Below are 72,089 nucleotides of genomic sequence, written 5' to 3' on the forward strand. Positions count from 1 at the left end.
TTTTCCTTTGTTTTTCTTTTTTTTTTTGTCTTGTTTTGTGTGACTTTGCATATGTTTAAGTGAGTTAAAATCCTAATATTGGGGGTTTAGTTCCTCGGAATTAGAGATATCTTATACTCCATGTGATTTTGCTCTGCATTCCTCATTTCCTTCTACTTTAGCATGAGTATTTGCGTAAGCTCATACTCCCACTAAAGTGGGTTCTAAATGTAGCATCCTAAAACTGCACCCCTTGCAATTTTGACTGCATTTTGGGCCCTCACCTTACCGGTCTCATCCCCATGCTTGATCGGGACCCATTTATGCCTTTGCTATGCAACCACACTTCATTTTTCTATCTTACAACTTGCACAACCCCCTTGTCCTATCCCAATTTGGGGTGGGACCAGGGCGCCAAGCCCTGATCCTCCCTAATTGGGCCCTATTTTGGCCCCTAAGACCTATCTCAAATTTGAGCAATAAATAAATCCCCCATGTCGGCCTATGTCAGAAAATTAAATGTTTGACGAAAGGTAGGTATATAAGGAGGTCTTCCCCTCTCATTTGGGATAAGAAGGTGATAACACATGATATACATTCATGAAGCCAAAATTGGATCTCAAGCGTTTAAGCATCAAACATTCTAGCATTCATCATTTAGCATTCCTCAAGGCTGCATATTCTTCTATCCATTGGAGCATGATTACATCATTCATATTCAAGAATGCATGTGTGTTAGGGTTTTTTCATGTTCATGCCATTTCATATAACATATGTTATTACATCTAAGAAGTAGCATCATCATCATCTATTACAGATCTGAAGGTATACCTTTCTATCATTTATTTCAAGCATTTGCAGTATTTCATTCAAGGTTGATTCCAAACTGGGGTTTGACTTAGGAAAACCCCTATTCCCAACTCCTTTCCTTCTTAGTTCTATGTGTGGGATGTAGGTGCACGATTGTAGTTCTAGAATTAAGCTTTATTTGCAAAGACGGAAAAACCCTTTTTGACACGGGGAAAGTTTGGAGGATCGATAGGAGGGCGACCTGGTCCGGACACATTGTCCCTGCATCTTTTGGAAGATTTTGAAAAGCAGCTCCAAATCATCTCAAATTTCTCAGATCTAGGTGCAAGACGAAATCCCGAATCTATAGCTCACTATTTCCACCTACTTTGTCTTTAATTTCAACATTTTACTTTTTCAACATACAAAAGAGGGTCAAACACATTACAAACACAATCAATCTAATTAGTGTCCAGTCCTTGTATCATTTAGGATTGGATCTAGTAGATTCATCCCCTCTTTTGAATGTAAAGTCCTCCAAGTGAAAATTGACTTAGTAGATTCTTCTTTCCAAGTGGTGAATTTGCTAAGCCTCCAATTTCCACTTTACAGCTCCTTGTGACTCGTCCTTGTTCATTTAGTTTGTTTCAGAACAACCATTTAGTTCCTATCACATTTTTGTCCAGTGGTCTAGGTACTAGCTCCCAAGTCTGATTCTTTTGTATCTGATTCAATTCTTCTTCCATTGATTTTACCCAACTTTCTTCTTTGCTCACTTCTTAATATGATTTAGGTTCAATGAGTGAAAGAAAACAACAGTTAGTTTGCTCATTTACCTCTATAACACTTCTTCTTGTCTAGAATCCTTTGTCCTTGTCTCTGATTATTTGATATTCTAAATGATTCCTCTGGACATATTTCGGGGTCTTGATTGCTTGCTTCGGTTCTTGTTTATCTTCTTCTTTTGTTCCATCTAATTTTTCTTCATTGTTTCCTTCTAGATCTGTCTTTTCTTCTACAAAAATAGGAATAATCTCAAATTTTGGTCTCTTGAACAAGTTCAGGGGTAGTTTGATTCCATACCTCACATACTTTTGTTGGAATCAATGAACACTGAGAAGTGGGGGGAGGGTTAATCAGTGTTATGGAATTTATTAGTTTGTTAAACTAATTCTTAAACCACCAGATGCAAAGGATAGAAAGTATAATGCATAAACTCAAAGCAAATAACCACACAACCATAACACCAGAATTTTTATGGTGAAACCTAGAAAGGGAAAAACCACAGTGGGATTTGAACCCACAATATTATTATACTATGACCATTAGTAGAACAATATTACAAAAGGGGAATGCACTTGCATTTAGGCACATTGCCTAGAGCTCACTGCTCAAATACAAAATAGGGTTGCAACCCCAGAGGAATCACTATCCTACAAATGAGATATAAAAGCAAATACAATCTCTGAATTGAAATACAAAATCTACAAATGCCAGGAATCAGTTCCGATTAAGCTCAAAATGATATGTTGCCACTGCTTTGAGAAATTGTTATGTTCTGCTCTGCTGCCAAATACCGGATCACCAAAATACAAGATGCGCATGTGAAACTGCACTCAATCGCACCCAAAAAAAATCTGCACACATATATTCTCACCAAAATGATCATCCAAGTCTATCTTATATATCTGCACCACCAAAATAGATCTCCAATAGGTTGGCTTCACAAAACTACAAAATATGAAATGTGTAGTCTCATGTCAGATCAATCCATCAAAAATCCATATGCTGGACCTAAAAAATATGATCAGAAGCTTCATACGCAATGACACAAACTCCTCAAACATAACACCAATCACCAAAACCATCCTTACAATTCCGCAACACACATTACCCAACTTGTCCACACAATAGCTCCGCTCTTCCAGAATCACCGGATTCCAACCAAGAATCATGCACTGGAATCAACACCGGAGGCTGGAATTGCAAAGTGATCTTCCTTAAACAACCAATCGACTATCCCAATCACTGCAACCAAAAATGCATCACCGAAAATGAGTTATGCTCACTAAATCTATACACTACGTTCACACTGTGTCAGACTTATGCCTAAAGACAATATGACTTCTGATAGATCAGATCTATAGGTACTAGATAGGATTGCTTGGCTAAGTTGCCATCAATGACAACCCCTAAGTAATCTCCATGCATCTAACATTACCGGAACAATGTCTCTTGCCAACAACTTTCACATTTGTACTCTCCACTATCTTGTTTAATCTCTTATTATAACACCAATAGGCTTTGTTATTCATAGCATAACACTAGTAGGATTTTCTATTCATAGCATATCCCAAGAATATTCCTTCGTCTTCTCTGATATCAAACTTTCTGATCTCTTCTAATATAGAACTTACTCTCGAAGATTCTGAAATATTTCATAGTAGGTGGTCTTCCATACCACAACTCATAAGGTGTCTTAGTGTGATTTATTCTAATTTGAACCCTATTAAGAATGTAAATAGTAGTATGTACAAATTATTTCTAGTAAACATTAGCCAAATTAGCATCTTTCATAATAGTTCTAGCCATCTCAATAACAATTCTATTCTTCCTTTCTACCACACCATTCCGCTAAGGAGTTCTTAGAGTAGAAAGATGTCTCCTAATGCCACATTTCTCACAATAATTGTAAAATTCATTTGAATTAAATTCTCCACCTCTATTAGATCTCAAACACTTGATTCTAACATTAACTTGATTTTCTACCATTGACTTGAAAAATTCAAATCTTTCAAAAGCTTCATATTTTTCTCTAAAAAATGTAACCCATGTCATTCTAGAATAATCATCAATGAGTAACATAAAATACCTCTCACCATTAAGTCCACTTGTCCTTGTAGGGCCACACAAATATGTATGAATTATCTCTAGTGGATATTTAGTAGAATACTCCTTGTTCTTGAAACTTCTCTTTGTCTGCTTTCCTAATCGACATTCCCTGCACATAGTGTCAATAGGCTTGATAATCCTCGATAAATATCTTACTGCCTTAATATTATTGATCTTTATCATGTTATCAAAGTTAACATGTCCCATCCTCTTATGCCATAACCAACATTCATTACTCTAACATAAATAATATATGTTTCCAATTCTATCCTTTGTATAACAAACATTTCCACTTGTGCTAATTCCTTCTGCTACCAACTTTTGGGTTTTACCTTTTCTGATTTTACATCCAGTACCGGTGAACACAACTTCATAACCTCTATTGCACATCTGACTAACACTCAACAAACTATGTCTCAAAGCTTCCACATAATAAACAACATTAGTTTTATACTTACCATCAATCGAGATACTTCCTATTCCAAAAATTGGTGCAGCTTCCTCTCCTGCAAATTTCATTGATACACCATCATAATTCTTCAGAGTGATAAACTTGTCTTTGTCCCTGTTCATGTGATTTGAGCATCTAGAATAAATGATCCATGATCTTGGTTCAACTTTAGCATGAATCACAGTCTTCTATTTCGGTCTTTCGAACCTATCCTAGTTCTTCTCTTTTATATCCAAGAATAAAGATTCTTCATTCGAGTCTTTAGCATCTTCTTCTTTAGATGAATGTGTCTCCATAGAGAAAAAAACTCTTTTCCCCATTATTTCTCTCATCTATTCTTTTATGAAAATCATGTCTTCTATATCTACTTTTATTTTCATCATCATCAAATTTTCTATAGTCTTCTTTATATATACATTTAGAAGCACAATGGCCAAGTATTCATAATTAGAGCATTTCAAGGGCAACTTACCTTTGTACTTTCTAGTTCCTCTCTTCAATCTTCTTATAAAGTTTGCTTCAATCTCATCTAGGTTCTCACTTGTTTCTGGTTCATCTCTTGATATCCTTGAAATGTTAAATGTAGCTTCTCTTCGATAGGATTTTATATCTTCCTTCTCTCTAATTTCATAGGCAGACAATGTTTCGATAAGCTAATCAATTGTATAGTTATTTAGGTCGTGGCATTCTTCAATAGCACACTTCTTCAGTTTGTAGGGTTTGGTAAATGTAAATAAGATCTTTATGGTGACATCACTTTCTTCTAGCATTCCACCAACAACTTGGTAGCCTCCATGGTATCATTTACTCTATGTATGTAGCTCTCAACACTTTCATCATCAACCATTATAAAACCTTTGAATTTTTCCCTCAGGTTCAAAAGTCTTGCTTGTTGAGTCTTCAGATCACCTTCAAATGCATAACACAACTTGTTCTAGATTCCCTTATCTTCTTTCATTCCTTTAACTTTGACAAATACATCATCACTAAGATAGTTGATAAGTATTGATCTAGCTTTTGCATTTGTATCTTGAGCCTTAATTTTATCTAGAGTTGATGGTCCATTCAGAGGCATTGATAACCTGTCTGAACAATCTCCCAGATTTCATTCTATAATGATTCCAAGTAAGAAGACTTTCTTTCATCCTAATAAGTAAAGTTTATTCCATCAAACATCGATGCTTTAACATGAAGATCCTGCACCATTTCTAGATCTACCTCAAGTGGTTAAGCTTTCTAAAGAGAAACCAAGCTCTGATACCAATTGTTGAACATCTAATAGGACTGAGAGGGAGGGTGAATCAGTCTGAAACTTCAAAATAGATTATTAATAAACAACATTAACTTACTTAGCAATAACACATTAATCATCAACACATAAGCATCAACCATCAACATATGAACACCGAATTTATGTGGAAAACCCAAACAGGGAAAAACCATGGTGAGAATCTAACTCACAATATTAATAACAATGTTTACAATGTTTTAGGCTTACTGCCAAGGAGCACCAACACCTGAACGACTTGCAAAACTAAGGTGCACGACCTTAGGCAAGATACAAAGAGGACTTGCTCAACTGAAGATCAAAAGACTCACTGTCAGTCAACAACGAATGAAATAGCTGAATTGAAATTGAGAAAGATTCTCCCGAACATGAAATTTTCCTTGAACAATTGGATAAAGCGACCAACATCATGGCAAACATGTATGATAATCTTCACTGTCACAACATGCTATTTTGCAAAATATATCACCTTCAAAGCTCTTCTCAAATTGACTTTCACATCATCACAAACTCAAATCTACTTGCAAATCATTCGCATGCACTTCTCACAAAATTCACTTTTCACCCACACTATAATTCATCCATTCACACATCTTAAAAAATGAGATACAACATTGAAATCCTAATTAAAGGTCAACCAAAATAAAATAAGTAATATTACACAAAATAAGCCACCTAGACCTTAAATACTTAAATCAGTCCACTCAAGGAGAAAGAGGAAACCAAAAAATATTGTAAAACATCTTTTCGTGATTGATCCAACAATCCACACATGCTAACACATACTCCAAAGGCATTACCAAACATAATGTGTAGACATAGTTGACTAGTCGACCACATAACCACTTTCGATGCAAAATACTCAATGCAGATATCCACATGCCATAGTAAGACCCAGATTAACATCTCAACACAGCTTCCAATACATATCCAAACCAAAATAATATGATCTGCTAAACTGCAACACAATTAGTAACATATCCAAAGGGCACCAAAAGCTTTCCGGACCACCCTAAAAATCTGATGACACAACCAACACCAAAAACATTAAGTGCAACACAAAACATAATTCTGCAAAAACTAATAGCATATTTGGACCAACATCCATCTCGATAACCAGGTTTGACATCAATTATAACCATACAAGCTCATGCTATCAATGATCTCCAACACAAAGGGGGTTGAATGAGGCTTCTCTTGACATAATGTTATGCTTAAGTGTCCTCCATATTGTATAAATAATCATCTTGGGACTTTAGGGGATGGAGATGAGTATTCAATGAGATTTTAACTTGCTTCCTCGAACTTTCCATTACCATAGATTGAAGAAATGTGACATGTTCTTGTTTTACTGCTATTGCCTTCAATAGTTCTCATATGTACTACTTTCTTTTCCACATGCATTTTGTTGGTACCATGTGTATTTTGTGAGGAGGAATAATTTTTGCAAGCTACATTTCTCTATTTTTGCAAGTGACAATCAATGAGTTGCGATAAAGAAATTGAGAGAAATTTATCCCTTGTGTTTTCTTTCATGTTCCCTTAAAAGGGATCTTATACCATGTTTCATTTCATTTAGTGAGAAAGGAAAGCACACTTGATCTTTCATGTGAAAACCAACTATTTTAATTCTTCATAGTGTAAGAGGAAGTGACGAGTATCAATCATCGGCATGAGATGAACATTATCACCTTTTATAAGTAAAATATTCTTATTGTTAGGCCCAATATGGAAAGCTAATGTACTGAGACGGGAGGGGTGAATCAGTACTTCAAATCCTTTTATCAACAATATCTTTATTGTTATGCATAAACCAAAAACTGCTGCAACATAACATAAAGCTAAAACAAATAAATAACAATCATACATGATTCACTCCATAACACATATATTTTGGTTACACAGAAACTCTTGGTTAGAGAGAAAAACTGTGGTGGGGATGGCACCCACAACTTCACTACTGCAATAATAAAGATTGCTCGGTTAGAGCTACATGTTTAACTATTTCTGATAGCTTACCCTGTTAGGAGTATCAAGATCTGTTAGATCTACCTTGCTAAAGGATTTTACAACACTTAATCTAAATGCTGCACCTGGTTAAAGGCTTTACAATTTATAGACTTGGTTAGAGTCTTTTACCTTGTTAAAGGTTTCTCTTACAACTTAAATATTATAATGAAATCATTACAAATATCTGCAACTTTACATCTTGAATGTTATAGTAGATTCTGTGTGCTCAAAATAAGATTACCTTGCTTATAGCATACCTCAATAACCCATAAATTAACTCAGTAAACCCTTCTTTTTACTCTGTTCTTTGACTATTATCTGAAATCCTTCTCAGTGACCTCTGTGTCTCTGTAACAGTCATAACACTTAGTGTTTTCTCATGTATCACACATGTCTTGCTTCATACACCTCTATATAACTCTGTCTATCACACTTTTATCCTTAATCCATGCTGTGTAAATAGATCTCTTATGTCAGTGATCTGATTCATTGCTTCGATCTTACAAACATGATTTATCGAATGAATAACTATACAAAATATTTCATTGGATAAATGACCTCGAAATCATACACAATCTTTAAGTGCAATTTCCAATGTGATAACAGTTCTATGTTCCTCGATCTTGTAACACGTTTTCATATGTGTGTCTAGGTTCAATGAATCTAGTAACACGTTTCACTCAGTGTATATCAACTCGGTGTATCATCTTTGCTGCTTGGTAGACATGGAATGATACTCAGTAGACAGCTCAGTGCATACTGGGTTCTGTGACTACTTTCTTCTATAACCGACTGTTCTATTCATACCGAATGAATATTTCAGTAGTAGTAACCGACTAGAGTATATAGAATGACTTTGGATATAAAACTAATGACAACTTGATAAGTAGTAACAATCTCCCCTTTTGACATTAGTTGAGATGTTTGACAAAACTACTTTCAAAGTCGTAACTCAATAATCTATATACTTACAAAATTTGACTAAACACACAGTATATACTTTAGTCAATGAAATAGTATATTCAGATATACTCCCCTTATCACTATATTGTACAAAACTCTGATTTTGTATGCTAGGTGATCAATTTTCTGTGATAACTGTTCGGTTCACTGCTCTGTTCTCTGTATTGCTCGGTATACTCCCCCTATACTACACTCCTTTTGTTTGATACTTTGATGCTTGGATACTATATCACTCCCCCCTTTTGACAAACATCAAAATTTAGTTACCATTCGATGGTGGCAACTGGTCAAAAATGGATTTGTACTTTGTTCGGGCATCAGTGAGAGTGGCAGAGAGGGCATCTTTAACACTATCCATGAATGAATTCTGAGATGTAATGTCAGCTAACAGTGAAATGAGTCCATCTAATGTGCTTTCCTCTTGTTGAGTGGATAGGGATGTAGCCTTGTCAATCTGCTCTTGGACGGATGAAAGATGAGGAAGGAATAATGTCTGAAGTGTCATTATGTCCATCCTTATCTTATGTTCTTCATTCCTTAGTTCCAATTGTTGAGCCATGAGTTGTTGTAGCTTGATATAAAAATTCTGAATGGAATTACGCTCAGTGGTCAACTTATTAGAGAGATCGGTGATCTCTTTCTCAATCACTTCAGTTTTATTCTTGATATCTTTAATAAATAAAGAGAATGTACAGAGTTTCTGAAATAAATAAAGAATGTGCTTGAGTTGTGGGGTCAACTCAGTAATAAATTTGACAAGTTTAACTTTGCCAATAGCAATAGCTTTCTGCACTTCTTCAATCATTTTTGCAGTGAGCTCCTTGTCCTCTAATTTGCTCAAATATTTCGATGCATCTACTCCAGATGTCTCTATCTTGGTTAGGAGTTCATCCAGTTGTACATGGATGGCTGCATCTGTTGTCACTGTAGCTTCAGGTAGCATGTCGGTTAAGAGTGCTTTCACCTTTTGGAGTACTTTATTTTTCTTTTGAATAGCCATTTGCTTCTCTTGTTCAACTTTGGCTTTGCATAGTTCACCGAAATCAATGAGTGCTTGCCTCTTTGATTTGGATTTATCAACATTGGGCAACACTATTGGTTTTGACAAATCTACTTTGAAACTATTCTTTTTCATCTTCTTTTCTTTACCTTTCACCAATTGAACTAAGACAATGGCTTGTGAGGCTTGATGACCGTCGGTAGGTTGCTCAGTAGAGGCAACACTTTGGTTGGTTTCTTTAGCCTCTGCACTGTCCTTTGGTGTCTCTGTACTTGGTGTCTTGGTTGCAACATTGTTAGTGCTAGAAGGTGCTTGTGAGGTCTGTTCTTGAGAAGTACCTTCTCTTCCTGTAGACTTGTGACCTTCGGTGCCTTGTTCCGTATCCTGAGGGGCCTTGGTTGAGACAGGTTGATTGATCGGAGGATAGGGCTGAGCTTGTTCCAAAACTGATTCACTGGATACAAGTTGGGCATAAGTGTTCCCTTCTATCATTTCTTGTTTAGGTGCCTCTGTATCCATGATATCTTCATCTACTCGTATGGTGTCAGCAGGGTCTTGCTCGGTGACATCAAGATCTTGCTCAGTGACATCAACTATTTCAACTGCAGCTTGCTCACCAGCATCCTTGATGCGAAAGATTTCCTGCCACTTTTTCTTGGTATCTTTCTCTACTTCCAGATAAAGTCCATTCATCAATTTTAAAGCTTTTTGCTTAACTAGGAAGTTTTTGTGGTAGTTTGTCAGATTTTCTTTGATTTCATCTACCAACATGTCTGGAAAGAGATGTACCAAACTTCTTTCTCTAATCTATTTTTTCGAGTCCATTGCATATTTCCACCTGTTATCAATATGCACATACAATTCTTTTGGAAAAGAATTAGATACTTCCAATGGGACCAATCAGAATTTCAGAAGTGTGCAGATGACAGCTTCTTCTATTTGTCTCTTTTCGGCATCATTTATGGATTCATACTTAACATATCTAAATGATCCAAATCCACCATATTGCTTCAGATTAGCACAAAAATTTTCAACACTATGTACATTTACCTTCTTTCTCTTAACAATCTAAAATTTGCTTACATCTTCAGATTCGGTGTCACTAGACTCTTTTGCCAAAATGAGTCTCCGAGTAGATTTCTTGTAAGTTTTGTTACCTTGGGTGCGACAACACTCTTTGTTTTCTTACTCAGTGAAGTTGCAGATGCTCTTGTGTTAGGTCACTTTGCTGGAGGAGTCGGTGAGGCCTTTGATGTATCCTATTTCTTTCTTTTCAACACTTTTCCCTTAGGCAATTCGGTGCTCAGTGTTATAGCTGCCTTTTGGGCTTCAGATTCCTCTTCGGTAATGGCTATAGTGCCTTTGATAGGTGTGGAGGAAGAATCTTCTCCAAATTTCTCTGTTAATGCCTTTATTATCTTTGTTGCCTTCCTCGTAGCTTTGGGTACTACAATGCTCATTTTTACTTTTTCCTTCACTTCTTCATATGTTCCATACCTCAGCTTGGTAGCATGCCTTGGTAATGTAAGAAATGCAAATATTTGTTGTAGTGTGAGGTCAAAATCAATCTCGTAACCCATAGGTGGCAAAGATTGAGTTCTTGGTTCCACAACATTCACATAACAGTAATCAGTGTCCACTTCAAAACATATGTCATCTTTGTATTTCTCCACTAGCTTGGGTGGAATCCGATACCTATTATGCATCCTTTCCTGAAACTTGCTGAAATAATCATCCATAATATCATTAAAATTATCACCTAGCTTCTTGATGAAGTCATCGATCTGATGGGTGATTGGTCGGTGTAGTTCCCAAACAACTTTACCGACTGATGGAAAGAATTTTTCAAAATAGAAAAACATGCATATTAACAGTGATCCAAACTTTAGTGTATTGGCCGAATTGTTCTTCTTTGGCTTCCTTATGGTGTTCATATTCTCAAACAGGTTTTTGAGCAACACCTCACATAAATCAATTTTCATGCCTTTCTTCACAATTTTATATGCTAAGTCTATTGCTGCACAAGGTACACTGTTTTCCCTTGCCGAATGGAAGAAACAGTAACCTATTACTCTAATGGCAAACTTTAGTTCTGCATCAGTGACATTGTTCAATTTTAGTCCTTTGCAATCTGATTCTACTCCAGTTAAATTGATCAATTCCTTCTGTGATATCATTTTCTGAGCTTGGGCATGATCATAAATAGGGTAACCGATGATCAAATGAATGATTTCCTTGGTGATCTTAAATGGTTGCTCTTCTAGCCACATGAAGTCATCATGAACTCTTCTTAGAAAAAACTTGACCCACTGGGGTTTGAATACACGGGGATAGGTTAGGGCTTCAGTCAATCCCTTGATCTTAATGTGCTCATACTTGCTATCTATTTTACCATCGGTGCATAATTCATCATATGTGTCTTTGATTTCAACGTGACCTAGTTCTTCAACTTGACATTTGGTGAAGAATCTCACATCCTCGACTAATAAAACTCTATCCGGGATGAGTGAAAATGCAGTTTTGTCATCCAGTTTAGATGCAATTTTGGGAGTTAAAGAGTATTTTAGTGAGGGCTTTTCGATGTTCTCAACAACAACGGGATTCTGGATGTTAGGTGCCATTGCAAATTTCAGATAAGAATTAACAAAAGATCCTTAGGGTTTGAAGATTTTCAAATGGTAGACGCTTCACACTTAGCAGATAATAACAACTTGATATGATCGGTAAACTAGCTTAACAATGTGTTGAGATTGATGTAAATACCTTGAATTTTGCTTTGGAGGAGGTTTGATCACCTTTGATTCGCTTTGCTCTGCTCTCTTGAAAACTTGGTGAGTGAAAAATGACCGCGTAAATGCTTTAAGTACACAATATACCTTATCGGGCTCCGTGCAGGTTAGGTCAAAAACATTAAATGCACTTGGTTCCACTAAACTTTCTTTCCTTTTTGCGCTTTAACCGAGTAACCAGACTTTCTTCATTTACCGACTTAACAGGCTTCCTGTATTCACCGACTTGACAGTCTTCCTGTATAGTGCTCCAAAAGACTTTGATAGAATTTCAAACTTACAGATACATCTTAGCTATGCAAATTTTGAATTAAGTACATAACAAAATAGGAACTGTTAAGATTTGACCTTTGAGAGAATGCAGTCCCTTCATACCTTTACCAATTAATTTGGAATAGGTGCACCTAACTCTATAGGTAAGGCGCTTTCTTCATTTGACACAATTTCCTTCTTTTTCCAAATCATCTGTAATTTTTCTTTTATTTCTTCAGTGTCTCCTCTAGGTTGATCTCTGCAATCTCTAGCCAAGTGTCCAGCTTTGTGACAATTAAAACATGCCATACCAGTATTTCTCCATGATCTTCGGTTGTTCATTTCAAAACTTATAAAGCAGTTGGCACTTATATGTCCATATCTTCCACAACATTCACACCATATCCTTGTATTGCAATCCCATGGTACTGCAAAATATTGCCGGTAAGGATCTGTGTGAGTTCGGTAACCTCTAGTATTTGCTCGGTGTGCAGACCACATATAGTTCTTTTGCTTAAGCCAACACTTCTCGGTACTATGACCATATCTATTGCAGTTTTTACAAAACCCTTTGAATTTTGCCTTTTGATAATTGTTAATAGACTTTGTCCTACATTGGTTAAATGTGTGACCATATTTATTGCAATTGTAACAATAACCATTAGACTTAGTGACATTCGATTGCTTACCTTTTCTGATTTGACACATGTTAGCAGTATGACCTTGATTTCCACAGTAGTTACAAATAGGCTTCTTTCTTTTGATGTGCTTCTTGCTTCCAGCTTGCTTTGATGATTCTCCTCTCTCAGTTGTATGAATTCCCTTCTCGGTAGAGTCTTTTCCTTTGTAACTGAGTCCTACTTCTTTGTTGGGTCTTCTTGTATTCAGCTGCTCATCCAACATCTTTGATGCTTCATAGCTCTTCTCCAGTGTTTCCTTTGATTTCTTTTGTGTTTCAAGTTCATTGGTCAACCTTGATATTTCAAGTTTCAATGCTTGATTCTCATCATCTTTCAAATTTGCTTCATGATGTGCATAACCTAATTGATTTGACAAATTTTGTTGAATCCCAGTCAACCTTATGATTTCATCATTCTTTTCAGATACTAATGGTTCAAGCTGTTGTTTTTCTCTTTCTAGATCTCTTACTTTATCCTCAGCTGTCCTCAATGCATCAAGATTTTTAGTCATCTGTGTGTTGAAATGTTCATGTCCTCTTTTCATTGCTTTTAGCTGATCAGTCAGTGCTTTGTTCTTTTCTTTCAATACTCCAATCATTTCTTCAGTCTCTTCAAATATACTGTTCTCAGATGATGTCTCAATTTGTTCCACTAACTCTTGAGAGTCCTGCAAATCATCAGATAATCTTCTTCCCACTTTCAATGATTTTTGCATTTGTCTTTACATGTCTGCAATCACTTGATTAGCATGATCCAACTCTTCTTGTAGATACACAATTCTTCGAGATTGTTTATAGCCTTCCATTGATAAGATCTTTCTCTTTATGTTGTTAAACCCTTTTCCAAGACTCAAGCTCTGATACCAATTGTTAGGCTCAATATGGAAAGCTAATGTACTGAGAGGGGAGGGGTGAATCAGTACTTCAAATCCTTTTATCAACAATATCTTTACTGTTATGCATAAACCAAAAACTGCTGCAACATAACATAAAGCTAAAACAAATAAATAACAATCATACATGATTCACTCCATAACACATATATTTTGGTTACGCAAAAACTCTTAGTTAGAGAGAAAAACTGCGGTGGGGATGGAACCCACAACTTCACTACTGCAATAATAAAGATTGGTTGGTTAGAGCTACATGTTTAACTATTTCTGATAGCTTACCCTGTTAGGAGGATCAAGATCTGTTAGATCTACCTTGCTAAAGGATTTTACAACACTTAATCTAAATGCTGCACCTGGTCAAAGGCTTTACAATTTATAGACTTGGTTAGAGTCTTTTACCCTGTTAAAGGTTTCTCTTACAACTTAAATATTACAATGAAATCATTACAAATATCTGCAACTTTACATTTGGAATGTTATAGCAGATTCTATATGCTCAAAATAAGATTACCTTGCTTATAGAATACCTCGATAACCCATAAAGTAACTCGGTAAACCCTTTTGTTTACTATGTTCTTTGACTGTTCTCTGAAATCCTTCTCGGTGACCTCTGTGTCTCTGTAACAGTCATAACACTTAGTGCTTTCTCATGTATCACACATGTCTTGCTTCATTCACCTCTATAAAACTCTGTCTATCACACTTTTATCCTTAATCCATGTTGTATAAATATATCTCTTATGTCGGTGATTTGATTCATTGCTTCGATCTTACAAACATGATTTATCGAATGAATAACTATACAAAATATTTCATTGGATAAATGACCTCGAAATCACACACAATCTTTAAGTGCAATTTCCAATGTGATAACGGTTCTATGTTCCTCGATCTTGTAACACGTTTTCATATGTGTGTCTAGGTTCAATGAATCTGGTAACACGTTTCACTCGGTGTATATCAACTCAGTGTATCATCTTTGCTGCTCGGTAGACATGGAATGATACTCGGTAGACAGCTCGGTGCATATTGGGCTCTGTGACTACTTTCTTCTATAACCGACTGTTCTATTCATATCGACTGAATATTTCGGTAGTAGTAATCGACTAGAGTATATAGAATGACTTTGGATATAAAACTAATGACAACTTGATAAGTAATAACACTTATATAGGTTTACAAAATATTTTTGGGATGGAATTTCATGTAACTTAGACTTATAAAGAAAAATAATAGGTGCAACATGAATTCATATTTTTTTATTTGTTGTACTTCTTGTGGATTGCAAGTTTTTAAAGAAAGTAATATATTGAATTTTTCAATTGTGATATCAAAATTATCTTCAATGCCTTTGAGTATTATTCTATGAGTTAGATTTTACCTCTAAATTCATATTTGTTGTATTTCCCATTGATAGTATGTTATCTCAGATGGTCAAGGAAAACCATAAAATGCTAGGTTGAATGTTGTGTCTAACATAGTCTCTTTCATTCTTTAATAACAAAATTATTTCCATTTTTATAGATAACTAAGTATAATTCTAGATTTGATAAAGGATAACTTCTTATGTTGATCAAATAAGGTTCATTCAATTATTTAAGAGTCACTCAATAACTATCAAGCATTTCTCAAGTCTTCAATAGTAGTCAAGCCTTGATTCTTAACTTTAAATATCTTGGAATGCAATGACACCAATTTGTTCCTCCTAGATTGCCACTTTTTTTTTGAATTGCATATCAATTACATACATGAGCATCAAAAATAGACTAATACAAGCTCCTTATGAGAAAACATATTAGAAATCACCCATGCAAGACCAAGAGTTGCTACTTAGAAATCCACTTTTATTTAAAAACCACCTCCAAATTAGAAGCCAAGTATGAAAGACCAAGAGTCACAACTTAGAATTTCACTTTAGATGTCCCCATGGGGAATTGAACTTGGGCCTCCACAATGAAAAATCCAACATTTTAATCAATTAATCTCAATCCCTTGGACACCATCACTTACTTTAAAAAGTAACACATTGTAATATCAAAATTTATTTAATCAATGTGTAATAATGACTTAGGATGAATATTACAAGATGATGTTTATCCCATCTTTAGACCTTGTATCTATTCATGCATTTATCTACCCTATTTGAAATCATCTATGCATTTTATAATAGGCTAACTAGTATGTGTTAGTGATAATTAATCTAGGTGCAAATATAATTCATCAAGCTTAGCCTATAAATTAGTCACCCTATGTGGTCATATTTAAGAAATGATAGAATTAAATATTTATAAGAACATGAGAGAATATCCTCCTCAACCCAATAGAGCTCATAGAAAAGTAATAAATGATCTCTCTCATGTGTTAGTCCTACCCAACCCTAGTAGTCCATAACACCCCATATTTGCAGTTAATTATAATGCACAATCTATCATGGTGATCAATCTATCTATAACCTTGTTAACAATTGTTAGGGATAAAACCTCCTTTGATGTGTTGATTAAAACTCTTGTCTCTCTGATAGGAAGAGGACTACGACACTTGAGTAAATTTACCCAAGATTTTAGGTCCTACTTCGCATTAAAGCGAAGATTTTTTTTTTTATAATTGCAACTTCTTCTAAGATAGGTAATGAACCATGCAAGAGGGAGGACCTTTATCCGATGGAGGATGACCCATCATGTTGGAAGAATTCTATGTCCCACTCCTTTTCACTCAAACCCGAGTTAAAATTTCCTTTCTCACCTATTGCTAGATGATTATCATTAGTGATCTTGTTATCTCTGGAGGTAGACAACTCTTTTAACATACTCAAACACATCTTTATCAATATTGGGGTGATATATACTACAAATAACCATGCAATTTAAGCTGGTAAAGATAATTTGTATTCTTAGTAATAGACATTAATGTTTCTTTAGTCATCTCCATCCTCATTCTAGTTAATCATTCCTTGCTTGATAATTTGATGTATGGAAGGTTCAATTATGTCACACAAAGTGAACCATGAAAAAATGTGCTTTTAAATATTATTCTTTGTATTATCATCTTCTTTCTCCTCATTCCCAATGATTCATGTACTCTAAAATTCTCCTCAACTTTTATGCAAATAACTGTTCTATGCTCATTACCATCCCTTTTAAGTTTTTGCTATGCTCTATTCCTTCTCTTACCTAGTCTTTTGTTGTATTTATAATTATCCTAGATTTAAGGGTGTTGAAATGATGTTCTTTATGTAGGTATGGTGACATCAAGTTGTAAACACTTAAAAAATCTCTACTAGTAACTTTATAGGTTTATTTCTTACCTTTTGAACAATAATATTTTCTATAGGTGTGGTGCTCTTCCCTTTTCATCTTGTTTATCTATTCCATAATCACATTCAACCATTATTAATAAAATATTCTTTAATTCAAAATGATTTCGTAAGGGTAAAGTGAATTCTACTAAAGTATCACTTTATTGCCCTTTTGTTACTAAGATCAACCATCCTATCAAATCTCAAGTTAATACTAATTGTCAAATGTTAAAGTGTTTAGCTAACCACCATAATTTTGTTTTAACTAATAGTAGTAGGGTGTTTGAAACATTGAAACTTCAATTCTAGGCAATGACTCTACAAGGTAGGTTGATTTGAACTTTTTAATGGCTCTAATCTCATTCTCATAATATCCTAACAACACACATGATTGCCACTTTGTTTCTAAGAATGTTATATTTATCTTATTTTAATAAGGCTATATTCTAACTCTCTCATAAATAACTAGATAAATGTAAGGGATTTTAAGAGGTATGAGATCCAACCTCTAAACAAAGATATAATTAGTGGCGATTGCAACCTCACTTCCCCACTTGAACAACCACGTGCTCAAGGTGGTTCTGATTCTTCTATCCCTCTGACCATCATCTATAATCAATACAACCCTCTTTAGGATTTCTTAACTCTCAGTAAAGAAATATAAAACCTCAAGAAAAATGAACATAATCAAATATTCTTTTTCTTTTAAAATCATATTAAAATTCAACATATTTATACACATCTCAAATTATTGTATTTTTAAATCTTACATTTTTTCGTTAATATTATTTTTTATCTAATATAATTTAATTGAATACAAAATTTTAAGCATATCAATAACAAAACAAATTATTAAAAAATAAAATTATTTATTTTTACATTTAATTTTTTAAAAAGTAATTCTTTTTAAAATTAATTTTAAATTATATTTACAATTAACAATATTTTTCAAATATATATACTAACTATCCAAAAAAAATAGTGACAAACCAAACCAAAAAAAAAGTGAACCTTTAGAAAAGTGAAGAAACACCCAAAATAAAACAAACATAACAAGAGACAACACAAAAAAATCCCAACCACAAACCATCCCTTTCCTACATAAATCCTTATCTAAATGCAAGGTACAAATTTCTAATAACTAATCAATCATTTTGGTTTTGCTATGTAATAATTTTGTTATTATGTTTCTTTTTTCTTAATTATCTCTTTCACTTCATTTGAAATGTTTCATTATAAATAAAAGTTGAAAGATAATGTTATTATAATATTTATATTTGGAATGGTTGTATAATAAAATTTAATATAATGTTTATAAATATTGGTATGCTCTCTATTAAAATTTTATTATTTTCTTTTCTTTGAACATTTTTTATAAAGAAATTATTGTTAAAATCTGTATGTTTGATCCAATGACAAAATAATAATTGAATTCTCAAATAAAATTGCAAATCTAGTTTCATTCTCTTCTTAATAATAAATCTTAGAATACATTTATACATAATTTTCTACATTATAAAGATTACATAAATATCACATCTTTAATTAATTATTTTAATTTTCTTTAATTTTTATTATTTATTTTAATGATAATCTTTATGTTTTAAAAATTTCTTGTGTTGAAACGTATTTTATAAAAAAAAATATTGCTAGTCTATTTGTATGTTTGGTCTAATGTCATTATAAGCTTCACAATCCAAAACAAAATGCATTTCTATGACTAAGCTACCTAGATTGTATACAAGACAAATATAATTTCTATTCTTCTTTTGATGTCTTATGACTCCGTTTTTCACATTGAAATAATATTAAACTAATTCTCCATTGAACAATAAATATCTTTATCTTCCAAATAATATTTATTATTTTTATATAAATTTTATGATAATTAATTAAATTAATTGATTAAAATAATATATATTTTTCCTTTAATTCATCAAAATAATATTTTTATTTCATGACATCAAATCTCACATACATATATATATCCTATAATCCCTTTTATACATAATAAATTATGAGTACAAAATCTGATATATAAAGTATTCAACAAGAAAAAGATTTATATATATTATTATTTTTCTTTTAACTCATCAAATAATATTTTTATTTGATGTCATCAAAATACTCATTCACATATATATATAATCCCTTTTATACAAAATAAATTATGAGTACAAAATCTCGTATATAAAGTAAAAGTATTCAACAGTCGTGAGAAAAAGTTTTTGACACTGCTCCCATGCGATATTGCGAAGTTTCAGGGAGCCAAACATAATTTGATCTAGTATGTATACCAGAAATGTAGGAGTTCCGTATGTAGCCGTGTGTTGTGACGAATTATGGAGCATACAAATCAGAATGGTAGGTCCAGGAAAGTTGTGGAGAATAGATAAGGAGATAAATGAGTGGTGAAGAGCAAGCCACTCATTATAAAGGGGCAAATAAATTCATTTATTGTGTGGATGATATGAACCTTTATCCTTACCAATACCAATTTGCAAGAATCGACGGATCAAACTCAATCCGCACAGATCTAGCATTTTCTTGCTTTATGGGAAAGCGAGTCCATTTTGATGCCTCTCTACGAACATATTCCTTGAATGGAATTATCCAGAGGTTAATTGAATAAATGCTCGGAGGAGTTATTTAGAGCTTCTGAATTTAGGATATCATTTATACAAAAGAACGGAAAAATGCCCAGCGCAAATTGTAGCATAGTTTGGTTCAGAAGAGATCTGAGGATTGAAGACAATCCAGGGCTTGCAGCCGGTGTGCGAGCAGGGACGGTTATTGCCCTGTTTGTTTGGTCGCCAGAGGAGGAAAGCCACTACATTCCTGGTAGAGTCTCAAGATGGTGGCTTAAACAGAGCCTTGCTCATCTGGACTCTTCATTGAGAAGGCTTGGGGCCCCTCTCATTACAAAGAGATCTCCTGATAGTCTATCTGCTATTCTTCAAGTTATTGAAGCCACCGGTGCCACTCAACTCTTCTACAATCACCTTTATGGTAAGAGGTTTTGGACAGCTCACCCTTCTATACTTTTCATTTCTACTTGTTCTATCCATGATTGCACATCACCAAATTGATTTTTGACGAGTAAAATTGTTGATGATAGAAAATCCAGGTCCTAAACCACACTCATTCTAAGAATTTTACCGGTGGAACAGTGCCATACCTGAAAAAGTGAGGTTTTCCTGTAATTACTCTTTATAATAATTTCATTGGACGTCTGTGTATGAGGTCTTAATACCATAAGCTAGTTAACTTCTATTCAACCAAGTTTCTGGCAGTTTGCGGAGTTTTCGGTCAAACTCTCAAGGATATGCACCTAGATGGGTGGCCTAACATGCCAACATCCTCACCATCAGGCCACGGCACCATTAGAGGTTTCACCCTTTGGGAGATACTTAGTATGACGTTTTCTGAAGATCATTGAAGATTAGTGTCACAGGGGTTCAATTTCTGAGCTGTATAGATAGTTGATATGGGAATATCAGTTTTAAGTGAAAGACACTTAAATGACATTTTCTTCAAAACATTTAAGATTAGTGTCGCATGGATTTTATCTCTGAACTATACCAATAATCGATACTGGGAATATCAGTTTTAGATGAGAGGTCCCTAGTGTAACATTTTTTCAGAACATGAAATATTAATATCACATGGATTCAAGGTTTGAGCTATACTGATAGTCGATATTAGGAATATCAGTTTTAGGTTTGCCTGGTGCCCCTTTTGAGATTTTCAGTACTGGAACTTTGACAGTAACTGAGACATCGAGTTTTGAGTGATACCCATCATATCTTTTGGGAATTGGAACCTCTTCTCCATAAGAACTAGATATCATGAGGGAAAACGATCAAATCGCATTTCAAATTCTAGGTATTGCACATTGTAGGAAGACCAAGTGTGTTTTATTTATTTAATTAGAATGGATTTTCAAACATGCTTTTCGGCTGCATAGCCCACATGGACTTTTAGGCTTAGATGTCAGATCTGCAGGTGTCTATTCTGGCAGAGTTGCCAGCTACTTGCTCACGGTCTCATCACTTCATTAACATGCCAATTGAGCTGGACAGACTGCAGCTGTAGGGGAATCTAGAGGGTAGTTTTGAACCCTTGTCAAACTCACCAGGGAAACATAAGCTGGCTGACAAAACTTTCTACTTTGAATCATATCACTCATATAACTTATATTGTTAGAGCATTCTCTGCAGTAGTCATTTCAGGGTTTTAGTGATACTTTTCATTCTTTTCATGCCTTTAGTGGCATCTGTTGCAGACATTCCAGGTCCTGAGGAACATCCTTCATAAGATTTCAGTATGAAGTGCTGCTCGTAGAAGATATTTCAGGATTGGACATTGTGTTCTTTAATTTTTTCTTTCCATTTGGGTATTTTACTATTTTACATAGAAGTAAGTTCAATTTTTGTCAATATTTACTATTTATGGTCTATAGTATATACTATATATTACTATACACCAGAGGATTATTTGTGAGTCTTGATTTTGTGAGCTTATATGCTTTTGATATCACGAAGATCAAAATCTCTGTTTCCCTATACTATTAATCTAAGTCACAGGATACGGCGATTTTCATGGATGAGGTTCAAATTTAATCAAATTTCAAACTTCTATAAAAAAATTCGAATTTAATCGAATTTCCTCTATAAAGCACTGCTATCCGTCTCTAAACACAACTCAGCTGGTTGTGGGTATTCTTTGTATATGCTTTGTATCTATTGGGTCATGGGTGTCTGCAACTGCTGGGTCGCCCTCGGATGATCTCCAACAAGGGTTGCTATTCTGATAATTTATTAGAAGTATGCATATATTTAAAAATAAACAAAATTATCGAAAGCGAATTTTATCCGATTTTTTTTTTGAATTTTTCCCTTGTCGAATTTCATCCGATTTTCATGGCTGTCGAATTCGAATTCGAATTCGAACCTTGTGACTTAGCTATTAATGGTTAGAGGTGTATGCGGCACCTGGATATCATATATTTAATATGACTTACCATTGTTTACTTTTATACGATGAATAAAACAAGTCATCTAAAGTTAAGATGTGGAAGAGTTCAACTCATTTGATACGTTGCTTTGGGAAAAAGTCAATATGATTAGTTGTGGAACATTACCTGTTCTAGTTTCAGTTTCGGGACTCTGCTCACCATAGAAGCTTCTGTTTTGGAACATGCCAGATAATAGAGGCTTAAACCTTGTGTCAAATGATTTTTACAAAATTTTAATATAAAACACCATCCATTATGATTTATTATTGCTTTAGTTTGCTGATATTTTTTAGATTACTGCCAATCGAATAGTTTACTTTGAGAACAATATCATTAAATATTAGATTTGGGACACAGCTTATAATTGCTTTTCTGTGCTTTGGAATATTTCAGCTATACATTTTCAGTTTCTAAACAATTTCAATCATGTCGTCACTGGCAGAATTTTTGTCATAATCTGAAGTTTAGTTTATAGTTATCACAGGATTCCAGTTTTAAAATGTGTTAGACTTACATATCATTGATGTGATTTTATCATTTTATTAAACTATGGCTTCCTGATGTGCCTTAAATTAAGGTTGATCAAGATTGAAATACTGATCACATTTATTTTTTTGTAAATCTGGTGGATCAGATCCATTGTCCCTTGTCCGTGATCACAAGGTGAAGCAGGATCTTTCTTCACGAGGCATATTGGTGAGATCGTTTAATGCAGATCTACTCTATGAGCCTTGGGAGGTTAATGATGATGAAGGACGTCCATTTTCGACATTCCTGTCTTATTGGAATAAATGCCTTAATATGCCATATGATCCAGCAGCACCTCTTCTTCCTCCTAAAAGGATAGTTGCAGGTGTACACTTGGTGCATAAAACTCTTGATCAATGAGACATTTAAAAAAAATTCTATTTTTGCTTGAGTTGTTAGAGAGATGGGATTAAATAAATATTATTACTCGAGTTGTAGTTAATTAAGTAATTACTTGAGTTGTTAGTGAGATAGGACTAAATAAATATTACTATTTAATCCTATTTGTTCGAGATTGTTAAGGTTTAGTCTATCGTACAAAATGGTTACGTGGTTGTATGTAGAATGGGTTTGGCTGAGAAATAGTGGGTTAAATCCTACAAAATAGGATTGAAAACAAACTAAATCTTTGTATAAATACTAATAACTAGAAAATAGGAGTGAAGACAAACTAATTCTTTTTTTAAATATTCTTCTCTATTTGATTAATTAAACATGCTGGTAACTTTGTTGTGTTGTAGTGCAGAAATTCAGTTTGGTATCAGAGCAGGTTAGACAAGGAGAATTGTTTAAATGGTTGTTTGAACTTTGAGGATCTAAGGGGTAGCTACACTATGTTTGGTTGCCATATTGGTGATAGACATTCTTTTTAGATTAGATTTGTTTGTATATTTTTCAGTTCAAATTCCAGTTGCATAGTGATAGAATTTCTGTAATAGACATCTAAAGGGAGAAATTTTCATTATTCGCATTGTGGTGGTTGTTACAACAGTTTGAGACAGCATTACTAAAACTATGATATCTTCTTCAATTTGCAACGAAATTTATCAATTTATAATGTTCTGGAAATTTAACACATAAGAGAACAAAACTTAGAAATATTTTAAAGAGATGTGCTGATTTGAAAGAGCAGTTTGATGCAGAATTAAACAAATATTTTTTGATACGAATGGCAGAAGATTGTCATTTGCTTGTCTGGCATGGTTTGCAGGTTTCTATATATAATGAGGCCATCATTTCAAACAAACAAGAGAGCAGTGAAAGGATCTGAGAATGTTATTGTAGCTCTAGATGAAGACATCAAATTTGAAGGAAATTGTGATTCTTTTTAAATCACTTTCTGGAAGCATTCAGGCTTGAAAGAATTGATAGTTGTGATTGTGGTAAATGAAACCTCTTAAGGAAAGATGCTGTGCATGATTCTTGCATAGATGATGTAGAAGTGTGAGCAGTAGTATATAAATATGTATATATTAATATTAAATGTGAACTAAGTGCAATAGAAGATTGCAAATACAAGGCATGATTGAGTTGTGTGAGTGTGAAAAGAGGGTGAAGAGAACATTCAGCAAAGTGCCGTACAATTGTAGCTTGGCCTTACCATGAGAAGAATGGAATTTTTGGTGTGAATGAAAGAGGCAACTGAATTTTATTATATATCATGACTATTAAAATTTGTGGTTTTATATTTAAATAAATAAAAATTATATAGCTTGTACTAAATATTTTTTTATTCTGCCTGGAGAAATAGTATTAACTTTGTATCTTTCAATCTGGGTTGGATCTTTTGATAAAACCTTGTCATCATGAGCGAAATTAATTGTAAGACACCCCCTAAAAGGATTTGGCTCCAGCTTCTTTAGTTTAAGAAATTTAACTGTTTTAGTTGTTACGATGGTGTAATTTAGGCTTAAAATATTGTTCAGAGGGATTGTCTTAAATTTGTAACTTTTTTTTTGTGAGGTAAATTTTGACAAAAGCTTGCCAAATTATGGGCAGTTCTTGTCCAAACCCTGCGGCAAAGGGATTTTGCTTAAGTCAATTGTGTCTTGTAAGACATAATTGTTTTTTCTGATAAATTGCAATAAAATGTCGTTAATTTAATTTTTTTTGTCTATGGGTGCATTTTTGGTAGAATCTGACACTATTACAAGTGTTTTTGTTGAGGGGGGGATTCTATTTTTATGGAGAAGACAAGAATTAGGAAGAATATTGTCAAAACTGCCAAAGCACTTCATGCAGTGGCTTGTGGTCCACAGAACCATTAGGATCAACCTGCCTGAGTGAAGTGGAAATTCGTAGTAAGCTAAAGAATTACTGGAGGATGGATGACAACTTCCAACCATAAGATCCTTAAGATCGTTGCTAGTTCATAGATTGGAGTAATTGCTTTAGTAGCAAATTTGGTAAAGAAAAAAGAGGGTTTAAGGCCCAGACCAACTGAAGACTAACATTTATGTCAAGTGGAGGCCCATACCACACTTGTTATGAATGGACAAGTTTATACCTATTCATGGAGTGCTGTAAATCAGTAAGTCCCAATCTGATGGATCATATTTGGCTAGTTGTGTGCCCCTAGTCACGAGGTGTTGTGGACAGCTGTGTGTTTTTGTTTGCAACTTTGAAGGAGGATACTTGAGTGTGTCCCTTATCTTTGGTCAAGAATTCAGGGAGGCTTTCTTTTGAAGAGAGGGTGTATTCTGGCCATTTTACTACCATTGTAAGGATGTCGAACCGAGGGAGGCTGCCTCTTGAAGAGGAGGTGTATTGTGGCCATTCCACAACTAATTGTAAGTATGTCAAACTCCCGCAAAGTTTTCTCTTTCCTAGTATTAAAATTATATGTAATACTAGGGAATGTTAGGAGCTGTAACATATCTTATACTATTTACAGTAACTGTAGGTTGGTTTAGTTGATTAAATAATTACTTGAGTTGTTAGTGAGATAGGATTAACTGATTATTTAATCCTATTTGCTAGAAGCTGTTAAGGGTTAGTATAACAAAAGGAAATAGTTAAGTGGTTGGACGTAGAATAGGTTTAATTAAGAAAAAAAGGGGTCACATCCTAGAAATTAGGAGTGGAAGCAAATTCAGTTGTGTAAATATTTCTCTGACCTCTCTATTTGATTGATAAAACATGCTGGTATGTTGGTTTGTATTGCAGAAATTCAATATTGATGCACTTTTATTTGGTTTATAAATAGCATCAAGTGTATATGCATGTATTGTTTGCTGTGCTATGACATGGTGGCAAGGTGGAGTACCTGCTGCACACATGACCCAAGCTACAATACCCTGTACTAATGTTGGGTGGAGAACCTGACAAATCTTATAGGCGATCACATTCTAGAAAATCTTATAGGTGTATTGCAGAAATTCAATATTGATGCACTTTTATTTGGTTTATAAATAGCATCAAGTGTATATGCATGTATTGTTTGCTGGGTTATGACATGGTGGCAAGGTGGAGTACCTGCTGCACACATGACCCAAGCTACAATACCCTGTACTAATGTTGGGTGGAGAACCTGACAAATCTTATAGGTGATCACATTCTAGAAAATAGGAGTGAAGAGCTAACAAACAAAGTTGTTGTATAAATATTCCTCTCTATTTTATTAATAAAACATTCTGGTGTCTTGATTTGTATTACAGAAATTTGATATTAATGCACTTTTAGTTGGTCTATCAATAACGTCAAGTATATATACTTGTTTTGTTTACTGGGCTATGATTTGGTGGCAAGGTTGAGTACATGCTGTATGCATGGCCCAGTTCAATTCCTAATGGGCAAGCCAAAAGACACCTTGCACCAAGGCTGGGTTCTGAACCTGTCAAAGCTGATGGACTAGTGTTAGTGTGTCTCAATAGATGCGGATAGTTGTAAGTTGTAGGTGACATTTATGGAATAGAATCTTCTCAGTTGTAGTCCTAAACTTGAATGCACAGTCTTCTTTACCGAGATTGCATTTCCAATAAAATAATACAAAAAACTAAAAGAGAACAACTTTTGCTTCACAAGCATACCTCTTAGCTTTTTTGTGGACTTCATTTGGAAGTCCAGTTTTCATGAACAAGACAGATGTAGGTAGTGCACCTCTTCATTAATTTAAAAACCTGCTGTCTTTTTGATCTCATGCTTATTTACATTGATTTGACTTGCTTCTGACATTTATTCCATCTGTTGTTTGGTTGTTTTTCTTGCTGTATTTACTCTAACTTGCTTTGTTTTTCTCTATGTCATAAGTGCTTTATTCTTTTTGCACAGCTATTCCATCATGCAATAGTATTGTTAACTAATTTGCTTCATAAGTATGATATAGGAGAAAGTTTAGAACTGTTCTCCAAGCTAAATAAAAAAGTTGAATGTACTTTCCGTACACTGGGTTGCACAAATTTTTATATTGGGTTTGGGGAGGGCTTTTCTGACCCATTAGAGTTGTGGCAGCTCAGAAAAATGGCTAATTCACAGAGGGATGGATATGAAACCTTGCTTTGGTTCATTTCCTTATTAGCTAACGTTCTTTAAAGATCCTTTCAAAGCCTTGGGTTTGGTCTTTAGTTTTGGACTTTCCAATTGCATTTAAAAGTAAAAGTATCTGAGATCTTTGGTTTTTGGGCTCTTTAGGGTTGGTGATACCCAAAATTCTTTGCAAAATCAGAGTAAACAAAGAGAAAAATCTTCATGGGAGAGGTATATGTTTTAAATTCCAAGATCTTTATTTGAATCTGTTTATTTCATACTTTTCCAATGCAGAAAATGAAATGCTATAAAAATAAGAAAACAAGGGTTCTTGTTGAGATCTAAAGAGACATCCCTCATTGGGGTGGTTTGTTTTTTCCTTGGAAGTTGAAATGAAATATTGAATAAGTACAAATTGCATGGAAACTGAAATTAATTGGAGTGGTACTTAGTTGGTGGTGACACTTGTTGGAGTCATAACTTCTTAACCTTAGAATGGAATAAGATTTTGATATGTGTTGAGAAGCTTAGGTTGTGAATTAGCTTTGATTCCTCCAAAGAGCTTTACCATCCTTTGGGGGCATTTGGAAAAACCTCCAAGGGAAAATTCCACCTTGTAGGGCCATAGAAAATACTTAAGCAAGGATTATTAAAGCTCCATAATTTTGTCAAAAATTGCCACCTAAATGACCTGAACTACTTCTGGGATCATTTGTCCCTCCGTAAGAATCAGTCGATACCATTACCTCCATCTTTTGTACTAAGTGGAGAAACTTATGTTGAATGTGGTTCTTGGTGAATCATTTCCAGCAATTGCTTTGCCACCTTCGAGAGTGGAACATATTGATACTTCATTTCTTTGACCACTATCATTGACCTTATTAGTCTTGTGTTTGGGACACAATCTTTATTTATTTCATGCTCTCCAATTGCTCAATGACATTTGACATGTCCAAAAGCAGTAGAAATTGGAAACTATGGGTGAAGCAGTTTTGCATTGAAAATGGGTGCAACTTGAGGTTGATAACTCAATGATGAACCACTGGTACCGAACTGGTACTGAGAGGAGGGGGGGGGGGGGTGAATCAGTACAAACACAAATATAGTCCAAAACCGGTTTGACGGCAAATACTCTAAATGACTGATAAACAGAGATACCGGTAAAACAGAGTGCAACCGGTAACATCTAGTATAGCTCAATCAGTCATGAACCGGTCACTCAATAAGCTTTTCTCTTAGCTCAATACCACATTATCATTATATTCTCATTCATAAACTAGTAAACTTAACCATCAAATCTTCACAACAGTGAGTTCAATATGTTTTATAGATAGGCGTAAAACATAGAACCTTCATGTGCATAACAGATAAAACAGAGCATCACAAGACAAAAGCATTACACATGACACACATATTTTTCACGTGGAAACCCAACTGGGAAAAACCACGGTGGGGATGAATACCCACAAGCTGCTTTTTGAACTCTTTAGAAGTCCGCTCTGTTAGGAGCCTTGTCCGGTTAAGGACATTACAATAGGTTCTGGTAGGAACCGATCCCGTTAAGGATCACCCGGTTAAGGGATACCTGGTTAAGAGTTAAACCCGGTAGGGTCACCTTGTTAGAGGATATTAAGAACTCAATAGTTGAAAGGATCTCCTAAGCTTCTCTAGCTTCTCAGAACTCATTAGCCTCGAGTTACCCGGTTAAGGGATTTGAAACAAGCCGGTTAAGACCACCCGATTTAAGGGATTTTGAATCAAACCAGTTAAGGCTACCCTGTTAGGGGATTTTACAATTGTTGAAGTGGTTAGAGATCAACAGGTATTACAATGATCTGTTAACAACACTCAATGCTAATGCAGATCCGTTTAGGCTCCTCTTTTCCTTCTGCACATTCACTTTGCAGGTATCTCTTCTCTCCTTTGGTTTGGCAAGAATCACGTATCACTTTCCTTGGATACACACAACTTTTGCCAACAACCTCAAACAGAAATCCAACATCGACATTATAGGAAACATACAGGTCGGTAGCAAAAACCCTAAACCCTAAACCAGTTAGGTTAAGCAATTCAAACGGTTCAATCCTGAACGTTGAATCATACTGCATTAAATGCAACAATCTTGAATCGATCTCAAGACATTCTCCATCGTCCATTATCCACCGTTTTCATGGCGGCTGACAACCCTTCACGCGTTATCACCGTTTGACAGACTTCGCACATTCATGAGGTAGATAGGAATAGTCATCTTCATGCAAGATCCTTCATGCACACAGAGCTTACGTGGCAACACGATCTGTCCTCCGTCATACTGCTAACTCACCATACAAAGATCACCAATTGAAACACACAGACTTGAGGTACTCCAACCGGAAACCCCGAAGTGGAAGTTGCCTACCAACCGGTAGTCATACAGTGCTTCCATGTGCCGGTTCTCATAACTACATGCCGGTTCACTTTGAACAAATATGCCGCTTCACTTTGGCATATAAACCGGTTCACACATATGCCGGTTCCTCTCTCTTCACTTATCACATGTGTCGGTTCACACTATGTCTCATATTGACATCAATGACAACATACAATATCATTATGTCTTCATGCCAGTTCACATAAGGCTCATGCCGGTTCACATAATGCCAACAGTCTCCCCCTTTGGCATTGATGGCAATATACAAAAGATATCTTCTTTGCTTCACATCTTCTCCCCATTTGCTGCAAATATCTTTTCGCTTCACTCTCACTCCTCCTCCCCCTTTGACAACAATGCCAAAGTGGAGGTACAATCATCACTGTTTCATCATGCTGCTCCCCTTGAGGAGTAGCATCCATAAACACACCAATCAACAAAAGATTTGTCTTTTCAGTACCTGACTGATGTGGAACAATCACTTTTAGTTCACCTCCTGAAGGGGCAATACCCCTAATTCACCTCTCAAATGCACAAATGTTGTCTTTGGGAGAGGCTTGGTGAATATGTCTGCTAACTGCTCCTTACTGGACACATGCTCCAGTGCAATCTCTTTATTCTGAACCTTTTCCTTCAAGAAATGATACTTAAGCTCAAAATGCTTGGTTCTAGAATGTAAAACCGGATTCTTTGATATATTGATAGCACTTGTGTTATCACAAAATATACTTACCGGTTCAAATACAGGGATCTTGAAGCCTTCCAGTACATGCTTCATCCAGATTGTCTGAGTGCAGTTCATGAAAGCTGCAACATACTCCGCTTCCGCTGTAGACTGAGAGATGCAACTCTGCTTTTTACTCATCCATGAGACCAGTCTACCACCGAGAAAGAATGCACCACCGGTTGTGCTCTTCCGGTCATCCACATTATCGGCCCAATCAACATCTGTGAATACTTTCAGATTGAAATTATTGTTGTATGGGTACCACAATCCATAGTCAATTGTTCCCTTCAGATACCTAAGAATCCGCTTGACTGCACTCAAGTGAGATTCTCTTGGACTCTTCTAGAACCTTGCAGTGATGCCAACTGCATGTGCAATATCCGGTCTGCTATGCACTACATAATGCAACTTACCAATCATTGACTGGTATTCCTTCTCATCAACCAGTGCGGAATCATCCTCCTTTGTCAATTTGCAACCGGTCACCATTGGTGTACCAACCTGTTTGCTATCTTCCATGCCAAAAGTCTTCAACACCTCTTTGACATATTTGGACTGAGTGATGAAGATTCCATCATTCATCTATTGGATCTGCAGTCCAATGAAGAACTTAATCTCCCCTATGAGTGACATCTCAAACTCTTTCTTCATTTCATCAGCAAACTCATGACTCATCTTGTCATCTCCTCCAAAGATAATGTCATCAACAAAAACTTCACAGATCAGGATCTAATCTTCTTCAGATTTCAAGTAGATATTGTTATCTTCACTTGTTCTCTCAAATCCAATCTTTACAAGATGGGAATGTAGGCGCTCATACCATGCCCTAGGTGCTTGCTTTAGACCATATAATGCTTTATGTGGCCTACATACCATGTCATTGTCTTCAGATAGGGTAAACCCATCTGGTTGCTCAATATACACCTCCTCTTCAAGTACACCATTTAGGAATGCAGATTTTACATCCATTTGATATACCTTGAATCTCTTAAAAGCTGCATATGCAAGAAGCATACGACTCCTTCCAATCTGGCTACAGGAGCAAAGGTTTCCCCATACTCTTCACCTTCTTCTTGAGCATATCCTTTGCATACCAGTCTGGCTTTATTCCTAATCACTATGCCATCCTCATTCAACTTATTTCTGAACACCCATTTGGTGCCAATGACATTTTTATGCTCTGGTCTGGGTACCAAGGACCATGTACCATTTTTCTCTATCTGGTCAAGTTCTTCTTCCATTGCCTTGATCCAGTCTTCATCTTTATGAGCCTCTTTGAGTGACTTAGGCTCAAATTCAGAGATCATATATGAGTTTTCTCTGATCTTTCTTCTGGTAAGGATTTCTGCATCCTTATCACCTATGATCTGCTTAGGATCATGATTCAACTTGACATACCGAGGAATGGTCTTAACTGGTTCTTCTTGCTTTTCTTCTTCATCTTCATCTTCATCAGTATCAGCATTCACCGGTTTAGGAACATTGTTATTAGTACTAGGTTGACTGACAATCGGTTCCCAGAAGGTTGCAACCGGTTCATTTACAACTTGCTCACTGCCGGTTTCCTCAGTCTTCTCAGAGGATTCATCAACTCTTACATTGATGCTTTCCATAATTCTCTGAGTCCTATTGTTTTAGCACTTGAAAGCTTTACTCTTGGTGGAATATCCTAGAAATATTCCTTCATCACATTTAGCTTCAAATTTGCCCTGATGTTCACTCCTCTTGATGTAACATTTGCTACCAAATACCTTAAAGTAGTTAACCACAGGTGTCTTACCGGTCCAATACTCATAAGGAGTTTTGTCCTTACCCTTTTTGATGGGTACCCGGTTCATAGTGTAGACTGTAGTGCTCACCGCTTCTCTCAAAAAGGTGTGAGCAACCTTTCCTTGGATCAACATAGTTCTAGCTGCTTCAACCACAGTCCGGTTATTCCTCTTTGCTAGGCCATTCTGCTGTGGAGTCCGGGGAGCAGACAACTGTCTCTTGATGCCAAATTCTTCATAGTACTTGTTGAATTCACTGGAAGTGAATTCCCCTCCTTGATCAGTTCTGAGACACTTGATCCTTTTACCGCTTTCCTTCTCCACTAATGCTCTGAAAGCTCTGAATTTCCCAAAAGCTTCAGACTTGTCTTTCAAGAATGTGACCCACATCATTCTTGAGCAGTCATCAGTGAGAATCATGAAGTACTTATCACCCTGCACACTTCTAGTTTTCATAGGACCACATAAATCAGTATGCACAAGATCAAACAAGTTGTCAGCAGTGAAAGATTTACCTTTAAAGGTTGAGGAAGACATATTCCCCAATTGACATTCTCTACACAAGGTATTATCCGGTTTGCTCAGCACCGGCAACCCTCTAACTGCCTTGATCTTACTAGCCTTTACAATGTTATCAAAGTTCACATGGCAGAATCTCCTATGCCATATCCAGCTATCATCAATCTTAGCCATAAGACATGTACTTATATTCACCTTTAGATGAAATAGGTTACCTTTAGTCTGCATGCCGGTGGCTACCAATTTACCATCTTCACCTTTGATTCTGCAAACTCCATTCTTGAATTGCAGAGTGAGGCCACTGTCATTTAATTGGGTAACACTTAGAAGGTTGTGTCTGAGACCATCAACCCAATACACATTGTCAGCACTACTCTTTCCATTCAAGGAGATGGACCCTCTGCCTTTGACCATGCATGGTGCATCATTGCCAAAGCGAACCACACCACCATCATACTCTTTTAAGGATAGAAACTTGTTCCGGTCACCAATCATATGGTGAGAACAGCCACTGTCAATGATCCACTCATTGGAATCATCAAACCGGGAGACAAGAGCCTTCTTGTCTGCCACATCTTCCTTTACAGCAACGAAAACAATGTCTTCATTCTCTTCATCTTCTGATTCCTCATCTGTGACACCTTCATCAACTGCCACAAAACAATTTCTCCGGTTTCCTCCTTTGAATTTCTTGAACCTTTCCGGTTTGTCCTTGTTGTCACTAATAGGACAGTTCATAGCAATACGTCCTATCGGGTTACAGGAGAAACATTTCAAAGGAAGCTTACCTTTGTATTTACCAGTCCCTTTTGAAAATCTCCTGGCAAGAAGAGCTTCAAATTCCATCAGAAACTCTTCATCCTTCATTTTTCTGTTCTGATTGGGTTCCCCACTAGTGCTAGCCTCTTTTCCTTTTCTAGATGGTATAGCAGAAGCTTTAAAAGCTGATTCTGACTTTTGAACACTACCATCAAAGCTATTCAGCTCATAGGCTGTCAACTTGGCTATGATGGAGTCCAAGGACGCCTTAGACTTGTCTATTGATCTCAGCTCTTGAATAGCAGCAACCCTTATTGCATAGACCGGCAACAGGGATCTCAGGACTTTACTTACCACAGTGGAATCTTCTATTTTGCCACCTGCACTCTTTATTTCTCCAACAACTGTTTTGATTCTTATTCCATATTGCTGAATGGTCTCTCCTTCAACCATCCGCATGTCTTCAAACTTTCCTCTCAGGCTCTCTTCCTTAGCCCGTTTTACATGCTCATCACCACCATAGATATTTTCAAGAGCATCCCATACCTCTTTGGGATTTGCCTTGTCCTGAACATCAATAAACTCAATGTCAGAAAGACTACTGATGAGGGCTTCCATGACTTGCCCATTTTCTTGTATCTCTATCTTTTGGTCATCGGTGAGAGTACCGGTAGGAACAACATATACATTTTCAACATAACTCTAGTGTTGAACACCCATGCTTTTGATGAATATCTTCATCTTGTCCTTCCATATACCAAAGTTTTCCTTGTTGAACTTTGGACCTTCCCTCTTCATCATTTGGCTAGGATCTTTTCCTCAAGCGGTTAAGCTTACAACATAGAGGACCTGGAGTGCTCTGATACCAATTGATAACTCAATGATGAACCACTGGTACCGAACCGGTACTGAGAGGGGGGGGGGGGGGTGAATCAGTACAAACACAAATACAGTCCAAAACCGGTTTGACAGCAAATACTTTAAATGACTGATAAACAGAGATATCGGTAAAACAGAGTGCAACCGGTAACATCTAGTAGAGCTCAATCAGTCATGAACCGGTCACTCAATAAGCTTTTCTCTTAGCTCAATACCACATTATCATTATATTCTCATCCATAAACTAGTAAACTTAACCATCAAATCTTCACAACAGTGAGTTCAATATGTTTTATAGACAGGCATAAAACATAGAACCTTCATGTGCATAACAGATAAAACAGAGCATCACAAGACAAAAGCATTACACGACACACATATTTTTCACGTGGAAACCCAACTGGGAAAAACCACGGTGGGGATGAATACCCACAAGCTGCTTTTTGAACTCTTTAGAAGTCCGCTCTGTTAGGAGCCTTGTCCGGTTAAGGACATTACAATAGGTTCTGGTAGGAACCGATCCTGTTAAGGATCACCCGGTTAAGGGGTACCTGGTTAAGGGTTAAACCCGGTAGGGTCACCTTGTTAGAGGTTTTTAAGAACTCAATAGCTGAAAGGATCTCCTAAGCTTCTCTAGCTTCTCAGAACTCATTAGCCTCGAGTTACCCGGTTAAGGGATTTGAAACAAGCTGGTTAAGACCACCCGATTTAAGGGATTTTGAATCAAGCCAGTTAAGGCTACCCTGTTAGGGGATTTTACAACTGTTGAAGTGGTTAGAGATCAACAGGTATTACAATGATCTGTTAACAGCACTTAATGCTAATGCAGATCCGTTTAGGCTCCTCTTTTCCTTCTGCACATTCACTTTGCAGGTATCTCTTCTCTCCTTTGGTCTGGCAAGAATCACGTATCACTTTCCTTGGATACACACTCACAACTTTTGCCAACAACCTCAGATAGAAACCCAACATTGACCTTATAGGAAACATACAGGTCGGTAGCAAAAACCCTAAACCCTAAACTAGTTAGGTTAAGCAATTCAAACGGTTCAATCCTGACCGTTGAATCATACTGCATTAAATGCAACAATCTTGAATCGATCTCAAGACATTCTCCATCGCCCATTATCCATCGTTTTCATGGCGGCTGACAACCCGTCACGCGTTATCACCGTTTGATAGACTTCGCACATTCTCGAGGTAGATAGGAATAGTCATCTTCATGCAAGATCCTTCACGCACACAGAGCTTACGTGGCAACACGATCTATCCTCCATCATACTGCTAACTCACCATACAAAGATCACCGATTGAAACACACAGACTTGAGGTACTCCAACCAGAAACCCCGAAGTGGAAGCTGCCTACCAACCGGTAGTCATACAGTGCTTCCATGTGCCGGTTCCCATAACTACATGCCGGTTCACTTTGAACAAATATGCCGCTTCACTTTGGCATATAAACCGGTTCACACATATGCTGGTTCCTCTCTCTTCACTTATCACATGTGCCGGTTCACACTATGTCTCATATTGACATCAATGACAACATACAATATCATTATGTCTTCATGCCAGTTCACATAAGGCTCATGCTGGTTCACATAATGCCAACAGAGGTAGGGTGGCAAGTTGAGTGCAAATCATAGTTCCTGGACTCGCCAAAACTTGCTTGGACTCAGCAAGTCCCGAGCTAGGTGACCTTGGGCGAGTCCCAGGGGCCTGGACTTGGGCTTGTCCGAGTCCAAAGCGAGACTCGTTGAGACCTAGGACTCACGGACTTGGCTCGGACCCGACAAGTCTTGATGCTCGGTAGAAGGGATGCAAGCTCCTTTGAGTCATAGACTTCTAGTTATTGTTTTGATATTTGTTTGGAGCATCTGATGTCATGGATTTCATATTCCATGTGTTTTGAATACATTTGGCAATATTTAAATATCTAAGTGTGCTATTTCCTTGAATTGTAATTTGCGTTTATGATTATGTGATTGATGTATACTTGTGTTTGTGATCAAATTAGCTTCTACTTGATGATGTTATTGTGTCTTTAAGGTTTATTTAATAAAGGGTGCATGAAACAAGTTTTAAATCCTTAAAAATCTTTAAATTTCTTGGGTTTTTCACTTGTTGAGTCTTTGTCGAGTCTATGCTGAGTTTTTTTGTTGATTCTCAAGTCCCAAGTTAAGTCACTCTTGTTGAGTCCTCGCTGAGTTCCGTTTCTATAGTGCAAATACATTTTTTCCCGCTTGGGTAATGATGGTATATGGCGATAGAGGTTTTTAGCTCTTTCTTTGGACCTTGGAGCTGCTCCTTTTGAAGATGCAACTATACTATGTTGCCCACCCAAAACTGATGGACATTACACTAATTGTGATGTTACTTGTGTTTTTCACTGGTCCTCTAATAAATGTAATGAACTTGTTGCTAAGTGTGTTGAATGTGTTCAGCAAGCTGGGTTGTCTTATCTAGTTCCTTTTGTTCATGGGGCAATGCCTCTTCAAACACAACTAGCAATGCTACATTGATGGGGGCCAATGATTGAAACCCGAGATATTACCCCAAACGGTTATATATTGTGGGTATCTAAATGGCTGAATGACAGTTGTTTTAGACATATAGGATCTTCTTGGCCCATGTGTCAGGGTGCTTTGAGTGGTATATCCAAAGGAATGCACAATTATGTGATTGATTGACCACTGAGTTTGTCCATATGTTCAGGATAGAATTTGATTTCCTTGATCAATTTTGTGTCCATCATGGATAACAACATAGGCCATAAGAGGTTGAAAAACGTATTGTCCTTATTTGACATGATGATTTTTGAGGGGAAAAAATGGAACCACACGTTTGCAAAGAAGAGCTTGGTAGTTTCCTTTGCACGTATCCAATTTTTTGGGGCATGAGAGTTGCCATCTTCTAGGACGTGTCCAGCATAACAAAAACACAATTCTGACCATGCCTGGTTGTGGGAAGATGTATCATTTAACCCGTTGACTTGGATTCCTAGGGCTTGTCAAAGTTAGAGAGGTGCATGTGCAGACCCTACTTTTAATTTCCTAATTTGTGATTGCATAAGCTATGCAAGAAATGGTTCACATGCTGATATCATGGCAAAACTTCTATCAACAAAAGTATTTTTGCAAAAAAATGATTGTCTTTTGGTGACATCATGATGGAACTTTGATCAGTAGAAATATTTTTAGAAAACTTTAACTACCATTTCCACTTCAAAGAGGCTTGCAACATGACTGTAGTGGACCTATTTGAATTATCTTTTGATGTTATTCAACAATAAATAGGCGTGCCCCATATGGAACAAAAGCTCATCATGCAGGTAATAATTAGGAACATGTTGGCCGACTGTCAACTTTTGGTACAGGTTAGAGAAATTAGGGTCTTTGACATACAACTGAGGTGACTATGATGTCTCATATCTGTGTGAGTCAAGGATAGTCAGCAATTTTGCAGTGTTACCTGGGGATGCGTTTCCTGGGTAAAACCAGCCATCCCAGGGACGAGGGGATGGCTGGGGACAGCCCCTCATGTATTAACTATTAAGCTACTTCATTTATATGAATTTGTGAATTTCAACTCTAATTTGAACTCTCAATTCAACTCAATTGCTAGGTATAATGTATATGATGAATTATTTATCAATGTTATCATATGAATATTTGGAAATTTCCCTATTTTTTATATAGCTGTCCTCTTCGTCCCCAAAAATGGCAAAAAAAATCCGTCCCGGAAACCCATTTCCTCATCCCCCCGTCTCAAAAACTCGGGGTAACATAGCGATTTTGTGATTGGAGGTCAACTCAGACTCAGGTGTCAGTTCCCTTATGTTAGATGGTGAGGTGGAATTTTTTGTGAATTGGACCAACTTTTATGGCATTCATTCTGCAACTTATGCTGGGTTTGCATGAATTGTGAAGGGCTGTAATCTGAATGGATGATTGTCTCCTTGCCCAAGCTGTAATCCTTATTTTGCTTGATGCTTGCATAGTAGTGTGGAGCTCTTTATCATACATTAGATACTTGTGCACTGCATTACAGAAGTTCTTATTATGGCATTTGATTGGGTACGCATGCTTGGTGAGCACCACATCAAGTGCATATACTGAGGCATCCATCTTTATCTCAATAGATGGTTGACCAAGGTTCTTTTTTGAGTTGTACAAATGCTTGATTTTGAGCTTTGGTCCAAATGAACTTGGATTTTGCTCCTCCTTTCACTGCGTGATTTAGAGGCCATGCAATGCAAGATAACTGGAGCACAAAACTGTGGTAGAAGTTGGCTATACTGAAGAAATTCATGAGTTCTATGAGTCTTTGGGGCCAGCTATCTCTATACCCTGGATGTTCTTTGGTTCAATGCATAACCACCTCTGTTGACCTTAATATTGGATCCTTGTCATACCGAAAGAACATTTCTTTAAGTTGGCGAAGAGCTTGTGTTGGTAGAAGGCGTCAAAGCACTGTAGAGCATATTGCAAGTTCTCCTTCCATGTCTTATAGTAGATGAAGGGGCCATCTAAATAGATAACCACAAAAGACCCAGCAAGACATCAGTCATCATCCTCATGAATATTGTTGGTGCATTGGTGAGACTAAATGGCATTATCTGCTTTTATTATGCAATTAGATTGGTTATGATGGCACATGTGGTTTCTGCAATCGTTTGGCTCTCCTCACACCTAATCATAAGTAGGGATACTGACTTGGTAAAGGCCACTTCTAATATACTGTAGAGGTTATCAACTTGTGTAAAGAGAAGGAAAGCATATTTGTACTTGTGCAGTGTTGAGAGTGGAGTACATATATGCTTTCATTCATTAAGTATAAATGGATTTGTAACTGGGAATATGTAATGATTCTGTCAGAGATGTCTTTGTAGCTCAACATTCATTTGTTTTATCACTTGCACTGGTTCTCACTCTATTTGTCATTGTCTTTTGTGATTTCTTGCTTCTATCATTCTTCTTTGCATTTTCTTTTAGTGTGGAGCATATTTTTCTTGCCACTCGTTTTGAAGCTACATTCATTTGTTGTACCACTTGCACTGATTCTACTTCTCACTCTATTTGTCATTGTCTTATTGTGTTTTCTTTCTTGTGCCATTCTTCTTTCCATTTCTTTTAGTGTGGAGTATATTTTCCTTGCCACTCGTTTTGAAGGCTTAGTGTCACCTTTTTCCTTAAGTTATGGGTTGGCACTTACTAAGGATTTTTTCTTTCTTTTGTACTAAAATTTTCTTTAATCATAATTGCATAATAGTAGGCGTATACCAACCTTTTAATATTCAAGAGTCAAGACTACCTTCTTCATTTGGATATAGTGATGAAAGCCACGCTGATATTTGAGGACTTGGTGCTTCTCAATTTTTTTATGCCAAGATTCGTTAAAACGGAAAACTTCTTGATTGTAGGTAGGAAAACTTAAGATATCTGTTGGGAAGAGTAGACCCAGAATGAGTTTTGATGTCTTTAAAGGGAGCTGTGCCATGCTTAAGGGGCATTGAAACAAACTCCCAATCACAAGTTCTGCTCCAAAGGGGCCCTGAAGATGCAAAAAAAAAAATTGTAGAAAATAATAAAATACTGAAAATTTGAGTTTAGTTAATTTTTTTTATCATGTTCAAAATTGCCATGTAGATGATCTGAAATGTCCGAAGTCAGATTCCCTCATCACAGTCCACCTATGTTTATTATTGACCATATATGCTTGCATGATCTTCATCAACACTAACTGAAATTTCTATGGATTTTATTAGTGCCTTTGTTGAACCTTGACAAGGATTCATAAATGGTAGATATTTTTCAGGTTAATTTTATTTTCTATGTTCACATTTTTCTCTCATGTAATTATACATAATCTGGAACATTTCATATTCCACCTCACTGATAGTCTCTTAGTTTGAGACTCTCACATATCCATCTCATCTAGTTAATTGTAGTCTCATAGTTTGAGACATCTTCTAGGATAAATTGAGTCACCTCAACACTTTTGTGGTTGGTTGACACTTGTCAGGGTGTTATTAGTTAGGTTTTTTTATTTATACCCATGCATATCAAAAGCATTGAAAACAAGAAACCAAATTTAGAACTACTTTGTAGTAACATGAGCATTTTTGTGTTGAAATTTATTTCAGTTGGTTTGTATTGCATAACATATCTTCTTCTTTTGTATTTGGTAATCAAGTTTGTTAGCTTTCTATTGCAGATTCTTTGACACACATCATAGTGTAGTAGACCATAGTAGCAAAAATAATTTTTGGGAATGAATAGCAAACCAAAAGATAAATTTTCTTCAACAAACTGTGATTTAGTTGTGAAAAAATGGGGAAAGAATTGAATTAGGGTTAGTTTTTTTGAAAAAAAGAAAAAAGTGGGTTAGAGTTATGGTAAAAAATTGACAAGAAGTCAAAATTGTAAAAAAATAATGAAAAATTGTGATTTTATGCATAAGAAAATGTTTTTTTGGCAAACAGGGGATAAATAGTAAAAAACCTGCAATATAATAGCATGGTCTGATTTATTGGAAAAGCCACAAGTTTTAGATTAAAAATTGGCATGGTGACTGATGCCTGATTTCTCCCAAATTTTGTAACTATTGTGTAGACCTCTGTTTGCTCTGTTCTGCTTGGTTACCATGTCAAACCTTCCTAGGCAGATATTATCTTGATGGATCACATATGGTTGCACGGTAGCAGAACTTCACAGTATGCACACAGGCAGTAGTGGTTCTTGTATAACATCTTTTTGGTATGGTAAATATTTGCATTGATCTAGTGAATCACACACTTATTCATGTGTCTGTGGTTATGTAGAAATCAACTATCTAATAATGCAAATATGTCACTAATAATGTGTCTCTATATTATCACTATGTGCAGCTTAAACACTTGGTGAGTCCTTAAGATATATAGCTTGAGAGTAATGAGCATTACAACTCTCCATCTCTCATTACTGAAACTCTTTATCTGCTTGAGATCCATGATCAATTCTCATTGATCAAAGATACTCCAGATTTGTTATGATTGTTGAATAGTCACATTTTCCAAGTTCCCGTGCAGACACAAACAGCTGCACTCTCTTATAGTCATGCTCAAGGACAAAAAATGACAAGATGACAAAATTAAATTGAAAAGAGAAATACACATTTTGTGAATAAAGTTAATTTACGTTTGCCAGTTTGGTGGGGTGATAGTCAAGGCATCAGTGTGATGATGATGTTGTTTTCCCTCCTCTCTTCCTTGGCTGTTATAATTGATTTTGTGATCAATGTGACTCTGGAATTGTTGGTACTGTTGGTGGGGATGTTGAGTGAGGACAATGATGGTGAAAGTTGATTTTTCTTTGGGCAACATACTGGGGAAGCTGAGAAGATCTCAAAGATTGTTCATAAGTTTGCAGCAAACTGCAATATGACTTTTCAATGGTTTCAAACAAAAGGCTTTAAGACCTATTTATATAATCTCTAGAAATCAATCATCATTTTGCCTGTCTTCGTTTGACTGGATACCTCAAGTTGGATGCATTTTCTGAATTCGTCAGCTTATTGGGTAATCTATGGTAATTTATGTTGTCATCACTGATTTTCTTAATGCTTTGAGTTTGAAAGGCAAACTCAGCTTGACACTTTATATGATTCTTTTCCTCATTTTCCACCTTGATTATATCAATAAGTGTTGCTTCCCAATGCATTTTTTGCAAATAGAAAATGTTTTGTGGAAACAATGGGTGTCATACAGAAGCCTACTTAGGAGCAATTGTGATGCATTTCTTGTTCAACCCTCTAAGCATTTTCAGAAGATGAGTCCTATCATTACTGGAATTGGCTAGCACCAAATTTTATACTGAAGTAAAGAACACATTTGAAAATAGTTGCGATCCTCCTACAAATCAGAATTTATTGATCAACAGTATTGTCCACAAAAAGCAATCCAATCATTTACTTTATGAATGCCACTGATAAACACACTGCTCCTGTTATCACTGAAATAGTTAAAGAAGTAAACTGTGTATCATATAAAAAGGTTGTAACCATGGATCGTTAAATTACATACTTAGTATTGAGTAAGGACTTGTGTCTCAGTGACTCTAAAACACTTAAGATTGATGCTGCACTTCAGCTATGTGTTATCATAAATTTATTATCCATTTTGAGGTTGAATGTGACAATTTTTTCTGATTGATATATGTTTATGTGTATTTAGGTAATGTGTCTAACTGCCCATCAGAGAATCTAGGTCTGGAGGATGAATCTGAAAAGGGTAGCAATGCCCTTTTGGCAAGGGCATGGTCACCTGGTTGGACTAGTGCTGACAAGGCATTGACTGCATTTATCAATGGACCTTTGATTGACTATTCCACAAACCGTCGAAAAGCAGATAGTGCAACAACTTCTTTGCTATCACCTCATCTGCATTTTGGGGAATTGAGCGTTCGGAAGGTGTTCCATCTGGCCCGTATTAAACAAGTTTTTTGGGCTAATGAAGGTAATACTAAAGCAGAACAGAGTGTGAACTTGTTTTTGAAGTCAATTGGACTTCGGGAGTATTCAAGATATTTGAGTTTCAACTTTCCTTGCAGTCATGAGAAGCCACTTCTTACACATCTTAACTTTTTCCCCTGGAGGGTTGATAAGGGTTACTTCAAATCTTGGAGGCAAGGTAGGACTGGCTACCCACTAGTTGATGCTGGGATGCGTGAACTTTGGGCAACAGGGTGGTTGCATGATCGGATACGGGTTGTAGTGTCTAGTTTCTTTGTTAAGGTTCTCCAGCTTCCATGGCGATGGGGTATGAAGTATTTTTGGGACACATTGCTGGATGCTGATCTTGAATGTGATGCTCTTGGATGGCAATATATTTCAGGATGTTTACCAGATGGCCGTGATATTGTTCGTATTGATAATCCTCAGGTAGGCCATAGTGCAACATCAACTGTGTACTAAATATGCATATGTTTCTTGAGTTTTATAATTTTCTTATAACAGTTGAGGTATCTCAGGACTTTGCCTGGACTTTTTTGACTGATTGTGTTTTGGGACTTCTTCCAGTTTGAGGGCTATAAATTTGATCCAGCAGGAGAATATGTCCGGCGCTGGCTTCCAGAGTTGGCCAGGTTACCCACAGACTGGATACACCATCCATGGGATGCTCCACAAGCTGTGCTTCAAGCTGCTGGGATAGAGCTGGGTTCCAATTATCCACTGCCCATTGTAGAGATATCAGCAGCTAAAGAACGGTTGCAAGAGGCTCTTGCAGTGATGTGGCAACGTGAGGCAGATGAGAGAGCTGCTTTGGAAAATGGAACAGAAGAAGGTTTGGGAGAATCAGTTGAAAACGCAAATGATGCATTGTCAGAACATATGGATGTTGACAGAGAACCAGTTAGAAACAATGCAGAGTTTGCAGCAAGGTCACAAATGGATCAAATGGTTCCGAGTATAACCAATGAATTTCAAAGGACACAAGTACCTTATAATTCAAGTCAGGACATATCTGATGAGGGCCCATCTGAACGTGCAGAAGTACCTTCTACTATAAATCCAAGATTTGCTTCTGTAGCTTCATCTGAACATTATTTGGGACAGCAAATGACAAGGATTTCAACTGAAGATATTCCATATGCTACTCATAATAATCGTTATGCACATTTGGCAGATACACAGAATGAATCCCAGTCAACTGCAGATTCTTCTAATATCTTCAGAGGAAGAGATGAAGTGAGCAGTGGAGGCATTGTACCAATTTGGACACAGTCATTATCTGGTCATTCCCAGCAGTTTCAAGATGAAGGAACTGTTCCTGGAAGTGCTGAATCACACCCGCAGCGGCAACTACACTCTCATCCAGTGAGACCCTGGAGACCTAGTCACAGTCAAGGTGAGATATAAATGGTACAGCCTCTTGTATCAGGCACTTATTTTGAACTTAATAATCCATTCTAAAGCATACAGGCTGAGTTTGTTTCCTTCGTGCTTTTCTCATTTTCTGTAGCCAGCCTCACAATCATGCTAGACCAAGGAGCTGGGAGCTAGAGAATGAATTCGAGTCAAATGCTATACTATAATTATAATATTCTTATGGAGAGCAGCAGTGGTTGTTGAAATCTATTTTTCTGAAATTGCTAGAAAGGTACATTGTTCACATAAACATTGCCTTAAGCTTTTGAAAAGTTTTTATATGTCAGATTTTATATTTGTGATAAAGGTATGTTTTCTCTTTTAACATTTTCTTACAGTAAGCTGTTTGTACCCTTTTGTAGGTCTGCAGTGTAGAGTAAGTCCCAATGTCCAAAAAGAGGAAGAAATACTAGCAGAATTGGCAGTTTAGATGCATTTCTGTAAAGTAAGGAGTTAAAAAGCCTTGTACAAAATACAGTGTTTGCATATCTGAGTATATAAGCTTCATTTTACCTATCAACTTCGTTATTGACAATGTTGGTGTATATATATTAGTTTAGCGTAAATTGTTTCTACTGTTCTCATTTGGGATTCTGGGTAGTTGGTCAAGGGAAAGTTCTACATTTTATTTTTTAAATTTAAAGTGAATTTTTTTGTTGTATTGTCATTTAATTAGTCATATAATGCTACACTGAAAACAATTCTTCAAATAATGTTTCCCATATTGGAGAATGTAAGCCTGGAACCTGCTTGAATATGATTAAGAAATATTAGAAATATTTTGAAATAGGGGGCATCCTTCCATCTCGTTCATGGTGGCCAGACAGCCAGTTTTAATCCAAATACGTATCAGTCCCTCGTCTTTCTAGTCTCTACATTTTTTTTCTGTGATTCCTATATCCTCTGGATTTCTTGCACCGTCAGAACGTTCAAAATAGTTAGTCTCTTTAGTATTGCTTCATATTTTGGACCTGCCTAAATCATTAAAGAACTAAAATTCTTTTTTAGTTTTTATGCTACCCCTGCTTCCTCCTTTGTCATTTGTTTTCCTCCATGTTTAATTTCTTTCATCTGAAGCATTTGGCATTCATTGGATGCATCCATGCAGGAAAGTACACAGATCCATTTCTTGCCTGTTTCTACAAATCACAATGGGATCCCTGCACAATTTTCTATGAAGATGAAGATAAAATTTGGATCAGAAATGTTCAAATGTCATATTATTGTAGTTTTTCACCAAATTCTATGTTAATGTAGAAACTTGAAAAAAATCCACTCATTCACAGTCCACTAAATAGTTTCATTTTTTTTGTTATTGCTTTAAACGTTCCTCCTACAGTGTCCATTCATTGTATGAGCTGGGGTTAGCAGATGCCAAGGACATCCCTTGATACCATTGATCCACAGTCCACCATTTACTAGGTGGAGTTCAATAGTGTGCATCTTTGTGCTTGAAGAAAAATGTTTGAGTAGTATTTAAATAAGTTGTCAAGCAATTATCCCAATTGTCCAAAGTTTCATCAATGCTTGTTTACAAGCGAGCCGCAATATAAAATCAGTTGCTATTATCTGATTATCTGGAAACAAACATAATTTTCTTGTTACTATTTGAAGATGTTTGTTATATGCAGAGAAAATGAGTGAATTGCATTACCTTGCCCTTCATGGGTACTTTCAAGAAGCAGCTGTTCTTCATTGTTTGAAAGTTGAAACTACTTTTGTGCTTTTTAGCAGGTGTGGGTATGGAGGAAAGTTATTTATTTTTTACAACTGGTTGATCTTTTCAATAACTAGATTCGAGAGTACAGATATTAGAGTGTCTTGTTATTAAAATGAGTTTTAGCTGCGGATATATCAAGGAAACATTATTTCAAGACTCAAAATCTGTAAGGTTTATACTGATGAGGATTTTTCTAATTTATTAGTTTAAGTTCTGGAAAAACAGAGATATCGTTGTTAGTTGACCAAGAATAATTTTGTAATACCTGTTGCTGGGTTCATGAAAGTGACAAAGCAATTCATAATGTTGCAGGTGCAACGATTATTATAACTTAGGAGGAAGAGACATTGATTGATACTGTTAGAGATTTTAGTTGTTGTAACTAATCTGAAAGTACTTTAGTTGTTGGCTCTTTGCTTGTCGGTTTGTGATTCATGTTTATTTTATGGAACAAAAAATATGTTATTATTTTACTTTTGTCACTAATATCAGCACCCAATTGTTCTCAGGGATGATGGTTTGCCTCCTTAATTGAGATTCGTTTGGCTATTCTAAACTTAAATGTACATGTCTCTCGATTCTGGAAAACATGGATGACCTCTAATAGTCCTAGATTTGAGTCTGACTACAAATTGCTTGTTTGGAGTATGTCAACAGATTTTATTTTTCTGATCATGTTGTAGGTAGTCTGAAAGTGCTTTTAGTTGTTGGCTCTTTGCTTCTTGGTTTGTGATTCATGTTTACTTTATTTAACAATAAACATGTTATTTTACTAATGCCAATAAAATCAGCACCCAAATGCGATTTCTCAGTGATGAGGGTTTGTCTCCTTTGTTGAGATTCATTTGGCTTTCCTAAACTTGTATGTCTTTCATTTCTGGAAAACATGGATGACCCCTAATGGTCCTTATAGATTGGAGTCTGTGTACAAATTTCCTGTGGTGCATTGCATGTTTTTCCTTCGTATAAATTCGTGAATTGAAATGCTCACACCCTTTTGTTTTAATGTTTGGAAGATGTGAAACGCAGAAATCAATTATAGATTGAGTAGATGGAGAATTTTTTGAATCATCTACTCAGGCATTCTCAAATCATTTTGCATGCCTAGTTATGCAGATGGAAAAGCTAGAATCAAATATTAAGTTTGCCTTTTCACACTAGGCGCCTAATTATGCAGACGGAAAAAAAAAACTAGAATCAAATATGTGAGGTTGCCTTTTCATGCCACATACGTAGTTATGCGTATGGAAGAAAGCTCAACCAAATATGTAAGATCCCCTTTTCGTGCTACGTACTTATGCAGATGGAAGAAAGCTAGAATCAAATATGTAAAGCCCCCTCCATGATATATCATGTTTGATATCTTTAAAAACAATTCTGATCATTGATGTGAACTTGAGTTCATTGACAAGGAATGTGCTTGGTCAAGGATGCCTGCAGTTCTCTACGGTATTTTGAGTTTTTAGAATGTCTCTATTTCTAGTTAATGCTTCCGATTGATTTCCAGTGTCACTTTCCAAAGATTGTGTTGGGCTTTCTGCTTTAGCGCTAACTGAAGTATGTAATACATGCTGCTCATGTTGCCCTGACGTGTAAAGGCAAAAATCTTGTTAACTGTTGTTAGTTTCTGTTGAATTCGGGACAAGACATGGAGATAGGCTAGTTTTAGGCGTCATACTATTTATGATGAAAGCTACAACGGTAATATTTCCTTATGATATAAAATAAAAGTTGCAACTGCCTGCCTATGAGAGATCACATCAAATGAATAAATTGTAATTTAGGTTTCTTTTGCATGGGAAATATTATAAAAAGAAAAAATTGATAGTTCTCCGGATTGCATGTCTATCAAAAGCATTCGAGTATAACTTGATATTCCATTATCAATGTCGCACTATTTTCATTAGTATATTTATACTAAATCAATACATGTTTGAGAATTTCTTGTGCTCACCATTTGTAATTCTCAGTGAAGTAGCATGCCTTATGCATAAATAACTTTTCATCTTGTTTGATGAATCATTCATCACAGAAATGTTAAGTGAGATATGTAAGGCCTTCCCACCTAATCTGTAAGTGATTTTCAATAAATGATATCAGATTTCCATAATCCATAATTCTTTTTAGTTTGTTCCTCGTCTACAAGTCATTTTATGTCTCCTCTAGCTCTCTATTATCCTGATGATGGATCAGAGAGTGTGATCTGAAATGTTGATAGAAAAACTCACAGAGAGTCTAATCGAGAAACAGCTCTGATCAAGTATTCTTCAGTTTTCTACTGAGTGGACAATATTGCCTTAGGGTTGTGACCATTTCAATTCTCCAGTTTGTGTCATCTATGCCACACGAGCAACAAGATCTTAGCTTGGATTCCATTGAGTGTAGTAGTTTACATTACTTCACTTTGTATACAAGAAATATTTGGTCAAGAAACAACTGCTACCATACAAGGTGCTCGATTCACAAAGTCTAAGACATTCCCAAAGCAATTCCAATATTGCTTGTCTAATCAAGCATAAAGAAAACCATTTGAATCCGTTAGGCATTGAGATTTTGTTGGATATAAAGGTTAAATATAATCAACTACTATTGAGATCTCTTTTGTTTGCTATAAAATGCTTGTGCTGTGTAATAAGCAAGGGTAAAGAAGGTGGTGCATTTTGTGTAATTTGCACTTTGTGCATCTTGTATTTTTTTATTGTATTTGTAGGACTTGTTATGGTGTATGAAAAACATGGGAAGAAGATAAAGCAAATTGTACCATCAAAAGCACAGCCTGCTTTACCCTTGCATATTGACAGTAAATTTGCAGTTCAATAAGAGCAATCCATAAATGAGGATATTTAACACCCAACAAAATTTAAGCACACATCAAGCAAGTTGGTTTCTTAAAGTCCTGATAAGAGGATCAATATCTTGATGATTGAAAGGAAGTGATGTCTTGTAATGCTCAATTTCTTACTCGAGTTAGGTAAAATATTGTCAATAATTCTTTGGAAGATACTGATTTCTTACGCTTGTCTACCTATCTAATCCTTTGTTCTTTTATTATTGTCACACTTGTTAAAGAGATGATTATTATAGTTATTTGTACACCGAATGTCAACATCATAAACGATTGAGGACGAATGGAAAACATTTAGAGAACCGTATCTGTTAAGTTTGAAATTATCCTTTTAAGAGATGATTGTAACGTAGTCTCATCATGAACTAATTGTAAACATTTATTTAAATGAAGGCCATATAAACTCTCATGTTGAGAGGTGTGACTTCAATTGGTAGCAATAGGGAGTGGTGTTTCATGTTGTGAGTGTGAAAGAAAATTATTTAGAACTGACATTTATTTTATAAATATAGAGATATTGAAATTTTAAAATATTTATTACTTTTTTCAAATGGAAATGAAAATTCATGTGCACCTGCATGTTTGTATTAAATAAAATAGTTATGAAGCAAATAAAATAATTCAAGGAGGGGTTGTCCCCGTATCGCAGCGGTTGTAGGCTGCGCACCTTCGGGTGGAGGTCTCAAGGTCGAAACCCCTGAGCCTCATGCCGTGCCCCAAGCTGGGCGGTACAGTGATGTGGAGATTTATTCTGCCCCCTGTTGATTGTGACTGTCCGTAGGTTCCCCATCCCGGAAAAACACCTGCTCTGCCCCACTAGTGCCGACAGACCGATCTTAGCTCCAGTCAGGCAATTGAAATGGATGTGGTTTTTAGGCTTGTTATGTGATTATTGTAAATGGAAGTGATTTAAATGTCCATTACGTGAAATCAATGTAAATTAGGGTGGTTATCAGTTATGAAATCATTTTCAATTGAGCTTAATTTCATTCAGCTAAGCTAGGCCAAGTTTCATATAAACTTAAATAATTGTTAATTTTAGCCATATTTAAAGTCACAAGTTCTATAGTGTGGGTTCAAGTGATGAAATAATTCAGATTGTAAAGTTGAAAAGTTTAGCAAAGTGCTTGTAGTTGTTGAATTGAAAGGGTTTAGGAGGTGATTAGAAGCTGTACAATCCATTAACTAAAAAATTTATAGTAAGATTGCATTTCAAATTAATAACAAATATTGTGTAGAGTATAATTAATAAATAATATAGTTAATAATTTTGGAAGATTCAAATTGTTTGAAAAAGACATTATATTATATGAACGAATAATTTTACTACTTAAAAAAATTATTAATACAATCAAACATCAAAACGAATTGCTTACGAAGATAAACCATAATAATGCTAGTGTATAATTACAATATTGTATCATTTAATACATTTAAAATAACACTAACAAAGTTAAAGAGAGAAATTGATGATCTGTACTTCTCGTAAAAATAAACTATGACGGTGCTATAATATAGTATAATTATAGTATTGTTATTATTATTTAATTTTACTTGATTGTTGCAGTTGTAATTGGAGATTATTACTGGTTTTGTTATAAAGGTCTTAAAAAGCTTCTTAAACAGAAGAAACATGGACAGAATTTGGAAAGAAATGTAATGTGCAACCAACAATGTAACACTAGAGGCTGTGTAAGAACGCAAAGCTCCAAAAATGAGCTAAATTTAACACTTTCCCAAAAACAAAACCAGATTCGAAGATAGCTAGGAAAGAATAAATGAAAGAAAACCTGCACATTGTCGTGCACTCCATTACCCAGTACACCATATACAAATAATTTATCGTTGTAGCTTGTTTTATTTGTGCAACTAAATTTTATGTAAAAACAATATCACAAAGAGTATTATTATTATTATTATTATGTCATTTCAATAATTTTTAAAAATTAGACAGTAATAATATCATTTGAACATGCCATTCATTTGATACATTGTTGTGAAAATCTGTTCGTAGTTTAGGGTTTACATGGCCCACAATCTGAAAGCACCGAATTATAACAAATCCTGCAATTCACTCTGACAAATAGTGAAAGGCTAATCCTTTAATGTCTTTGATCAAAAGGGCCAGCTCCCGAGAGAAGGTATTTGAGGATCTCTGCAAAATATATACCCTGGTGTAAAAATAAAATATTTCCAAGGGCTAACTATTGACTTAACTGCAGATTCAATAAACTAGACACGATTTTAGCACCAGCTCTTACTCAGTAATATAATTACTTGAAAATGCAAAGAAAATTTTGAATTAGCAAATTCCGTTTAAAGGATTACTTTCTACTAGATAAAATTAAGGCCTTCACAAGGAATTCAGAAAATATTTCTCTTGCAATTGTTCACACACTTCACTGACACTGACACTGACACTGACACTGACACTGACACTGACACTGACACTGACACTGACACTGACACTGACACTGACACTGACACTGACACTGACACCGGTAGGTTGGATAGATTGCCAACATGGTTTAGAATCAGGTTATCGGTATTGGAGGTGTGTCACCGGTAGGTTGGATAGATTGCCAACATGGTTTAGAATCAGGTTATCGGTATTGGAGGCCGATATCATTTGGAGATCCAACATTGACAATTGTTTTTGATATTCATGTGTTTATGCTATTGAACCAACATGTATATTCATATTGTAATTATCTTTGTAAGCCGACATAAGGCATGATGGATTGTAAAGGGTATATAGGTTAGTTGATTAGATCATTTTGTAATATGGAAGGATAGGAAAATATGATAATGTTTTGTAATGAGAAGTTTATGTAAGGGGTATTTCGGTAAGGATTAAGGGTTTCAGACCGGAATAAATAGAGCTTAACTGAAACTCTATTTAGGCATAAAAGATGCTATCTTAGCAGTTCAATCATTTCTTCGGATTGTAGTCTGGATTTGTATGTAGTCAGTGAGGCTCCTTTGTGATTGAGCAGTGTGCTCTAGGTTGTAAGCCTTCTTGCAAGTGCAGGCCCCTATATTTTGTAATATCTCTTCGTATGACCAGTGTATTGATAATGTGGGTTACAAATCCCACCGTGGTTTTTACTCTTTGAGGTTTTCCATGTATAATTTTATGTGTTATGGTATTCATTTGTGTGATTGGCTTATTGGTTGCTTTACTTCTTTCAATTCTATATGTACCGGCATAACGGTTGGTGAATGCATGTTTTAATAAGGTTAAAATTGATCATTCCGATAGAACACTGATTCAACACCCCCCCCCTCTCTCTTAGTGTTCTTGGTTTCCAACATAAACATGCAACACTTTGGATTGAAGGAAACTCCTAAGAATGGCCTTTCTCTCTTCCATCATCCTATTGATTTCCCACAGACCTTCAACTTCTTTTGAAATCGTAACAATTAATTTTGAATCACCTTCCAAAATAATTTTCTAGAAATTCAACTCCTTTAGTCTTTTTCTTCCCCACCAAGCAGCCATAGCTTCAACCCTATTATTTGAACCCACTCCCAGACTATTGCCACAACATTCTATAAGTACCCATTGTTGTCCCTTATAACTCCACCCACTCTTGAGATGCTTGGGTTTTCTTTAGAGCACCTATCAAAGTTGCATTTTACCCAACCTTCCATTGCCTGATATGCCATCTACTCAACTTCCTACGCAAGATCTTGGACCAATCTATTCAAGTTAGCTCCTATATATCCCCAAAGCTTGTTTGATCCTTAGTTCTTTGTAGCTCGACATTCTTTTAGAATATCTATAGGAAGTGACATTAATACTCTCTTGAATTTGTTGTTTGATGACCATAAATAGCTCCATATTGTTCCTCACTTGTTCTCTGAAGATATACTTATCTCTCTCCTTCCATAATCCCCAAGACACAAATGGGGGTATTTGTCCTTAAATTTCCTTAATAATAGGATGAGTAAATGGGCAATAGCTCCCATTTTCTATAAATTGTCTTATATTACCCGATAGAACCCAACAAACAGATAAAGTCGACAGAACAACAGACTAGATGTCCCAAGCATAAGGACAATGAAACAATAAATGCTCAATACTTTTTGAATCTACATAACACAAAGAACATCTATTGACAAACGAAACCCCCCTTTCTATTGAGGTTATCAATAGTGAGAATGTTATGATGGGCACCAATCCACTAGAAGCAACTGACTTTAGGTATGAGTTTGGGCATCCAAATTTGATCCCAATTGAAGGTATCTTGGGGGGTATTCTCAAGAGAAGAATAAGCTTATTTCACTGAGAATTTCTTTGAGGGGAGATACTTCCAAATCCACTCATCATCTTTAGCTTTAGTGAAGAAGTTGCAATCCCCTAATTGTCGATGAAGAACAAGCATATCATTCTCCCATCTATGTTGTCTTCCACCTCTCAAGCTCCTATTTCTTGTAAGTTGCACTCTAAAGTCTTTCCAAGTAGGTTGTTCCCCTTCCCAACTGACATAATCAAATATAAATTTTCCATTCATCCTTATCAATACTTATTTTAGAAGGCTCAATCTGTCAATTGAGGAAAAAACAACATCCTTATTCCACACATCCTCTAAGAGCATAGTATTCTTGCCATTCTCAACAATCTTTCTTTGTCCTTACTTGATAACTGATGAAAAATGATGAACAAATAATACCCTAACTGGTACTGAGAGGGGGGGGGGTGTGAATCAGTACCAGACAAAAACTTTCTCAACACTTTATCATATTAAAACAATGCTGACCGGTTGTCTTCACTACTGAACTTAACCATGGGTATACCGGTTAAACACAGATACTTCAGACAACATTTGACAGATCTCAAATCTTGATGACTACTTCCTAATATAATCAAGCATGAGTTGTATCAACAATACCACAATCATTTAGCACTGCATGCATAACTAACTTAATCAACATCTACTCAATCATCACATGAAAATTCACAACCCATAACACACAGATTTTTTCACGTGGAAACCCAAATGGGAAAAACCACGGTGGGGATGAATACCCACAAGCTTGTTTTGAACTCTTTCGAAGTTCGCTCTGTTAGGAGCCTAGTTCGGTTAAAGACTTTACAATAAGGTTCTGTTAGGAATCGATCTTGCTAGAGATCACCAAGTTAAGGGATGGCTATAAACCCTGTTAAAGGTTATCTCGCTAGAGGATTTAAAGAACTCAATGAACTTGAGTCACCTGGTTAGAGGATTTGCAACAAGCCTGTTAAAGCTTCCCAGTCAAGGGATTTTCCTTTTGTTGAAATGGTTAGAAGTCAACAGGTAAAGCTTTGATCTGATAACAACACTACTTGCTAAGGCAGATCCTTTTCAACTCCTCTTCTTTGCAATCACACTCTACAAATGTCACGAACCCTATTTTTCCATAATTATTTAATTAGGAAAATAATGTTTATTTTCACAAATGAAATGAAATTGGAATTGTCAATGAAATAAGATAGAAGGTCGAATGCATTGAAATGATTTATATAAAATTGAATGATTAGTAATAATTTTTATTGCAAAATTGGGATCGTCGTTGCTAATGAGCAACTCAGTAAGTGAATGCAGGAACTGGTGAACGTAGATGAAGGTGAGAACATGATTCAGGTAGAGTTGTCTTAGCTCTTGTATTTCGTTAGAATAGATGGAATCTCTCACACACCACATTAGGATTTATAATTTGCATCTTGAAAAGGTGGATGATTTAAATGACCTTATTTGAATGTTTGTTTAAATTTGAATAATGAATTTGGAGTGAGTAGTAGATTGATTTAAATATTTATACATGTGCATTGATTGCATGATTTGAGCGGTGATTGAGTAAAATCTAAGTTGCATGAGTGATTGTGAAATATTATTCTTTATTGTTAAAAGAGATGAAATGTGTAAATGATTCAAAAACGCATATTGACTCTATGTTTATATGTTCTTTTGTTCAGATATGTATAAATTGTAATAACCCACTTAACTTAATCCAAAAACTCAACTGATTTTTTTTTTTTTTTTAATATATAAAAATATTGATTTCTTCTTCTTACTTATTCTTATTTATTTATTATTCAATCACATACTTAGGTACATCTATCAAAACGAGATAGGCATCCATCCAACCGGGATGGGCATCTAACCAAACGGGTTAGGCATCTATCCATCCGGGACTAGGCATCTAACCATACAGGTTAGGCATCTAACCATATGGGTTAGGAATTTGTCCATACAGGATAGGAGGTTTCATTTATCCAATCCAGGATAGGCATCAACCCAAACAGGGTAGGCATCTATTCATAAGAATAGGATATGCTCTGGTCAGAGACTTTAGACTCATCGGGACCATCCGAGTCCTGAGCCACTCTCTAAAGACTACACTTCCCTACTAGGAGTGCACTAAGGTCGCCGTCCTTAGGAGTATTAAAATAATTACATTTACAAGCTTGAGTTTCACCTCAGAATTCGGCCTAAAGCCTTGGGAAGTCAAGCGAATCCATACGAGATTCCTTCTGAGTATGAATTGAATTAATTTTAACCTTTCAATTATTATTTGCACCATTTGATTAAAAGACCAAGGAGCTTCAAAAACCAACTACTCACCCATAACCAATCATAATCCCCATCCTCGAACGCCTGAGTACAAGGGACAACTACATCCCTAGATTGCCTACATACCCGTTTCGACACGAGATCAAGGCGTAAAGTATGTAGTTCTGGTTTCTAACTATGGTTTAATGTAAACTTTTTGGTGGGTACGCAACCCTTTCTAGGGTCAATGTTCTAGATAGTTCCTCTGCGGTTGCTACCCACAATGGTAGCTCTATAGCAAAAGGATCAAGGTGGCCTTCCGCTTGTGGCCTAAAATAACTAAGTCCTAATTCTTATTAAGAACGTTACCCTTAAATCGTTATCATCCTTTGAAAATCATCAAGATAGATAAATTCCAAATCATCACACACACCACCAAGCCCTGATTGGGTTTTCTAAGGTTTAACTGAGCGAATGTAAATTCATTTTAAAAGATTATCTTTTTAGATTATCAATCCAAGGGGGATTACCCGCCCCTTGGATTTTTTAACTTCCATATGACCCTTATTTCTCCCTGGCGATTTATAGGGACGATGCCACAGACGTCGTTAGTGCAGCTTTATTAGGCGTTAAGTGCAGTAGTTCCACACGACGACATTACCCGTAAGCGTGACCCAAAGGCACCATAGATACCGAACACTGCTAAGGTTTTGGTTTCGTCTCCTCTTGTTTAGTTGTCTAACTAAGAATTCTAATTTTGAAATCATGAATCTTATGTAAAGCAATTTACTAATACAATCATGAAAAAGAACTATAGTATACAAAGAATTTTTGCTTGAAAACTTGTAAACTTATAACTTATGAAAAACTTCTTGGAAGGTACTAAATTGCTTAAAGAAAATCCAATGCCTAGGTAGTAGGCCTTAGAAATGAATTTTAACACTTACTTGATTGAAAGAAAAACTTGATATTAATAAGCTTGAAAGTAACCGCATTATTGATAACCATCTAATTCTTCTACTTGAAGCAACATAGATTCCATCTTTAATTATTTCCCACAAATGATAACCTTACTTTAAATATGAATCTTAATGCTTGAAAGGCACTAATTTGCTTAAAGAAGATTAAATTGTCTAATAATAATACTCTTAAAATAAATTCAGTATTCACTTGTTTGAAGGAAAAAGAAAAGAACTATTAACAATAAGCTTTAATAAATGCAATATTTTAATCACTAATTGTTCGAAAATAAGATTAGAAGAGAGTCTAATACTTGCTAATCAACTAACATAAAATAGAGACCCTAAGAAAATTTGAATCAATCTTCTTCTTCTTCTAGTTGTTTTACAACCAGTGTCAATTCCTTTGCAATATTATAAGAGATAACTAACTAATTATTCCACTTGAAGTATTGTTTTACCATTATATATTTTCTACAAAAAAATAACCTTATAATTTCCATTTTCTTTACTTCAATTTAATTCTCTAAGTGATCATAGGATACGTTTCTTGAAAACTCATTTTCTCGATAAGGATAAGGATCCAGTAGAACAATTAATTCTAACTTAATTAAAACTAAGTTCGTTAGACATATACAAAGAATATGATTACTTGATTTGAGATTCACAAGATAAGTCAAGTCTTATGTTAAAGGATTTCAGGTTTGATTCTCTTTTGTTTTTCAAGTAAAGTTTCTCCACTTCCCAATTAATATTAATGTTCTAACAAAATAGATTTTACTATGAAGCTCAACTATGAAAATCGCCTCTACCTTAAATGTAACTCTTTTTTTTACTAGTCTTATGTTCCCTTAAAGTTAGGAGGTAAATTTGACTACTATTAGATTTAACTATTATAAATGCCTTGATTATTAAAAAATTCAACCTACTACTACTAGATGAGAGTACTATCCACATTGAGAAAGGCCATAATATCTCGCTTCTTGTAACTTGTATAATAACACCAATTATGTCACTTGCATGATGCTTGAAGTAAACAATTGGTCAAGGACTATGAACATATTAAATTTAAATTGATGATCATAGCGATATATACTAATAATTTATATTAGATTGAAATGCCAGCTAACAATCCCAATAAACCTCATCTAACTGAATGTTTTCGAATTACAAGTGGGTTGTAACCAAATAAAAGTTTACCAACCCAAAATTTGCTTAGAAAGTAAAGTTTTCAAATTAATAATTAATAGGTAGTTCTAAAATAAATTGAAATATTACTTATCGATAACTACAAACTATGAAATTTTAATTGAAAGCATTGATTGTCGAATATAAACCCTTATGATCATTCCTTAGCAATATAATTAATTGTCAACTATAAAAATAATCAAATCAATTTCATATTATAATTTCTTAAGGTTACTAAGCCAAATTATAACTTAATCAAATGAAATTTATAACAAACTTTATTTAAATCCACTTATAAATTATAAATAAGTCATCTAATCCAAATTATAGTTTATGTATTTACTAGGTAAATTTATTATTATTATTTATTTATTTTATTTGAATTAACTTATGGGTACCACTTATAACCATATACTTTATTGATTATTTTAAATTTGTAAACAGATTAATATAATCAAATTTTACTATATTATTAGAGTTATAGCATTATTTTCTTAATGACAAACAAATTTCAAAAAAAAGATAAAAGAGTTAATAAATGGCAGCTCATCTACAATTACCCCCAACTTCCCACATAAAAAGGTTTTCTTTAAATAAAAAAAATAAAAAAAGAGAACTCCCTTAATAAAACAACAAGAACATAGCACCCATTAAATAAAATAAAATAAATAAATGACATATTTCATGGCACCAACTCAAATTGATGTCTTTTCCAATAATTTTCAATAATGCAAGATATATATAAGATTTGTGTTATGTTTTTTTTTATACAAGAGATAAGAAGAGAATTGGATCAAATATTTTGAGTTTTTGTTTTAATATACAGAGAGATGGTACATTCAGGAAAAAAAAGCATATTCTCAGGGAGCTCATTTTATTTCACAGAGGATGAATTTTACAAGAGGAATTCATTGAGAAAATAGAGAAATAAATTTTCACAGGAAAAACATATTCTCAAAGTTCATTTTATTTCACAAAGGTGGGTTTTTACAAGAGGAATTCACAGAGAAAACAAAGAAATAAATTTTCATAGGAATATAATTCCACATAAAAGTAATTTTACACATAATGCTTGATAGATTTCGATTGAGAATTAAATTATCTCATATATATATATTTATTTTGATTTCATAGTGTTAGATTAATTTTATAGGAATATAATTCCACATAAAAGTAATTTTACACATAATGCTTGATAGATTTCCACCGAGAATTAAATTATCTCATATATATATATTTATTTTGATTTCATAGTGTTAGATTACAACAGGAAATTAAACTGTCATATATATATATATATATATATATATATATATATATATATATATATATATATATATATATATATATATATATATATATATATATATATATATATATATATATATATCACAAAGAATCAAATTATCAGAGAAGATTTTATATATTTTGAGATGAAATTATATGTATTAAAATTTCACAGAGAGGAAGTTTTAGGAAAATTATCTATATTTATGTTTGAGATAAATTGAAACAAAATTTGAGTTGCAAAGGGTTTGAAAAGCAAGATCTTTTTCCACAAAGCATGAGATTTTTTTTAAAAAAAAAAAACATCTACTTATATCATTCTACTCCTAAGAATCTATTTTTTCCTTTTTAAGAAAAGATAAAGTTAAAAAAAGAAAGAAAAAGAAAATTGCTTATGCATATTGAAAGAAAACTTTTGGTAAATCTTCTACATATATTTTCCATTATCAAAGAATTTTGGAAAGAATAAAAAAGGATATATTTAACTTAATCTATCTAAATAATTGAGAGAGGGTTAATTGAAAGAGAATTTATATTTAATTTAATCTATCTAAATAATTGAGAGAGGTTTATTTGAAAGATAATTTTCATATAAATAAAATCTAAAAGGAAGATATGAATGATAATTCAAGATTCAAACTTGCAAATAAGCAAATGAAGTAGGAGAACCTGGATTAGACGAAGCACTGTTAGTTAAGATGAGAGGGGGGGGTGTGAATCATAAAAACTCACAATACAATATATTCACCAGATTCAACCTCGGTAGCCTTTACTGATATGCAACTATGATTGTAAATCATTCAATACTCATAAGCAGATACACTTAAAACATCATAACACATTTAACGCCAGATTTAATGTGGAAACCCAAATAGGGAAAAACCACTGTGGGATTTCGGACCCACTAAGAAATATACCCTTCTAGAATATGCTCGGTTAAAAGCTAATCCAGTTACAGATTACAAAAACACATTGCTAGATGTGACCCGGTTAAGGGATTTCCCTCAGACTTGTTAGAGTCTTGCACTTTGTTAGAAGTGACCTTGTCAAATGATTTCAAACACTCATTTAGAATGTTACCTTGCTAGAGGGTTTACAAATAAGACTGTTAAGTCCACTTGGTTAAGAGATTTCCTGTCACTTACAAAATAAATAACAGTAATAAAATATATCTGCAACTTCACATCTGAAATGCTAAAGAAGATTCTATGTGCTCAAAACAATATTGTCATAAGACTTATCTTGCTTCTTGCTGGGCTTCTCAATCTGTTCTTCAATCTTCTGTGCTCGATGATCACTACTATAGTGTCACTATTCTTCTATTTTGCCCGCATATGTTGTTCATCAACAGTTTCTTATTTATGAACAATACCTAACTGCTTAATCTCCTTGATCACATTTCCCATGATCAATCTTAGCCATCAGATCTTCAAAACGTGACTAGGTTCATTGTATCCTTCAATCTGAAAACGTTTTACCTCGCCTTGGAACTTGTGCTAGGTTATGATCGTTCAATCTGCGATGTAGATCTATTTCTTGTATTTTCGATGTCGTAGATCCTCAACAAACTTCTTGCACGACATACCAATCATCTGATCAACTCCAACTCATTGGTATTCTACATTTAATAATGTATTTATCCAACCAATGCATTCTATTATTACTCAGTTGTTACTCGATAAATACTGAACTTCACTCGGTAGATATTCTGCCTTCTTTAACTGATAGTGATAACCTTAGGGTTTATCGACTAGCATCTTGCTTGGTAACATAGAACAATATCAAGCCTTAACTAATTCTATAGCTTGAAATCTTTTCTCCTTCTTGTTTAGTCTTTGAATACTCATATATAGGATATCAAAACAATCAAAACAACATAATCTCATCACTGTCTAACTCGGTAATAATTGCCCATTGAATAACTTATTATTCCCCTTTTATTTTCACATTCATTCTGTGTCTCTTATCGACATCTTTATACTTATCAAAATATACTCATTAAGATATGAGAACATCATATTGAATCAGAAAATCAATTGCTTGACATCAATGACAAAATAATATTATTAAGATAGTAATCATCCTTTCTCAATTATATCAACAATCTCCAACAAACTTATTGAGATGCTAACAATCTCCCTTTGTGAAAATGCTAACAAGCACCTGCTGTTGAATTCATCCCAATCTTCCTGCTAACCTACTTCAATCCTTACTGGAGCTTCGTGAGAATTCTTCATCTAAACTTAAAAATCCTTCTATCCAACATGACTAATAAAATTCTTCTAGGGTGAACTCACAAAGTTGGTTCCCACTTTTTGGTACATCTTGATTTTTGCTGAAATCATACATTTTTTTTAAAAATATAATGATTTAAGCTTTAAGAGGTCCCATTTGAAGTAATTAATTGAAGAGAGTTAAATCAAAGGCTCTTAGATCAAAATTTCTTGGATAAAACCTTTCTACTTCTAAATCATACTTGCAATGGAGTCTCCTTTGCATCTATCAAATGCTGATAAAAAACCAATTTTACATTAGCTTTTGGGGGGTCAAATTAATTCATTTAAAAGTTTGTTTTTTTAAAGTATTTAGTCCTTATTATAAGCTTTTCAAATAGCATAACTTTTAATATATTTAATTTCATTACTATATTTTTATTTTATTTCTTATGAATGTAGGTTTTTCACCGAACATGAACTTATTTGTTCAATGTATTGGGAAAAATAGTAAACTAATTCAAAAAAATTCTGAAAAATATCTATGCACTAGGTATTGGTGTTTTCTTTCTAAAAAAAAAAAGAAAATTGAATTTTGATATATATAGAACAAGTTATGTGTTCAAACGTACACCTATATCCAAATTATAATTAGTCAAACTTCAAAAGTTAATAAAATAAAAAATATTCAACATATCACTATCAAACCAAGTGCATGCCCTGGGTATTGATGTTACAAACCAAAATTCAAAAGAATTAAGTTTTTATCATTTATAGAAAAAAAATTATGTGTTTCGGGATACACATCACTCTTAAAAAACTTTGTTTGTTGTAAACAACTACTTTTTGAGGGAGATGGAAAAATCAATAAAATTTTATTCAAACAAATTTGCAAAAAATATATTTAGAATCTACAAACAAGGTGTTAAAAATCACTAGTTTATATCATCTTCAAATTATTAACGGTTTAAAAGTTATAGGTGTTAGAAAGTGAAGGTTTTTTTCAAAATATTCATCTAAGTGTCAAAGTTGGTCAAAAAGTGGGAACCAGTATTGTGAGTTCACCCTCTACTACTAACAAGAATAATCAAGAGCTTCAGAAAACTACTTTTCCATCCAAGGCTATGAACTCCCCTTTTTCGAAAATTTAAAACTCAATACATAGAAGAGAGAGTCATTTTCCCACTACCAAGGAATTAATTGATTTCCATATTCTTTTTCCCAAAATAATTTCATGCAAAATGATTAATTGTCATAGTGGGGGTTACATGCAAAAAAATAGAATTTGAGATTCTCTTCTAGAACCCTCTTATTTCCTCCTACAACATGTGCTAAATAACATATTGAGAAAATAAATAATTTCTAAATTAATTTATTGCAAAAAGGATTGTTGTCATAGTGGGGGTTACATTTGACCATGCATTTAAACTTCGAATTTGAATTCTCCTCCATTTTATCAAAAATAAATTTTGTAACTCCTTTGTCATAAAAAGAACTATGAATAGAATTATTCTTGTCATAAAATAATTTATAACTCCCATGTCATATATTTGCTAAATATAATATTTATTCCTTGATATTTTGAATTTGAAAATTGCTTTTCTAGAATCTTCTTATTTCTCCTACACCATGTGCTCAATTAGAATATTGAGGAAATAAATAATTTCCAAGTAAATTATGACCTCATGAGTTTGTCACAACTATTTAATTCTTCTTTTAAAAACTTCAACCTCATTTCAATTTATCTTTTCTTTCTAACATTACTCATAAAATTAATATTATAGTAGTAGTAGTAGTAGTAGTAGTGATAATAATAATAATAATAATAATAATAATAATAATAACAACAACAAGTCATATCAAGTTCCAAAAAGAGGGTTATGACATTAATGTATGAAATATTGTACTAATGAGGTTACTTTGGTAATTTGGAAACAATATAACATATATATGTATATAAGATATTTATTCAATCATATACATATATATCTATATAGTTATTATATACATATCCAATTATCGTGAAATTTGATTACATCATGAATTTTGTTTATACCTATACGTAATTATTTGAGATTAAATAAATATATATACATATTATATATGAGTTCCAATAATTCGATCATGTACTTGTAAATATGTATGTAATTATTGGATATGTAAATAGATTTGCAGAATTAAAATTATTTTATGAAAAACAATATATATGTGTGTGTGTGTGTGTGTGTGTGACAAGTCATTATTTATTTATATTTAGATATAAATAAAATTAAAATTAAAAAAATAAAACAAATTATTAAAAGTTAATAACGGGGGTGGTCAATATTGGCGGGTTAAGTTTTAAAAAAGAAATTTAACAATAACGAGGGTGGTCGATAGTAATATCGACCACTCCCCTTATTTAAAGGGAGGGGTTAGTATTACCACCGACCACCCCTCCTCCCTTTTATATATTCTACAAACCACATCGTAGCCACATACCCGATAGGGTGGCAGGGGTTTAATGCGGTCATAGTTAACTTTAGTTTCACACCGACCACTCCTATTAAAACATAAACCGCCAATTAAGAAATGGTTAATAGGTAATGTGGTCTAACAACCATAAAGCCACCGATATCTACCTTGATCGACACGTATAGAAAGAAGTTAAATTGATTTAAACTTTCAATATTTTAAGGAAGTCGGTTTTAGTAAAGTCGACTTAGTATTGGAGTTAAAAGCCACATGCATAATCTATAATTATGAACTTAACAACTTTAGTGGTTTGGTGTCACAAAATAGATAATAAATAACTTGCATGGTGAACACATAGGTGTTCAAATCTGATTAGGATTGTTACATTGCAATAAAACCATGAGTGGTGTCATTTATAATCAATCCACCATTAGGAGAGATAGCTCGAAAGTAGGAAAGAGGGTAGATGACAACACTATATATATAGACCATTGAGTTGGAAGAAAGGGGAGTGTAGTCACATAAATCTGTCCATTTTAATTAAATGAATATTTCGTATTTATTTGATCAAAAATCCACTAGCCATCAATTAATTAAATTAATATTTAATTAATTTATCCCCAAACATTCTTCTATTAATTAAATAAATTATTCAGTTTATTTTAATTAATTCATTAAATCCAATTCAAATCAATTAATTAAATAAAATCTATTTATTTAATTAAATCCCCCTATTCCTCTTTTAAATAAATTAAATAAAACATTTATTTAAATCATTATCCCCACCCCACTTACATTTTCCTACAAATGCAACTTGCACACATTTATTGAAATAAATGAATTTTTATTTTAAATAAAATCCTATTTTCCCTCACCCACCAAATCCACTTGCAAAATCTAATCCCCTTCTAGATTCTTCTAACCCCTTCCTAATTAGCCTAATCCATCCCCTAATTATTGTCACATTCCTAAGCAAAATGGAGTCACTTCTCAAAGACTCCAAAGTCTTTGAAAAGCATTTAATGCTTTGTGTGTTCAACAAATTAACCCCCAAAGTCTTCCAAGACCACTAATGGCTCTTACATGACCATTTATGGCTCTTACATAACCATTTATGGTTATTTCAAACTTGTCCCCCCAAACATTTATTGTTTTGACCATATTTATCCATTTCACATTTGCACAAGAGTTTATCCATTGGATAAAAGCTTTATTCTTTAAATAAAGATTTTATTCATTCAACCAACTTTGACTCTAAATCCCAAGGTCATATCAGACATTTAATGCTTATTCCCTCTCCTCTCAACCTATCTCACATTGACACTTGTCATCCTGGGATTGGGTTGAAAGCCCTCACATGGATTTGAATTCATTCAATCCTGACCCTTGTTGAGATTGCTCAATCTCAACCATCCATTGCTCCATTTTTCCTATAAATAGAGCCCATTCCTTCATAATCCAGATCCTGAAAACTTGTAAGCATTTAGACTATAGACATTTTAGAGAGCATTTAGCATAGCATATCTAACATCTTGTCTTTTTGGTAAAATCAATCATTTTAGCATCAATAGATTAGTATTAGCTTTTTATTTCATATTTGGAGCTATTCTACAAATCTCAATCCTCCATAAGCATCCATAGTGCAAAAAGCTGCTGAGAGCTACACTATTTTGGAACTTGGAGAGGAGAGGAACAAGGGAGAAGAAGCTAAGGCCATGCTAAGAGGCAGTTGGAGATGTCTCATGATCTTTGTTTTACTTATTAGATATATTAGCATGTCTCTTTGTGTCTCTTTTGGAATGCCTTCATATGTTTAGTTTTCGATTGACTAACACTAATGTTTTGTGTGTTTTGTGTTCTTTGATCATAGACTAACCTTGTGCCATTTAGGAGGGCATCATTTGGTGAACCCGACGTGAATCGAACATGCAACCTTCTGATCCTTTTTTTTGAAAATTAACATTTTGCTTGTTGAAATTGCCACACAGGTCGCGCTTCGACGCTATTGAACACGTTTTAGCGCTGTTGCAACAATTTCTTTTAGCGCTATTGATCCTAAGATAGCGCTATTGAAAAGGTTTCAACGCTATTGGCAACATTCTAGCGCTTTTGTCACAGTTCTGGCGCTATTGACACCCTTCCAGCGCTTTTGTCTTCTCGAATTTTTCTCTTCTTTCAGCGCTACGGTGCAAATTAGCGCTTCTGCGACCGTAGACTAGCGCTATTGTATGAATCAGCGCTTCTGTAAAAAAAACAGACTAGCGCTATTGCGACAGAATGTTGTCCGATTCACTTTGTAACAAAAAAATCAGAACTTAGGCTTGTGGAAGCCCCCCCTTGAGCATTGGTTTTTATTAACTTTTTTTTTTTCTTTGTGCAGGTTAACAACCCAACAAAAATCACAAATTTTTTTTCATTTAGTGCTTAAAAAGAACTTAAAAAAAAAATAAAAAAAAATAAAAATTCATTGTTTTCTAGTTAGGCCTCATTTTCCTTTTGGTGCTTAAAATTAACAACACAACTTTGATTTCATTTGTATCAATTGGGACTTAAAAATCACAATCCACACTTCAATTTTTGGTGCAGTAAAAAGAACAATCCACTTGTTTTTGATTTATTTTTGGCAAACAAATTTTTCTTCAAAGCAAAACGTGTTTTTCATTAAGTTGACCAGGATTTCCCAATTCTAGATTACAAAACACATTGCCTTTGAAGTTAAAAAGAACACCATGACTGTTGGAGCAACATCTCCAAATAGTTAGATCATCTTTGCAAAATGTGGGATTAAAAAGAACAAGTGTTTTACGTGTTTGACACGCTTGTGCACAAAAGTCAGTCGAGTGGTCCTACCTCTAACACACACTATCCTCTCCCTTGGCTTTCGTGTCCTAGGTGCAAGATAAAAGTGTTAGTAATGCTCACATTTTATCTTTTTAAGAGAGGCCTGCCAAGGGATCGATACTCTTGGGAACGACCTCGAGCAGTAAATCCTTCGAGCCGCTATAGAAATCAGGTGAGAGCGAAAGCTGTAGCCTTGGGTATAGCTGTTCCTACAGTGTAACTGGCCGAAAGGACAAATGGGCCCCACCACCAGTTACAAGGCTCTTAAGTGAGTCACTGCAGAATGAACTTATGTCCAAAGCCATCGAACATGACTAAACACCTTTAAGTAGTAGCCCACCTGTTCTATTGATTGAGGATATTTGAGATATAATTTAGTGCAAGAGCATAGAAGGTTTTGCTCCCAAGATACTCACCATACATATTTCCTTGAGTAGAAACATAGCTTTTTGAAAAGTCACTTGTGGCTTGATAAAAGTGGTGACTCCCCCATCATAGGGATCATCTATTTGTTATGCTCGTGCAAGACTTAGTATATCACATCCTTACCTGCCACGACGGGATTCATAAGGTATGTAGTACCAAAGTCGAAGAAATATCAAGATGTGGGCTAAATTTATCACAACTGGCCATTTGACCTTAGGGATAAAAAGTGTTTGAAGTGTGTTCGTTTTACAGACCTATTGCAAATTGAGCCGACTTCAGGCTTTGGAACTACACCTTAAAATAAATCTAAAGGAAGGGTCAAAAACAAGTCCAAGGATTGGGTTGATCTAGACCCATACTCATTTGTGCCTTTGAGGCTACAATTTTGTGTTTGTGTGCTTGCTTTGTTTTCTTGTCAAAGAAAAATCAGAAAATCAATCCCAAAAACATAGTATTCATCCAACATTTCTCAAAAACAAACAAAAATACCAAAAACAAAGTGCAAACAACACAGAGTCACAACTTTTATGACCATTCTTCACATCTTGCGAAAGAAGAAGTGTCATCAGAATATCAACTTGAAAAAGAGACCATTGAGCTCAAAGGCTTTAATCAAAAGGAGGAAATTCTTCTATATCAATCGACAAATCTTTGTCTCCCATAGAGTCCTTCTACATCGCATGCGTCTCTACCTTCAAGGTAAAACAAACGAGTTTGATTCAGAATCATTGAACCGCAGAGCTTTTATGCAATATAGAGCTCTAAGTTATCACAAAAATCAAGGAGGAAAGATTAATCCCAACTTTTTCCCCAACATCTGTATCACCTACAACACAGCTCGAGAAGTGCCACCAACGCCTGAAAGGGAAGAGGTAGCGTTTGTTCCATTTGTAACACAAAGTTTTTATTGAAGTTGAAAACAAAACATCCATCATCTCACTCATACATCATCACTTCATCATCAACCCAGCCCAAAACTCTCAAAACATTAAGAGGTTCTTGTCCCAAGTTCTCTTTTAGATATTGCTTGAAATCAAACACATCGCATCACTTTTTAGATTGTTTCTACATCTAGGATAAGCTCATCCTAAGAGACACATCTACGCAGGTTAAAACTAGTTCATGAGTGAATCCTCTCATTACTAGGTAGTCAAAATCTGTAACACATCTCGGATTTCTCTACACCTTATCACATCCAAACTCCTCAAAACAAACAAGCAATTCAAAGAAAGAATTTCGGTTACATCTACCTTAGAGTGCTAGAGATCTACGTGCAACACAAATCATCAACCATCAATCTTTCATTTCATCACCAACTCATCATCATCTTCAATCAACTTCAAAACAAACTTGCAAACAAAATGGCTCAAACTCGATCACGGTCAAGGCAACGAGAAATTGGAATTGAAGGACATGACCCAAAAACAACCAATAATGATCATCAGATGTTCAAGAATCCACTTCCATCACAAGATCAAAGGGGTCCTTCCACTTCCCGGCGAGGCACTGATACCACTGATTATACACAGGCTGCGTATAACTATACTGTAAATCACCTGTATGATGCCAGTGAACAAGTTGCAACTATAACCTTCAAAAATCCCAACTCCAATTGCAATGTTGTTACGCGTCGCGGCAAAGTTACCATAAAGGCAGCTCCACAAGGCACCACCTCTGTCCCAAAGCAGTACAATCTTGTGGAACAATTAGACAAAACCCCTGCACTTATATCCATTTTGGAGCTTTTACGTCTGTCACCCTCTCATAAAACTATCTTGGATCAAGCACTCCAAGAGGCGTCAGTCCCTGCAAACCTGAACACGGACCAATTTCAAGCCATGGTTGGAACTCTAAAGTTATCACCTTGTCTCACTTTTTCTGAAAGTGACAACTCTTCGTTCCAACAACCTCATAACGCCTCACTCCACATTGAAGGCTTTGTCAACCAACACAGGATCAAGCGAGTCTTGATCGATAATGGAGCAGGCCTAAACATTTGCACACTACAGTTGGTCACAACATTGGGATATGCAATAGAATCAGTGGATCCTCGCAAGAAGATCACCATCAAGGCCTATGATGATGCAGAGCGTTCATCCAAAGGAGCTGTGGTACTACCAATCCGAGTGGGCCCCGTGGTAAAGCACATCATTTGTCAGGTTCTGGACCTTCCGCTGCCATATAATCTATTATTAGGGAGACCTTGGATACATGCCATGCAAGCTGTTCCATCTACCTACCATCAATGTATCAAGTTCCCACATAATGGTACAGAGATCACAATCCTGGGCGATGCAAATCCCTTTGCATATTGCCATAATATCAACCATCAACCAGAGATTACCGTTCCTAATAATAGAGAAGCCATTTCCTCCACATCATATATAAATCCCGCCTCTCTTTCCAGTTCAAACACCACTATACCGAAGCAAGAAAAGCTTAAAATGAAAGTAGCAGAGGAAGGTCCTGGAGAATACAACTTGAGTCAGCTCTTTTGTGTGGGACAAATGCCCACTTCTCCTAGAACTCATGGTAAACCATAGCAGTTACTCCAGCAACCACGGATCACGCCGACATGTGCTTTGACGCCTTTCATCCTTGGGAAGAGTCAAGAGGAAGAGACATAAGATGAGGACCTAGCGGAATGGATCTATAAAGATCCCATCACCACTGATAAACCGCAAGTTACACTTCCTACGGAACAGTATGGCAAAGGCCTCCTCATTATGCAAAGAATGGGGTATGATGGTCAGAGTGCTTTGGGATCCTGCAAACAAGGACGACATGAACCTCTGCTACCAGAATTCAAGCCCAAAGGTAATACTGGCCTAGGCTTTGAAAAAGAGATCCTTCCTAAACTCAGATTCAAAGGAAAACCCAGCAAACCATTTTGCCCACCTACTGCAAAGAGGACACCTTTCATAATCAAAGCACCATCAAGCACTATCCCCACTGCCCCATCGAGGCTCACAACTCCACCGCAACCATCACCAATGTCACTCATCCCATCAAACGAACTCGTAATTCCATCAGTGGCACCATTAGCAGCAACAACTGTATCCGAACCCGCAGTAGCATCTATGGCACCAGTAGTTCCAGCAGAAGCCACTGAGTCACCATTACCAATACTTCCAGTGACAAATCCTTTAAACCCCATCACGGTTCCTGTAGCACCGATCACTACAAAGATACATAAACCAATCACACCTGCCGTGTTTAACTCCAAAGACATCCCAGTATGGTATAGCAATCGGATGCTGGAAAGTGATTCAGAGACCGACTCACATGAGTGGGAATTTGATTCTGTACAGCTTAACACTTCAGATGAGGAAGACACATCACCACCTCCGCCACGCAAAGACATTCCTGTTTACGGAGAAGCACAGATAAAGACCACTTGGGTACCTGAGCTGGAAACATCTTCCACAGACCCTACGTCTCATCCTACGCCTGATTCTGACAGGGAGAGTACCCTTAACGACCTTCACCACACTGTCTTAACCCTCACTGATACCTCTAACGAACTTAATCTAATCGATGACGTAATGCCCATTATCCACCCTGAACTCATCGAATGGAACCAACCAAATCCCCCATGTCTTGACTTCTTCCAAAACGATGAGGCTATCATTGACTTTTTGGAATTAAGGGATAACCTACCAAGCGGGGATCACAAAGCTGGATTTGCCATTGCACTTAATAGCGTAGCATACTTCGGGGCGGATGCCAAACCTTTTAGCTGCAAAAATATAACAATAAAACATGGATCTTCTAGTGAAAACCACACTGTGGCACTATTTGATCCGACAACAGTAAAAAGAAAGAGCGTATCCAATGGTGAAAACCTCTCTGAGGCACTTGAGGATGAAGGGTTTGACATTCTCCCTGCAAGCACACAACAGGAATGATCAATGATCCTCATTGAGGAGACTAAAGAATACAATGTGGGGACTCCTGAAAACCCTCATATCATACATCTGGCATCTCTTCTCACTCCAGAGGAACAGCCTCAATTCATAGAGTTCTTCCAGCAGCGTCAGATCAACTTTGCATGGTCATATGCAGACATGCCTGGGCTTGATCCTGATTTAGTTATGCATCATCTCACAGTAGCAAAAGGAGCCAAACCTGTCAAGCAGAAGCTTCGTAAGATGCATCCTCAGATTGCTGTGCTAGTCAAAACAGAACTCAAGAAACTCCTGGATGTTGGTTTCATTAGACCAATTGATTATGCAGAATGGATCTTCAATATTGTGCCAGTTGGAAAACCAAAAGGGGGCATCCGCATTTGTACAGACTTCCGAGATCTAAATAAAGCATGTCCTAAGGATGACTTCCCTCTACCAAATATTGACATCATAGTGGATTTGACAGCAGGACATGCCATGCTTTCACTCATGGATGGCTTTTCAGGATACAATCAAATAAAGATCGCACCAGAGGACCAACATAAGACAGCCTTCACATGTCCATGGGGCACATACTGCTGGAATGTAATGCCTTTTGGTCTAAAGAATGCAGGAGCGACCTATCAAAGAGCAATGACCACCATCTTCCATGACATGATGCATACTATGATGGAAGATTATGTGGATGACTTACTAGCAAAATCACTTACTAGAGAAGGACATCTCCACATCTTAGATCAAATCTTTGATAGACTGGAACAATATCATGTTCGACTCAACCCAAAGAAATGTGTCTTTGGAGTGACTTCCGGGAAGCTTCTAGGATACATTGTCTCAAGCAAAGGCATTGAGGTCGATCCAGCAAAGGTTAAGGCAATAATGGACATGCCACCTCCAAAGAATATCAGTCAGCTAAGGACATTACAAGGGCGGCTTCAATCCATCCGAAGATTCATTGCACAATTGGCTGATAAGTGTCACCCATTCACACACTTGCTACACAAGAACATCCACTTTCAGTGGGATGCCAGATGCCAACAAGCATTTCAGACGCTTAAAGACTATCTCATGAATCCACCATTGTTGATGCCACCAGATCCAAATAGACCGTTGTTACTTTATATCTCAGCGACAAGTACAGCATTAGGTGTATTACTGGCACAACATAATGCAGAAGGTAAAGAGTATGCTGTATACTACATCTCTCGCACATTGGTTGGCTATGAACTCAATTACACACCTATTGAGCGAGCTTGGGCCTAGCAGTAATCTTGGTAGCCACTAAATTGCGACACTATCTATTGACACACAAGGTACAACTCATCGCAAAGATTGATCCACTCAAGTATTTACTCAGCAAAGCAGCATTGACAGGTCGCTTGGCCAAATGGGTAATGATTCTAAGTGAATTCGACATTGAGTACATGGACCGTAAGGCTATCAAAGGTCAGG

General features: G+C 35.4%; 1 protein-coding gene across 13 annotated transcripts; it reads left to right on the forward strand.

Moving 5' to 3' along the window:
- The first annotated feature begins 19,529 nt into the window (after window positions 1-19,529).
- LOC131030357 (cryptochrome-1) lies at window positions 19,530-46,453 on the forward strand. Of its 13 annotated transcripts, none has more exons than XM_057961139.2 (7): window positions 19,531-20,289; window positions 22,932-23,150; window positions 42,567-43,273; window positions 43,412-44,240; window positions 44,359-44,492; window positions 44,623-44,705; window positions 45,992-46,453. In XM_057961139.2, the coding sequence occupies exons 1-5, from the start codon at window positions 19,977-19,979 to the stop codon at window positions 44,373-44,375; spliced, it is 2,085 nt and encodes a 694-aa protein (XP_057817122.2). In that variant the 5' UTR covers window positions 19,531-19,976; the 3' UTR covers window positions 44,376-44,492; window positions 44,623-44,705; window positions 45,992-46,453. The 13 variants fall into 13 exon arrangements, with proteins under 13 accessions (XP_057817124.2, XP_057817125.2, XP_057817122.2 ...); XM_057961138.2 differs by having other exon boundaries at window positions 45,995-46,453; XM_057961134.2 differs by having other exon boundaries at window positions 19,533-20,289; window positions 44,355-44,492.
- Window positions 46,454-72,089: the final 25,636 nt, after the last annotated feature.

Source organism: Cryptomeria japonica, chromosome 2 (genome assembly GCF_030272615.1).
Source record: "Cryptomeria japonica chromosome 2, Sugi_1.0, whole genome shotgun sequence".
Lineage (NCBI taxonomy): Eukaryota > Viridiplantae > Streptophyta > Pinopsida > Cupressales > Cupressaceae > Cryptomeria > Cryptomeria japonica.

What these genes read in the sequence shown, in the direction of transcription:
- LOC131030357 (XM_057961134.2), top strand. Translation starts at nt 19,977, where the DNA reads ATGCCCAGCGCAAATTGTAGCATAGTTTGGTTCAGAAGAGATCTGAGG. An exon ending in TTCGTATTGATAATCCTCAG is followed by an intron (nt 43,274 to 43,411) that starts GTAGGCCATAGT and finishes GACTTCTTCCAG; the next exon opens with TTTGAGGGCTATAAATTTGA. An exon ending in GAGACCTAGTCACAGTCAAG is followed by an intron (nt 44,241 to 44,354) that starts GTGAGATATAAA and finishes CATTTTCTGTAG; the next exon opens with CCAGCCTCACAATCATGCTA.